Genomic DNA, 68461 nt, shown 5'->3' on the forward strand with positions numbered 1-68461 from the left:
TGTCTGCAGAGCCCCACACTTACTGTGCGAGGGAGGCCTGAAAACCCACTTTCTGGGGCTCCCTTTCCTCCCTCCAAGGAAGACAGCCTGCCGGGCCGCCTTCAGGCTGAAAGTCACACAGGGCTTGGAAATGCTAGCTGGGAAGTTAGTTTTCAAGGTCCACGGCCCCTGGGTGCACGTGTTCGGTTAGGGCCCCCACACCGCCCGGGAATATCAAGTCTTCCTCCACACAGCTCTCGCGTCATGTTTGCTCTGCAGGAGTGAGCTCGCGGGACTACGCCTTTCTTGCCTCGGGGAGTGAAGGCCTGCTGGTGTCCTCTTTTTCTGGCGTCTGTAGAGCCCCACACTTGCTACTTGAGGGAGGCCTGAAAACCCACTCTATGGCGCTGCCTTTCCTCCCTCCAAGGAAGACAGCCTGCCCGGCCGCCTTGCGGCGGTAAGTTACACAGGGCTGGGAAGTGCTAGCTGGGAAGTCAGTTTTCAGGGGCCATGGCCGCTGGGTGCACGTGTTCAGCTAGGGCTCCCACACTGCCCGGGAACATCAAGTCTCCCTGCACACAGCTCTTCCGTCACGTTTGCTCTGCAGGAGAGAGCTCTCGAGACGGTGCCTTTCTTGACTCGGGAAGTGAGGCCCTGCTTTCAGGCCTCTTGGGCTCGTGTCTGCAGAGCCCCACACTTACTGTGCGAGGGAGGCCTGGAAACCCACTCTCTGGGGCTGCTTTCCCTCCCTCCAAGGGAGACGGCCTGCCCGGCCGCCTTCAGGCTGAAAGTCACATTTGCCTTGGAAGTGCTAGTTGGGAAGTCACTTTTCAGGGTCCAAGGCGGCTGGGTGCACCTTTTCGGCTAGGGCTCCGACACTGCCCAGGAACATCAAGTCTTCCTCCAAACAGCCCTTCTGTCACGTTTGCTCTGCAGGAGAGAGCTCTCGAGACTAGGCCTTTCTTGACTCGGGAAGTGATGCCCGGCTTTCAGGCCTCTTGTGCTTGTGTCTGCAGCGCCCCACACTTCCTGTGCGAGGGAGGCCTGAAAACCCACTCTCTGGGGCTGCTTTTCCTCCCTCCAAGGATGACGGCCTGCTCGGCCGTCTTCGGGAGGAAAGTCACTTTTGGCTTAGAAGTGCTAGTTGGGAGGTCAGTTTTCAGGGTCCATGGCCGCTGGGTGCACGTATTCGGCTAGGGCTCCGACACTGCCCGGCAACATCAAAGCTCCCTCCACACAGCCCTTCTGTCACGTTTGCTCTGCAGGAGAGAGCTCGAGAGACTAGGCCTTTCTTGACTCGGGAAGGGAGGACCTGCCCGCAGCCCTATGGTTCGGGCGTCTCAAGAGCCCCACGCTGCCTGCGCGCGGGAGGCCTGAAAAAACACTCTCTGGAGCTGCCTTCCCGCCCTCCAAGGAAGAGAGCATGCCCGGCCGCCTTCCGGCTGAAAGTCACATCGCGCTCGGAAGTACTAGCTGGAAAGTCAGTTTTCAGGGGCCAAGGTAGCTGGGTGCAGGTTTATGGCTCGGGCTCCGACACTACCCGGGAACCTCAAAGCTCCCTCAAAACAGCTCTTCTGTCACGTTTGCTCTGCAGGAGAGAGCTCGTGAGACTGTGCCTTTCTTGACTCGGGAAGTGAGGCCCTGCTTTCAGGCCTCTTGGGCTCGTGTCTGCAGAGCCCCACACTTACTGTGCGAGGGAGGCCTGAAAACCCACTCTCTGGGGCTGCTTTTCCTCCCTCCAAGGATGACGGCCTGCCCGGCCGTCTTCGGGAGGAAAGTCACTTTTGGCTTAGAAGTGCTAGTTGGGAAGTCACTTTTCAGGGTCCATGGCCGCAGGGTGCACGTATTCGGTTCGGGCTCCGACACTGACCGGGAACATCAAAGCTCCCTCAAAACAGCTCTTCCGTCACGTTTGCTCTGCAGGAGAGAGCTCGCGAGACTGTGCCTTTCTTGACTCGGGAAGTGAGGCCCTGCTTTCAGGCCTCTTGGGCTCGTGTCTGCAGAGCCCCACACTTACTGTGCGAGGGAGGCCTGAAAACCCACTTTCTGGGGCTCCCTTTCCTCCCTCCAAGGAAGACAGCCTGCCGGGCCGCCTTCAGGCTGAAAGTCACACAGGGCTTGGAAATGCTAGCTGGGAAGTTAGTTTTCAAGGTCCACGGCCCCTGGGTGCACGTGTTCGGTTAGGGCCCCCACACCGCCCGGGAATATCAAGTCTTCCTCCACACAGCTCTCGCGTCATGTTTGCTCTGCAGGAGTGAGCTCGCGGGACTACGCCTTTCTTGCCTCGGGGAGTGAAGGCCTGCTGGTGTCCTCTTTTTCTGGCGTCTGTAGAGCCCCACACTTGCTACTTGAGGGAGGCCTGAAAACCCACTCTATGGCGCTGCCTTTCCTCCCTCCAAGGAAGACAGCCTGCCCGGCCGCCTTGCGGCGGTAAGTTACACAGGGCTGGGAAGTGCTAGCTGGGAAGTCAGTTTTCAGGGGCCATGGCCGCTGGGTGCACGTGTTCAGCTAGGGCTCCCACACTGCCCGGGAACATCAAGTCTCCCTGCACACAGCTCTTCCGTCACGTTTGCTCTGCAGGAGAGAGCTCTCGAGACGGTGCCTTTCTTGACTCGGGAAGTGAGGCCCTGCTTTCAGGCCTCTTGGGCTCGTGTCTGCAGAGCCCCACACTTACTGTGCGAGGGAGGCCTGGAAACCCACTCTCTGGGGCTGCTTTCCCTCCCTCCAAGGGAGACGGCCTGCCCGGCCGCCTTCAGGCTGAAAGTCACATTTGCCTTGGAAGTGCTAGTTGGGAAGTCACTTTTCAGGGTCCAAGGCGGCTGGGTGCACCTTTTCGGCTAGGGCTCCGACACTGCCCAGGAACATCAAGTCTTCCTCCAAACAGCCCTTCTGTCACGTTTGCTCTGCAGGAGAGAGCTCTCGAGACTAGGCCTTTCTTGACTCGGGAAGTGATGCCCGGCTTTCAGGCCTCTTGTGCTTGTGTCTGCAGCGCCCCACACTTCCTGTGCGAGGGAGGCCTGAAAACCCACTCTCTGGGGCTGCTTTTCCTCCCTCCAAGGATGACGGCCTGCTCGGCCGTCTTCGGGAGGAAAGTCACTTTTGGCTTAGAAGTGCTAGTTGGGAGGTCAGTTTTCAGGGTCCATGGCCGCTGGGTGCACGTATTCGGCTAGGGCTCCGACACTGCCCGGCAACATCAAAGCTCCCTCCACACAGCCCTTCTGTCACGTTTGCTCTGCAGGAGAGAGCTCGAGAGACTAGGCCTTTCTTGACTCGGGAAGGGAGGACCTGCCCGCAGCCCTATGGTTCGGGCGTCTCAAGAGCCCCACGCTGCCTGCGCGCGGGAGGCCTGAAAAAACACTCTCTGGAGCTGCCTTCCCGCCCTCCAAGGAAGAGAGCATGCCCGGCCGCCTTCCGGCTGAAAGTCACATCGCGCTCGGAAGTACTAGCTGGAAAGTCAGTTTTCAGGGGCCAAGGTAGCTGGGTGCAGGTTTATGGCTCGGGCTCCGACACTACCCGGGAACCTCAAAGCTCCCTCAAAACAGCTCTTCTGTCACGTTTGCTCTGCAGGAGAGAGCTCGTGAGACTGTGCCTTTCTTGACTCGGGAAGTGAGGCCCTGCTTTCAGGCCTCTTGGGCTCGTGTCTGCAGAGCCCCACACTTACTGTGCGAGGGAGGCCTGAAAACCCACTCTCTGGGGCTGCTTTTCCTCCCTCCAAGGATGACGGCCTGCCCGGCCGTCTTCGGGAGGAAAGTCACTTTTGGCTTAGAAGTGCTAGTTGGGAAGTCACTTTTCAGGGTCCATGGCCGCAGGGTGCACGTATTCGGTTCGGGCTCCGACACTGACCGGGAACATCAAAGCTCCCTCAAAACAGCTCTTCCGTCACGTTTGCTCTGCAGGAGAGAGCTCGCGAGACTGTGCCTTTCTTGACTCGGGAAGTGAGGCCCTGCTTTCAGGCCTCTTGGGCTCGTGTCTGCAGAGCCCCACACTTACTGTGCGAGGGAGGCCTGAAAACCCACTTTCTGGGGCTCCCTTTCCTCCCTCCAAGGAAGACAGCCTGCCGGGCCGCCTTCAGGCTGAAAGTCACACAGGGCTTGGAAATGCTAGCTGGGAAGTTAGTTTTCAAGGTCCACGGCCCCTGGGTGCACGTGTTCGGTTAGGGCCCCCACACCGCCCGGGAATATCAAGTCTTCCTCCACACAGCTCTCGCGTCATGTTTGCTCTGCAGGAGTGAGCTCGCGGGACTACGCCTTTCTTGCCTCGGGGAGTGAAGGCCTGCTGGTGTCCTCTTTTTCTGGCGTCTGTAGAGCCCCACACTTGCTACTTGAGGGAGGCCTGAAAACCCACTCTATGGCGCTGCCTTTCCTCCCTCCAAGGAAGACAGCCTGCCCGGCCGCCTTGCGGCGGTAAGTTACACAGGGCTGGGAAGTGCTAGCTGGGAAGTCAGTTTTCAGGGGCCATGGCCGCTGGGTGCACGTGTTCAGCTAGGGCTCCCACACTGCCCGGGAACATCAAGTCTCCCTGCACACAGCTCTTCCGTCACGTTTGCTCTGCAGGAGAGAGCTCTCGAGACGGTGCCTTTCTTGACTCGGGAAGTGAGGCCCTGCTTTCAGGCCTCTTGGGCTCGTGTCTGCAGAGCCCCACACTTACTGTGCGAGGGAGGCCTGGAAACCCACTCTCTGGGGCTGCTTTCCCTCCCTCCAAGGGAGACGGCCTGCCCGGCCGCCTTCAGGCTGAAAGTCACATTTGCCTTGGAAGTGCTAGTTGGGAAGTCACTTTTCAGGGTCCAAGGCGGCTGGGTGCACCTTTTCGGCTAGGGCTCCGACACTGCCCAGGAACATCAAGTCTTCCTCCAAACAGCCCTTCTGTCACGTTTGCTCTGCAGGAGAGAGCTCTCGAGACTAGGCCTTTCTTGACTCGGGAAGTGATGCCCGGCTTTCAGGCCTCTTGTGCTTGTGTCTGCAGCGCCCCACACTTCCTGTGCGAGGGAGGCCTGAAAACCCACTCTCTGGGGCTGCTTTTCCTCCCTCCAAGGATGACGGCCTGCTCGGCCGTCTTCGGGAGGAAAGTCACTTTTGGCTTAGAAGTGCTAGTTGGGAGGTCAGTTTTCAGGGTCCATGGCCGCTGGGTGCACGTATTCGGCTAGGGCTCCGACACTGCCCGGCAACATCAAAGCTCCCTCCACACAGCCCTTCTGTCACGTTTGCTCTGCAGGAGAGAGCTCGAGAGACTAGGCCTTTCTTGACTCGGGAAGGGAGGACCTGCCCGCAGCCCTATGGTTCGGGCGTCTCAAGAGCCCCACGCTGCCTGCGCGCGGGAGGCCTGAAAAAACACTCTCTGGAGCTGCCTTCCCGCCCTCCAAGGAAGAGAGCATGCCCGGCCGCCTTCCGGCTGAAAGTCACATCGCGCTCGGAAGTACTAGCTGGAAAGTCAGTTTTCAGGGGCCAAGGTAGCTGGGTGCAGGTTTATGGCTCGGGCTCCGACACTACCCGGGAACCTCAAAGCTCCCTCAAAACAGCTCTTCTGTCACGTTTGCTCTGCAGGAGAGAGCTCGTGAGACTGTGCCTTTCTTGACTCGGGAAGTGAGGCCCTGCTTTCAGGCCTCTTGGGCTCGTGTCTGCAGAGCCCCACACTTACTGTGCGAGGGAGGCCTGAAAACCCACTCTCTGGGGCTGCTTTTCCTCCCTCCAAGGATGACGGCCTGCCCGGCCGTCTTCGGGAGGAAAGTCACTTTTGGCTTAGAAGTGCTAGTTGGGAAGTCACTTTTCAGGGTCCATGGCTGCAGGGTGCACGTATTCGGTTCGGGCTCCGACACTGACCGGGAACATCAAAGCTCCCTCAAAACAGCTCTTCCGTCACGTTTGCTCTGCAGGAGAGAGCTCGCGAGACTGTGCCTTTCTTGACTCGGGAAGTGAGGCCCTGCTTTCAGGCCTCTTGGGCTCGTGTCTGCAGAGCCCCACACTTACTGTGCGAGGGAGGCCTGAAAACCCACTTTCTGGGGCTCCCTTTCCTCCCTCCGAGGAAGACAGCCTGCCGGGCCGCCTTCAGGCTGAAAGTCACACAGGGCTTGGAAATGCTAGCTGGGAAGTTAGTTTTCAAGGTCCACGGCCCCTGGGTGCACGTGTTCGGTTAGGGCCCCCACACCGCCCGGGAATATCAAGTCTTCCTCCACACAGCTCTCGCGTCATGTTTGCTCTGCAGGAGTGAGCTCGCGGGACTACGCCTTTCTTGCCTCGGGGAGTGAAGGCCTGCTGGTGTCCTCTTTTTCTGGCGTCTGTAGAGCCCCACACTTGCTACTTGAGGGAGGCCTGAAAACCCACTCTATGGCGCTGCCTTTCCTCCCTCCAAGGAAGACAGCCTGCCCGGCCGCCTTGCGGCGGTAAGTTACACAGGGCTGGGAAGTGCTAGCTGGGAAGTCAGTTTTCAGGGGCCATGGCCGCTGGGTGCACGTGTTCAGCTAGGGCTCCCACACTGCCCGGGAACATCAAGTCTCCCTGCACACAGCTCTTCCGTCACGTTTGCTCTGCAGGAGAGAGCTCTCGAGACGGTGCCTTTCTTGACTCGGGAAGTGAGGCCCTGCTTTCAGGCCTCTTGGGCTCGTGTCTGCAGAGCCCCACACTTACTGTGCGAGGGAGGCCTGGAAACCCACTCTCTGGGGCTGCTTTCCCTCCCTCCAAGGGAGACGGCCTGCCCGGCCGCCTTCAGGCTGAAAGTCACATTTGCCTTGGAAGTGCTAGTTGGGAAGTCACTTTTCAGGGTCCAAGGCGGCTGGGTGCACCTTTTCGGCTAGGGCTCCGACACTGCCCAGGAACATCAAGTCTTCCTCCAAACAGCCCTTCTGTCACGTTTGCTCTGCAGGAGAGAGCTCTCGAGACTAGGCCTTTCTTGACTCGGGAAGTGATGCCCGGCTTTCAGGCCTCTTGTGCTTGTGTCTGCAGCGCCCCACACTTCCTGTGCGAGGGAGGCCTGAAAACCCACTCTCTGGGGCTGCTTTTCCTCCCTCCAAGGATGACGGCCTGCTCGGCCGTCTTCGGGAGGAAAGTCACTTTTGGCTTAGAAGTGCTAGTTGGGAGGTCAGTTTTCAGGGTCCATGGCCGCTGGGTGCACGTATTCGGCTAGGGCTCCGACACTGCCCGGCAACATCAAAGCTCCCTCCACACAGCCCTTCTGTCACGTTTGCTCTGCAGGAGAGAGCTCGAGAGACTAGGCCTTTCTTGACTCGGGAAGGGAGGACCTGCCCGCAGCCCTATGGTTCGGGCGTCTCAAGAGCCCCACGCTGCCTGCGCGCGGGAGGCCTGAAAAAACACTCTCTGGAGCTGCCTTCCCGCCCTCCAAGGAAGAGAGCATGCCCGGCCGCCTTCCGGCTGAAAGTCACATCGCGCTCGGAAGTACTAGCTGGAAAGTCAGTTTTCAGGGGCCAAGGTAGCTGGGTGCAGGTTTATGGCTCGGGCTCCGACACTACCCGGGAACCTCAAAGCTCCCTCAAAACAGCTCTTCTGTCACGTTTGCTCTGCAGGAGAGAGCTCGTGAGACTGTGCCTTTCTTGACTCGGGAAGTGAGGCCCTGCTTTCAGGCCTCTTGGGCTCGTGTCTGCAGAGCCCCACACTTACTGTGCGAGGGAGGCCTGAAAACCCACTCTCTGGGGCTGCTTTTCCTCCCTCCAAGGATGACGGCCTGCCCGGCCGTCTTCGGGAGGAAAGTCACTTTTGGCTTAGAAGTGCTAGTTGGGAAGTCACTTTTCAGGGTCCATGGCCGCAGGGTGCACGTATTCGGTTCGGGCTCCGACACTGACCGGGAACATCAAAGCTCCCTCAAAACAGCTCTTCCGTCACGTTTGCTCTGCAGGAGAGAGCTCGCGAGACTGTGCCTTTCTTGACTCGGGAAGTGAGGCCCTGCTTTCAGGCCTCTTGGGCTCGTGTCTGCAGAGCCCCACACTTACTGTGCGAGGGAGGCCTGAAAACCCACTTTCTGGGGCTCCCTTTCCTCCCTCCGAGGAAGACAGCCTGCCGGGCCGCCTTCAGGCTGAAAGTCACACAGGGCTTGGAAATGCTAGCTGGGAAGTTAGTTTTCAAGGTCCACGGCCCCTGGGTGCACGTGTTCGGTTAGGGCCCCCACACCGCCCGGGAATATCAAGTCTTCCTCCACACAGCTCTCGCGTCATGTTTGCTCTGCAGGAGTGAGCTCGCGGGACTACGCCTTTCTTGCCTCGGGGAGTGAAGGCCTGCTGGTGTCCTCTTTTTCTGGCGTCTGTAGAGCCCCACACTTGCTACTTGAGGGAGGCCTGAAAACCCACTCTATGGCGCTGCCTTTCCTCCCTCCAAGGAAGACAGCCTGCCCGGCCGCCTTGCGGCGGTAAGTTACACAGGGCTGGGAAGTGCTAGCTGGGAAGTCAGTTTTCAGGGGCCATGGCCGCTGGGTGCACGTGTTCAGCTAGGGCTCCCACACTGCCCGGGAACATCAAGTCTCCCTGCACACAGCTCTTCCGTCACGTTTGCTCTGCAGGAGAGAGCTCTCGAGACGGTGCCTTTCTTGACTCGGGAAGTGAGGCCCTGCTTTCAGGCCTCTTGGGCTCGTGTCTGCAGAGCCCCACACTTACTGTGCGAGGGAGGCCTGGAAACCCACTCTCTGGGGCTGCTTTCCCTCCCTCCAAGGGAGACGGCCTGCCCGGCCGCCTTCAGGCTGAAAGTCACATTTGCCTTGGAAGTGCTAGTTGGGAAGTCACTTTTCAGGGTCCAAGGCGGCTGGGTGCACCTTTTCGGCTAGGGCTCCGACACTGCCCAGGAACATCAAGTCTTCCTCCAAACAGCCCTTCTGTCACGTTTGCTCTGCAGGAGAGAGCTCTCGAGACTAGGCCTTTCTTGACTCGGGAAGTGATGCCCGGCTTTCAGGCCTCTTGTGCTTGTGTCTGCAGCGCCCCACACTTCCTGTGCGAGGGAGGCCTGAAAACCCACTCTCTGGGGCTGCTTTTCCTCCCTCCAAGGATGACGGCCTGCTCGGCCGTCTTCGGGAGGAAAGTCACTTTTGGCTTAGAAGTGCTAGTTGGGAGGTCAGTTTTCAGGGTCCATGGCCGCTGGGTGCACGTATTCGGCTAGGGCTCCGACACTGCCCGGCAACATCAAAGCTCCCTCCACACAGCCCTTCTGTCATGTTTGCTCTGCAGGAGAGAGCTCGAGAGACTAGGCCTTTCTTGACTCGGGAAGGGAGGACCTGCCCGCAGCCCTATGGTTCGGGCGTCTCAAGAGCCCCACGCTGCCTGCGCGCGGGAGGCCTGAAAAAACACTCTCTGGAGCTGCCTTCCCGCCCTCCAAGGAAGAGAGCATGCCCGGCCGCCTTCCGGCTGAAAGTCACATCGCGCTCGGAAGTACTAGCTGGAAAGTCAGTTTTCAGGGGCCAAGGTAGCTGGGTGCAGGTTTATGGCTCGGGCTCCGACACTACCCGGGAACCTCAAAGCTCCCTCAAAACAGCTCTTCTGTCACGTTTGCTCTGCAGGAGAGAGCTCGTGAGACTGTGCCTTTCTTGACTCGGGAAGTGAGGCCCTGCTTTCAGGCCTCTTGGGCTCGTGTCTGCAGAGCCCCACACTTACTGTGCGAGGGAGGCCTGAAAACCCACTCTCTGGGGCTGCTTTTCCTCCCTCCAAGGATGACGGCCTGCCCGGCCGTCTTCGGGAGGAAAGTCACTTTTGGCTTAGAAGTGCTAGTTGGGAAGTCAGTTTTCAGGGTCCATGGCCGCAGGGTGCACGTATTCGGTTCGGGCTCCGACACTGACCGGGAACATCAAAGCTCCCTCAAAACAGCTCTTCCGTCACGTTTGCTCTGCAGGAGAGAGCTCGCGAGACTGTGCCTTTCTTGACTCGGGAAGTGAGGCCCTGCTTTCAGGCCTCTTGGGCTCGTGTCTGCAGAGCCCCACACTTACTGTGCGAGGGAGGCCTGAAAACCCACTTTCTGGGGCTCCCTTTCCTCCCTCCGAGGAAGACAGCCTGCCGGGCCGCCTTCAGGCTGAAAGTCACACAGGGCTTGGAAATGCTAGCTGGGAAGTTAGTTTTCAAGGTCCACGGCCCCTGGGTGCACGTGTTCGGTTAGGGCCCCCACACCGCCCGGGAATATCAAGTCTTCCTCCACACAGCTCTCGCGTCATGTTTGCTCTGCAGGAGTGAGCTCGCGGGACTACGCCTTTCTTGCCTCGGGGAGTGAAGGCCTGCTGGTGTCCTCTTTTTCTGGCGTCTGTAGAGCCCCACACTTGCTACTTGAGGGAGGCCTGAAAACCCACTCTATGGCGCTGCCTTTCCTCCCTCCAAGGAAGACAGCCTGCCCGGCCGCCTTGCGGCGGTAAGTTACACAGGGCTGGGAAGTGCTAGCTGGGAAGTCAGTTTTCAGGGGCCATGGCCGCTGGGTGCACGTGTTCAGCTAGGGCTCCCACACTGCCCGGGAACATCAAGTCTCCCTGCACACAGCTCTTCCGTCACGTTTGCTCTGCAGGAGAGAGCTCTCGAGACGGTGCCTTTCTTGACTCGGGAAGTGAGGCCCTGCTTTCAGGCCTCTTGGGCTCGTGTCTGCAGAGCCCCACACTTACTGTGCGAGGGAGGCCTGGAAACCCACTCTCTGGGGCTGCTTTCCCTCCCTCCAAGGGAGACGGCCTGCCCGGCCGCCTTCAGGCTGAAAGTCACATTTGCCTTGGAAGTGCTAGTTGGGAAGTCACTTTTCAGGGTCCAAGGCGGCTGGGTGCACCTTTTCGGCTAGGGCTCCGACACTGCCCAGGAACATCAAGTCTTCCTCCAAACAGCCCTTCTGTCACGTTTGCTCTGCAGGAGAGAGCTCTCGAGACTAGGCCTTTCTTGACTCGGGAAGTGATGCCCGGCTTTCAGGCCTCTTGTGCTTGTGTCTGCAGCGCCCCACACTTCCTGTGCGAGGGAGGCCTGAAAACCCACTCTCTGGGGCTGCTTTTCCTCCCTCCAAGGATGACGGCCTGCTCGGCCGTCTTCGGGAGGAAAGTCACTTTTGGCTTAGAAGTGCTAGTTGGGAGGTCAGTTTTCAGGGTCCATGGCCGCTGGGTGCACGTATTCGGCTAGGGCTCCGACACTGCCCGGCAACATCAAAGCTCCCTCCACACAGCCCTTCTGTCACGTTTGCTCTGCAGGAGAGAGCTCGAGAGACTAGGCCTTTCTTGACTCGGGAAGGGAGGACCTGCCCGCAGCCCTATGGTTCGGGCGTCTCAAGAGCCCCACGCTGCCTGCGCGCGGGAGGCCTGAAAAAACACTCTCTGGAGCTGCCTTCCCGCCCTCCAAGGAAGAGAGCATGCCCGGCCGCCTTCCGGCTGAAAGTCACATCGCGCTCGGAAGTACTAGCTGGAAAGTCAGTTTTCAGGGGCCAAGGTAGCTGGGTGCAGGTTTATGGCTCGGGCTCCGACACTACCCGGGAACCTCAAAGCTCCCTCAAAACAGCTCTTCTGTCACGTTTGCTCTGCAGGAGAGAGCTCGTGAGACTGTGCCTTTCTTGACTCGGGAAGTGAGGCCCTGCTTTCAGGCCTCTTGGGCTCGTGTCTGCAGAGCCCCACACTTACTGTGCGAGGGAGGCCTGAAAACCCACTCTCTGGGGCTGCTTTTCCTCCCTCCAAGGATGACGGCCTGCCCGGCCGTCTTCGGGAGGAAAGTCACTTTTGGCTTAGAAGTGCTAGTTGGGAAGTCACTTTTCAGGGTCCATGGCCGCAGGGTGCACGTATTCGGTTCGGGCTCCGACACTGACCGGGAACATCAAAGCTCCCTCAAAACAGCTCTTCCGTCACGTTTGCTCTGCAGGAGAGAGCTCGCGAGACTGTGCCTTTCTTGACTCGGGAAGTGAGGCCCTGCTTTCAGGCCTCTTGGGCTCGTGTCTGCAGAGCCCCACACTTACTGTGCGAGGGAGGCCTGAAAACCCACTTTCTGGGGCTCCCTTTCCTCCCTCCGAGGAAGACAGCCTGCCGGGCCGCCTTCAGGCTGAAAGTCACACAGGGCTTGGAAATGCTAGCTGGGAAGTTAGTTTTCAAGGTCCACGGCCCCTGGGTGCACGTGTTCGGTTAGGGCCCCCACACCGCCCGGGAATATCAAGTCTTCCTCCACACAGCTCTCGCGTCATGTTTGCTCTGCAGGAGTGAGCTCGCGGGACTACGCCTTTCTTGCCTCGGGGAGTGAAGGCCTGCTGGTGTCCTCTTTTTCTGGCGTCTGTAGAGCCCCACACTTGCTACTTGAGGGAGGCCTGAAAACCCACTCTATGGCGCTGCCTTTCCTCCCTCCAAGGAAGACAGCCTGCCCGGCCGCCTTGCGGCGGTAAGTTACACAGGGCTGGGAAGTGCTAGCTGGGAAGTCAGTTTTCAGGGGCCATGGCCGCTGGGTGCACGTGTTCAGCTAGGGCTCCCACACTGCCCGGGAACATCAAGTCTCCCTGCACACAGCTCTTCCGTCACGTTTGCTCTGCAGGAGAGAGCTCTCGAGACGGTGCCTTTCTTGACTCGGGAAGTGAGGCCCTGCTTTCAGGCCTCTTGGGCTCGTGTCTGCAGAGCCCCACACTTACTGTGCGAGGGAGGCCTGGAAACCCACTCTCTGGGGCTGCTTTCCCTCCCTCCAAGGGAGACGGCCTGCCCGGCCGCCTTCAGGCTGAAAGTCACATTTGCCTTGGAAGTGCTAGTTGGGAAGTCACTTTTCAGGGTCCAAGGCGGCTGGGTGCACCTTTTCGGCTAGGGCTCCGACACTGCCCAGGAACATCAAGTCTTCCTCCAAACAGCCCTTCTGTCACGTTTGCTCTGCAGGAGAGAGCTCTCGAGACTAGGCCTTTCTTGACTCGGGAAGTGATGCCCGGCTTTCAGGCCTCTTGTGCTTGTGTCTGCAGCGCCCCACACTTCCTGTGCGAGGGAGGCCTGAAAACCCACTCTCTGGGGCTGCTTTTCCTCCCTCCAAGGATGACGGCCTGCTCGGCCGTCTTCGGGAGGAAAGTCACTTTTGGCTTAGAAGTGCTAGTTGGGAGGTCAGTTTTCAGGGTCCATGGCCGCTGGGTGCACGTATTCGGCTAGGGCTCCGACACTGCCCGGCAACATCAAAGCTCCCTCCACACAGCCCTTCTGTCACGTTTGCTCTGCAGGAGAGAGCTCGAGAGACTAGGCCTTTCTTGACTCGGGAAGGGAGGACCTGCCCGCAGCCCTATGGTTCGGGCGTCTCAAGAGCCCCACGCTGCCTGCGCGCGGGAGGCCTGAAAAAACACTCTCTGGAGCTGCCTTCCCGCCCTCCAAGGAAGAGAGCATGCCCGGCCGCCTTCCGGCTGAAAGTCACATCGCGCTCGGAAGTACTAGCTGGAAAGTCAGTTTTCAGGGGCCAAGGTAGCTGGGTGCAGGTTTATGGCTCGGGCTCCGACACTACCCGGGAACCTCAAAGCTCCCTCAAAACAGCTCTTCTGTCACGTTTGCTCTGCAGGAGAGAGCTCGTGAGACTGTGCCTTTCTTGACTCGGGAAGTGAGGCCCTGCTTTCAGGCCTCTTGGGCTCGTGTCTGCAGAGCCCCACACTTACTGTGCGAGGGAGGCCTGAAAACCCACTCTCTGGGGCTGCTTTTCCTCCCTCCAAGGATGACGGCCTGCCCGGCCGTCTTCGGGAGGAAAGTCACTTTTGGCTTAGAAGTGCTAGTTGGGAAGTCAGTTTTCAGGGTCCATGGCCGCAGGGTGCACGTATTCGGTTCGGGCTCCGACACTGACCGGGAACATCAAAGCTCCCTCAAAACAGCTCTTCCGTCACGTTTGCTCTGCAGGAGAGAGCTCGCGAGACTGTGCCTTTCTTGACTCGGGAAGTGAGGCCCTGCTTTCAGGCCTCTTGGGCTCGTGTCTGCAGAGCCCCACACTTACTGTGCGAGGGAGGCCTGAAAACCCACTTTCTGGGGCTCCCTTTCCTCCCTCCGAGGAAGACAGCCTGCCGGGCCGCCTTCAGGCTGAAAGTCACACAGGGCTTGGAAATGCTAGCTGGGAAGTTAGTTTTCAAGGTCCACGGCCCCTGGGTGCACGTGTTCGGTTAGGGCCCCCACACCGCCCGGGAATATCAAGTCTTCCTCCACACAGCTCTCGCGTCATGTTTGCTCTGCAGGAGTGAGCTCGCGGGACTACGCCTTTCTTGCCTCGGGGAGTGAAGGCCTGCTGGTGTCCTCTTTTTCTGGCGTCTGTAGAGCCCCACACTTGCTACTTGAGGGAGGCCTGAAAACCCACTCTATGGCGCTGCCTTTCCTCCCTCCAAGGAAGACAGCCTGCCCGGCCGCCTTGCGGCGGTAAGTTACACAGGGCTGGGAAGTGCTAGCTGGGAAGTCAGTTTTCAGGGGCCATGGCCGCTGGGTGCACGTGTTCAGCTAGGGCTCCCACACTGCCCGGGAACATCAAGTCTCCCTGCACACAGCTCTTCCGTCACGTTTGCTCTGCAGGAGAGAGCTCTCGAGACGGTGCCTTTCTTGACTCGGGAAGTGAGGCCCTGCTTTCAGGCCTCTTGGGCTCGTGTCTGCAGAGCCCCACACTTACTGTGCGAGGGAGGCCTGGAAACCCACTCTCTGGGGCTGCTTTCCCTCCCTCCAAGGGAGACGGCCTGCCCGGCCGCCTTCAGGCTGAAAGTCACATTTGCCTTGGAAGTGCTAGTTGGGAAGTCACTTTTCAGGGTCCAAGGCGGCTGGGTGCACCTTTTCGGCTAGGGCTCCGACACTGCCCAGGAACATCAAGTCTTCCTCCAAACAGCCCTTCTGTCACGTTTGCTCTGCAGGAGAGAGCTCTCGAGACTAGGCCTTTCTTGACTCGGGAAGTGATGCCCGGCTTTCAGGCCTCTTGTGCTTGTGTCTGCAGCGCCCCACACTTCCTGTGCGAGGGAGGCCTGAAAACCCACTCTCTGGGGCTGCTTTTCCTCCCTCCAAGGATGACGGCCTGCTCGGCCGTCTTCGGGAGGAAAGTCACTTTTGGCTTAGAAGTGCTAGTTGGGAGGTCAGTTTTCAGGGTCCATGGCCGCTGGGTGCACGTATTCGGCTAGGGCTCCGACACTGCCCGGCAACATCAAAGCTCCCTCCACACAGCCCTTCTGTCACGTTTGCTCTGCAGGAGAGAGCTCGAGAGACTAGGCCTTTCTTGACTCGGGAAGGGAGGACCTGCCCGCAGCCCTATGGTTCGGGCGTCTCAAGAGCCCCACGCTGCCTGCGCGCGGGAGGCCTGAAAAAACACTCTCTGGAGCTGCCTTCCCGCCCTCCAAGGAAGAGAGCATGCCCGGCCGCCTTCCGGCTGAAAGTCACATCGCGCTCGGAAGTACTAGCTGGAAAGTCAGTTTTCAGGGGCCAAGGTAGCTGGGTGCAGGTTTATGGCTCGGGCTCCGACACTACCCGGGAACCTCAAAGCTCCCTCAAAACAGCTCTTCTGTCACGTTTGCTCTGCAGGAGAGAGCTCGTGAGACTGTGCCTTTCTTGACTCGGGAAGTGAGGCCCTGCTTTCAGGCCTCTTGGGCTCGTGTCTGCAGAGCCCCACACTTACTGTGCGAGGGAGGCCTGAAAACCCACTCTCTGGGGCTGCTTTTCCTCCCTCCAAGGATGACGGCCTGCCCGGCCGTCTTCGGGAGGAAAGTCACTTTTGGCTTAGAAGTGCTAGTTGGGAAGTCAGTTTTCAGGGTCCATGGCCGCAGGGTGCACGTATTCGGTTCGGGCTCCGACACTGACCGGGAACATCAAAGCTCCCTCAAAACAGCTCTTCCGTCACGTTTGCTCTGCAGGAGAGAGCTCGCGAGACTGTGCCTTTCTTGACTCGGGAAGTGAGGCCCTGCTTTCAGGCCTCTTGGGCTCGTGTCTGCAGAGCCCCACACTTACTGTGCGAGGGAGGCCTGAAAACCCACTTTCTGGGGCTCCCTTTCCTCCCTCCGAGGAAGACAGCCTGCCGGGCCGCCTTCAGGCTGAAAGTCACACAGGGCTTGGAAATGCTAGCTGGGAAGTTAGTTTTCAAGGTCCACGGCCCCTGGGTGCACGTGTTCGGTTAGGGCCCCCACACCGCCCGGGAATATCAAGTCTTCCTCCACACAGCTCTCGCGTCATGTTTGCTCTGCAGGAGTGAGCTCGCGGGACTACGCCTTTCTTGCCTCGGGGAGTGAAGGCCTGCTGGTGTCCTCTTTTTCTGGCGTCTGTAGAGCCCCACACTTGCTACTTGAGGGAGGCCTGAAAACCCACTCTATGGCGCTGCCTTTCCTCCCTCCAAGGAAGACAGCCTGCCCGGCCGCCTTGCGGCGGTAAGTTACACAGGGCTGGGAAGTGCTAGCTGGGAAGTCAGTTTTCAGGGGCCATGGCCGCTGGGTGCACGTGTTCAGCTAGGGCTCCCACACTGCCCGGGAACATCAAGTCTCCCTGCACACAGCTCTTCCGTCACGTTTGCTCTGCAGGAGAGAGCTCTCGAGACGGTGCCTTTCTTGACTCGGGAAGTGAGGCCCTGCTTTCAGGCCTCTTGGGCTCGTGTCTGCAGAGCCCCACACTTACTGTGCGAGGGAGGCCTGGAAACCCACTCTCTGGGGCTGCTTTCCCTCCCTCCAAGGGAGACGGCCTGCCCGGCCGCCTTCAGGCTGAAAGTCACATTTGCCTTGGAAGTGCTAGTTGGGAAGTCACTTTTCAGGGTCCAAGGCGGCTGGGTGCACCTTTTCGGCTAGGGCTCCGACACTGCCCAGGAACATCAAGTCTTCCTCCAAACAGCCCTTCTGTCACGTTTGCTCTGCAGGAGAGAGCTCTCGAGACTAGGCCTTTCTTGACTCGGGAAGTGATGCCCGGCTTTCAGGCCTCTTGTGCTTGTGTCTGCAGCGCCCCACACTTCCTGTGCGAGGGAGGCCTGAAAACCCACTCTCTGGGGCTGCTTTTCCTCCCTCCAAGGATGACGGCCTGCTCGGCCGTCTTCGGGAGGAAAGTCACTTTTGGCTTAGAAGTGCTAGTTGGGAGGTCAGTTTTCAGGGTCCATGGCCGCTGGGTGCACGTATTCGGCTAGGGCTCCGACACTGCCCGGCAACATCAAAGCTCCCTCCACACAGCCCTTCTGTCACGTTTGCTCTGCAGGAGAGAGCTCGAGAGACTAGGCCTTTCTTGACTCGGGAAGGGAGGACCTGCCCGCAGCCCTATGGTTCGGGCGTCTCAAGAGCCCCACGCTGCCTGCGCGCGGGAGGCCTGAAAAAACACTCTCTGGAGCTGCCTTCCCGCCCTCCAAGGAAGAGAGCATGCCCGGCCGCCTTCCGGCTGAAAGTCACATCGCGCTCGGAAGTACTAGCTGGAAAGTCAGTTTTCAGGGGCCAAGGTAGCTGGGTGCAGGTTTATGGCTCGGGCTCCGACACTACCCGGGAACCTCAAAGCTCCCTCAAAACAGCTCTTCTGTCACGTTTGCTCTGCAGGAGAGAGCTCGTGAGACTGTGCCTTTCTTGACTCGGGAAGTGAGGCCCTGCTTTCAGGCCTCTTGGGCTCGTGTCTGCAGAGCCCCACACTTACTGTGCGAGGGAGGCCTGAAAACCCACTCTCTGGGGCTGCTTTTCCTCCCTCCAAGGATGACGGCCTGCCCGGCCGTCTTCGGGAGGAAAGTCACTTTTGGCTTAGAAGTGCTAGTTGGGAAGTCACTTTTCAGGGTCCATGGCCGCAGGGTGCACGTATTCGGTTCGGGCTCCGACACTGACCGGGAACATCAAAGCTCCCTCAAAACAGCTCTTCCGTCACGTTTGCTCTGCAGGAGAGAGCTCGCGAGACTGTGCCTTTCTTGACTCGGGAAGTGAGGCCCTGCTTTCAGGCCTCTTGGGCTCGTGTCTGCAGAGCCCCACACTTACTGTGCGAGGGAGGCCTGAAAACCCACTTTCTGGGGCTCCCTTTCCTCCCTCCGAGGAAGACAGCCTGCCGGGCCGCCTTCAGGCTGAAAGTCACACAGGGCTTGGAAATGCTAGCTGGGAAGTTAGTTTTCAAGGTCCACGGCCCCTGGGTGCACGTGTTCGGTTAGGGCCCCCACACCGCCCGGGAATATCAAGTCTTCCTCCACACAGCTCTCGCGTCATGTTTGCTCTGCAGGAGTGAGCTCGCGGGACTACGCCTTTCTTGCCTCGGGGAGTGAAGGCCTGCTGGTGTCCTCTTTTTCTGGCGTCTGTAGAGCCCCACACTTGCTACTTGAGGGAGGCCTGAAAACCCACTCTATGGCGCTGCCTTTCCTCCCTCCAAGGAAGACAGCCTGCCCGGCCGCCTTGCGGCGGTAAGTTACACAGGGCTGGGAAGTGCTAGCTGGGAAGTCAGTTTTCAGGGGCCATGGCCGCTGGGTGCACGTGTTCAGCTAGGGCTCCCACACTGCCCGGGAACATCAAGTCTCCCTGCACACAGCTCTTCCGTCACGTTTGCTCTGCAGGAGAGAGCTCTCGAGACGGTGCCTTTCTTGACTCGGGAAGTGAGGCCCTGCTTTCAGGCCTCTTGGGCTCGTGTCTGCAGAGCCCCACACTTACTGTGCGAGGGAGGCCTGGAAACCCACTCTCTGGGGCTGCTTTCCCTCCCTCCAAGGGAGACGGCCTGCCCGGCCGCCTTCAGGCTGAAAGTCACATTTGCCTTGGAAGTGCTAGTTGGGAAGTCACTTTTCAGGGTCCAAGGCGGCTGGGTGCACCTTTTCGGCTAGGGCTCCGACACTGCCCAGGAACATCAAGTCTTCCTCCAAACAGCCCTTCTGTCACGTTTGCTCTGCAGGAGAGAGCTCTCGAGACTAGGCCTTTCTTGACTCGGGAAGTGATGCCCGGCTTTCAGGCCTCTTGTGCTTGTGTCTGCAGCGCCCCACACTTCCTGTGCGAGGGAGGCCTGAAAACCCACTCTCTGGGGCTGCTTTTCCTCCCTCCAAGGATGACGGCCTGCTCGGCCGTCTTCGGGAGGAAAGTCACTTTTGGCTTAGAAGTGCTAGTTGGGAGGTCAGTTTTCAGGGTCCATGGCCGCTGGGTGCACGTATTCGGCTAGGGCTCCGACACTGCCCGGCAACATCAAAGCTCCCTCCACACAGCCCTTCTGTCACGTTTGCTCTGCAGGAGAGAGCTCGAGAGACTAGGCCTTTCTTGACTCGGGAAGGGAGGACCTGCCCGCAGCCCTATGGTTCGGGCGTCTCAAGAGCCCCACGCTGCCTGCGCGCGGGAGGCCTGAAAAAACACTCTCTGGAGCTGCCTTCCCGCCCTCCAAGGAAGAGAGCATGCCCGGCCGCCTTCCGGCTGAAAGTCACATCGCGCTCGGAAGTACTAGCTGGAAAGTCAGTTTTCAGGGGCCAAGGTAGCTGGGTGCAGGTTTATGGCTCGGGCTCCGACACTACCCGGGAACCTCAAAGCTCCCTCAAAACAGCTCTTCTGTCACGTTTGCTCTGCAGGAGAGAGCTCGTGAGACTGTGCCTTTCTTGACTCGGGAAGTGAGGCCCTGCTTTCAGGCCTCTTGGGCTCGTGTCTGCAGAGCCCCACACTTACTGTGCGAGGGAGGCCTGAAAACCCACTCTCTGGGGCTGCTTTTCCTCCCTCCAAGGATGACGGCCTGCCCGGCCGTCTTCGGGAGGAAAGTCACTTTTGGCTTAGAAGTGCTAGTTGGGAAGTCACTTTTCAGGGTCCATGGCCGCAGGGTGCACGTATTCGGTTCGGGCTCCGACACTGACCGGGAACATCAAAGCTCCCTCAAAACAGCTCTTCCGTCACGTTTGCTCTGCAGGAGAGAGCTCGCGAGACTGTGCCTTTCTTGACTCGGGAAGTGAGGCCCTGCTTTCAGGCCTCTTGGGCTCGTGTCTGCAGAGCCCCACACTTACTGTGCGAGGGAGGCCTGAAAACCCACTTTCTGGGGCTCCCTTTCCTCCCTCCAAGGAAGACAGCCTGCCGGGCCGCCTTCAGGCTGAAAGTCACACAGGGCTTGGAAATGCTAGCTGGGAAGTTAGTTTTCAAGGTCCACGGCCCCTGGGTGCACGTGTTCGGTTAGGGCCCCCACACCGCCCGGGAATATCAAGTCTTCCTCCACACAGCTCTCGCGTCATGTTTGCTCTGCAGGAGTGAGCTCGCGGGACTACGCCTTTCTTGCCTCGGGGAGTGAAGGCCTGCTGGTGTCCTCTTTTTCTGGCGTCTGTAGAGCCCCACACTTGCTACTTGAGGGAGGCCTGAAAACCCACTCTATGGCGCTGCCTTTCCTCCCTCCAAGGAAGACAGCCTGCCCGGCCGCCTTGCGGCGGTAAGTTACACAGGGCTGGGAAGTGCTAGCTGGGAAGTCAGTTTTCAGGGGCCATGGCCGCTGGGTGCACGTGTTCAGCTAGGGCTCCCACACTGCCCGGGAACATCAAGTCTCCCTGCACACAGCTCTTCCGTCACGTTTGCTCTGCAGGAGAGAGCTCTCGAGACGGTGCCTTTCTTGACTCGGGAAGTGAGGCCCTGCTTTCAGGCCTCTTGGGCTCGTGTCTGCAGAGCCCCACACTTACTGTGCGAGGGAGGCCTGGAAACCCACTCTCTGGGGCTGCTTTCCCTCCCTCCAAGGGAGACGGCCTGCCCGGCCGCCTTCAGGCTGAAAGTCACATTTGCCTTGGAAGTGCTAGTTGGGAAGTCACTTTTCAGGGTCCAAGGCGGCTGGGTGCACCTTTTCGGCTAGGGCTCCGACACTGCCCAGGAACATCAAGTCTTCCTCCAAACAGCCCTTCTGTCACGTTTGCTCTGCAGGAGAGAGCTCTCGAGACTAGGCCTTTCTTGACTCGGGAAGTGATGCCCGGCTTTCAGGCCTCTTGTGCTTGTGTCTGCAGCGCCCCACACTTCCTGTGCGAGGGAGGCCTGAAAACCCACTCTCTGGGGCTGCTTTTCCTCCCTCCAAGGATGACGGCCTGCTCGGCCGTCTTCGGGAGGAAAGTCACTTTTGGCTTAGAAGTGCTAGTTGGGAGGTCAGTTTTCAGGGTCCATGGCCGCTGGGTGCACGTATTCGGCTAGGGCTCCGACACTGCCCGGCAACATCAAAGCTCCCTCCACACAGCCCTTCTGTCACGTTTGCTCTGCAGGAGAGAGCTCGAGAGACTAGGCCTTTCTTGACTCGGGAAGGGAGGACCTGCCCGCAGCCCTATGGTTCGGGCGTCTCAAGAGCCCCACGCTGCCTGCGCGCGGGAGGCCTGAAAAAACACTCTCTGGAGCTGCCTTCCCGCCCTCCAAGGAAGAGAGCATGCCCGGCCGCCTTCCGGCTGAAAGTCACATCGCGCTCGGAAGTACTAGCTGGAAAGTCAGTTTTCAGGGGCCAAGGTAGCTGGGTGCAGGTTTATGGCTCGGGCTCCGACACTACCCGGGAACCTCAAAGCTCCCTCAAAACAGCTCTTCTGTCACGTTTGCTCTGCAGGAGAGAGCTCGTGAGACTGTGCCTTTCTTGACTCGGGAAGTGAGGCCCTGCTTTCAGGCCTCTTGGGCTCGTGTCTGCAGAGCCCCACACTTACTGTGCGAGGGAGGCCTGAAAACCCACTCTCTGGGGCTGCTTTTCCTCCCTCCAAGGATGACGGCCTGCCCGGCCGTCTTCGGGAGGAAAGTCACTTTTGGCGTAGAAGTGCTAGTTGGGAAGTCACTTTTCAGGGTCCATGGCCGCAGGGTGCACGTATTCGGTTCGGGCTCCGACACTGACCGGGAACATCAAAGATCCCTCAAAACAGCTCTTCCGTCACGTTTGCTCTGCAGGAGAGAGCTCGCGAGACTGTGCCTTTCTTGACTCGGGAAGTGAGGCCCTGCTTTCAGGCCTCTTGGGCTCGTGTCTGCAGAGCCCCACACTTACTGTGCGAGGGAGGCCTGAAAACCCACTTTCTGGGGCTCCCTTTCCTCCCTCCAAGGAAGACAGCCTGCCGGGCCGCCTTCAGGCTGAAAGTCACACAGGGCTTGGAAATGCTAGCTGGGAAGTTAGTTTTCAAGGTCCACGGCCCCTGGGTGCACGTGTTCGGTTAGGGCCCCCACACCGCCCGGGAATATCAAGTCTTCCTCCACACAGCTCTCGCGTCATGTTTGCTCTGCAGGAGAGAGCTCGCGGGACTACGCCTTTCTTGCCTCGGGGAGTGAAGGCCTGCTGGTGTCCTCTTTTTCTGGCGTCTGTAGAGCCCCACACTTGCTACTTGAGGGAGGCCTGAAAACCCACTCTATGGCGCTGCCTTTCCTCCCTCCAAGGAAGACAGCCTGCCCGGCCGCCTTGCGGCGGTAAGTTACACAGGGCTGGGAAGTGCTAGCTGGGAAGTCAGTTTTCAGGGGCCATGGCCGCTGGGTGCACGTGTTCAGCTAGGGCTCCCACACTGCCCGGGAACATCAAGTCTCCCTGCACACAGCTCTTCCGTCACGTTTGCTCTGCAGGAGAGAGCTCTCGAGACGGTGCCTTTCTTGACTCGGGAAGTGAGGCCCTGCTTTCAGGCCTCTTGGGCTCGTGTCTGCAGAGCCCCACACTTACTGTGCGAGGGAGGCCTGGAAACCCACTCTCTGGGGCTGCTTTCCCTCCCTCCAAGGGAGACGGCCTGCCCGGCCGCCTTCAGGCTGAAAGTCACATTTGCCTTGGAAGTGCTAGTTGGGAAGTCACTTTTCAGGGTCCAAGGCGGCTGGGTGCACCTTTTCGGCTAGGGCTCCGACACTGCCCAGGAACATCAAGTCTTCCTCCAAACAGCCCTTCTGTCACGTTTGCTCTGCAGGAGAGAGCTCTCGAGACTAGGCCTTTCTTGACTCGGGAAGTGATGCCTGGCTTTCAGGCCTCTTGTGCTTGTGTCTGCAGCGCCCCACACTTCCTGTGCGAGGGAGGCCTGAAAACCCACTCTCTGGGGCTGCTTTTCCTCCCTCCAAGGATGACGGCCTGCTCGGCCGTCTTCGGGAGGAAAGTCACTTTTGGCTTAGAAGTGCTAGTTGGGAGGTCAGTTTTCAGGGTCCATGGCCGCTGGGTGCACGTATTCGGCTAGGGCTCCGACACTGCCCGGCAACATCAAAGCTCCCTCCACACAGCCCTTCTGTCACGTTTGCTCTGCAGGAGAGAGCTCGAGAGACTAGGCCTTTCTTGACTCGGGAAGGGAGGACCTGCCCGCAGCCCTATGGTTCGGGCGTCTCAAGAGCCCCACGCTGCCTGCGCGCGGGAGGCCTGAAAAAACACTCTCTGGAGCTGCCTTCCCGCCCTCCAAGGAAGAGAGCATGCCCGGCCGCCTTCCGGCTGAAAGTCACATCGCGCTCGGAAGTACTAGCTGGAAAGTCAGTTTTCAGGGGCCAAGGTAGCTGGGTGCAGGTTTATGGCTCGGGCTCCGACACTACACGGGAACCTCAAAGCTCCCTCAAAACAGCTCTTCTGTCACGTTTGCTCTGCAGGAGAGAGCTCGTGAGACTGTGCCTTTCTTGACTCGGGAAGTGAGGCCCTGCTTTCAGGCCTCTTGGGCTCGTGTCTGCAGAGCCCCACACTTACTGTGCGAGGGAGGCCTGAAAACCCACTCTCTGGGGCTGCTTTTCCTCCCTCCAAGGATGACGGCCTGCCCGGCCGTCTTCGGGAGGAAAGTCACTTTTGGCTTAGAAGTGCTAGTTGGGAAGTCACTTTTCAGGGTCCATGGCCGCAGGGTGCACGTATTCGGTTCGGGCTCCGACACTGACCGGGAACATCAAAGCTCCCTCAAAACAGCTCTTCCGTCACGTTTGCTCTGCAGGAGAGAGCTCGCGAGACTGTGCCTTTCTTGACTCGGGAAGTGAGGCCCTGCTTTCAGGCCTCTTGGGCTCGTGTCTGCAGAGCCCCACACTTACTGTGCGAGGGAGGCCTGAAAACCCACTTTCTGGGGCTCCCTTTCCTCCCTCCAAGGAAGACAGCCTGCCGGGCCGCCTTCAGGCTGAAAGTCACACAGGGCTTGGAAATGCTAGCTGGGAAGTTAGTTTTCAAGGTCCACGGCCCCTGGGTGCACGTGTTCGGTTAGGGCCCCCACACCGCCCGGGAATATCAAGTCTTCCTCCACACAGCTCTCGCGTCATGTTTGCTCTGCAGGAGTGAGCTCGCGGGACTACGCCTTTCTTGCCTCGGGGAGTGAAGGCCTGCTGGTGTCCTCTTTTTCTGGCGTCTGTAGAGCCCCACACTTGCTACTTGAGGGAGGCCTGAAAACCCACTCTATGGCGCTGCCTTTCCTCCCTCCAAGGAAGACAGCCTGCCCGGCCGCCTTGCGGCGGTAAGTTACACAGGGCTGGGAAGTGCTAGCTGGGAAGTCAGTTTTCAGGGGCCATGGCCGCTGGGTGCACGTGTTCAGCTAGGGCTCCCACACTGCCCGGGAACATCAAGTCTCCCTGCACACAGCTCTTCTGTCACGTTTGCTCTGCAGGAGAGAGCTCTCGAGACGGTGCCTTTCTTGACTCGGGAAGTGAGGCCCTGCTTTCAGGCCTCTTGGGCTCGTGTCTGCAGAGCCCCACACTTACTGTGCGAGGGAGGCCTGGAAACCCACTCTCTGGGGCTGCTTTCCCTCCCTCCAAGGGAGACGGCCTGCCCGGCCGCCTTCAGGCTGAAAGTCACATTTGCCTTGGAAGTGCTAGTTGGGAAGTCACTTTTCAGGGTCCAAGGCGGCTGGGTGCACCTTTTCGGCTAGGGCTCCGACACTGCCCAGGAACATCAAGTCTTCCTCCAAACAGCCCTTCTGTCACGTTTGCTCTGCAGGAGAGAGCTCTCGAGACTAGGCCTTTCTTGACTCGGGAAGTGATGCCCGGCTTTCAGGCCTCTTGTGCTTGTGTCTGCAGCGCCCCACACTTCCTGTGCGAGGGAGGCCTGAAAACCCACTCTCTGGGGCTGCTTTTCCTCCCTCCAAGGATGACGGCCTGCTCGGCCGTCTTCGGGAGGAAAGTCACTTTTGGCTTAGAAGTGCTAGTTGGGAGGTCAGTTTTCAGGGTCCATGGCCGCTGGGTGCACGTATTCGGCTAGGGCTCCGACACTGCCCGGCAACATCAAAGCTCCCTCCACACAGCCCTTCTGTCACGTTTGCTCTGCAGGAGAGAGCTCGAGAGACTAGGCCTTTCTTGACTCGGGAAGGGAGGACCTGCCCGCAGCCCTATGGTTCGGGCGTCTCAAGAGCCCCACGCTGCCTGCGCGCGGGAGGCCTGAAAAAACACTCTCTGGAGCTGCCTTCCCGCCCTCCAAGGAAGAGAGCATGCCCGGCCGCCTTCCGGCTGAAAGTCACATCGCGCTCGGAAGTACTAGCTGGAAAGTCAGTTTTCAGGGGCCAAGGTAGCTGGGTGCAGGTTTATGGCTCGGGCTCCGACACTACCCGGGAACCTCAAAGCTCCCTCAAAACAGCTCTTCTGTCACGTTTGCTCTGCAGGAGAGAGCTCGTGAGACTGTGCCTTTCTTGACTCGGGAAGTGAGGCCCTGCTTTCAGGCCTCTTGGGCTCGTGTCTGCAGAGCCCCACACTTACTGTGCGAGGGAGGCCTGAAAACCCACTCTCTGGGGCTGCTTTTCCTCCCTCCAAGGATGACGGCCTGCCCGGCCGTCTTCGGGAGGAAAGTCACTTTTGGCTTAGAAGTGCTAGTTGGGAAGTCAGTTTTCAGGGTCCATGGCCGCAGGGTGCACGTATTCGGTTCGGGCTCCGACACTGACCGGGAACATCAAAGCTCCCTCAAAACAGCTCTTCTGTCACGTTTGCTCTGCAGGAGAGAGCTCGCGAGACTGTGCCTTTCTTGACTCGGGAAGTGAGGCCCTGCTTTCAGGCCTCTTGGGCTCGTGTCTGCAGAGCCCCACACTTACTGTGCGAGGGAGGCCTGAAAACCCACTTTCTGGGGCTCCCTTTCCTCCCTCCAAGGAAGACAGCCTGCCGGGCCGCCTTCAGGCTGAAAGTCACACAGGGCTTGGAAATGCTAGCTGGGAAGTTAGTTTTCAAGGTCCACGGCCCCTGGGTGCACGTGTTCGGTTAGGGCCCCCACACCGCCCGGGAATATCAAGTCTTCCTCCACACAGCTCTCGCGTCATGTTTGCTCTGCAGGAGTGAGCTCGCGGGACTACGCCTTTCTTGCCTCGGGGAGTGAAGGCCTGCTGGTGTCCTCTTTTTCTGGCGTCTGTAGAGCCCCACACTTGCTACTTGAGGGAGGCCTGAAAACCCACTCTATGGCGCTGCCTTTCCTCCCTCCAAGGAAGACAGCCTGCCCGGCCGCCTTGCGGCGGTAAGTTACACAGGGCTGGGAAGTGCTAGCTGGGAAGTCAGTTTTCAGGGGCCATGGCCGCTGGGTGCACGTGTTCAGCTAGGGCTCCCACACTGCCCGGGAACATCAAGTCTCCCTGCACACAGCTCTTCCGTCACGTTTGCTCTGCAGGAGAGAGCTCTCGAGACGGTGCCTTTCTTGACTCGGGAAGTGAGGCCCTGCTTTCAGGCCTCTTGGGCTCGTGTCTGCAGAGCCCCACACTTACTGTGCGAGGGAGGCCTGGAAACCCACTCTCTGGGGCTGCTTTCCCTCCCTCCAAGGGAGACGGCCTGCCCGGCCGCCTTCAGGCTGAAAGTCACATTTGCCTTGGAAGTGCTAGTTGGGAAGTCACTTTTCAGGGTCCAAGGCGGCTGGGTGCACCTTTTCGGCTAGGGCTCCGACACTGCCCAGGAACATCAAGTCTTCCTCCAAACAGCCCTTCTGTCACGTTTGCTCTGCAGGAGAGAGCTCTCGAGACTAGGCCTTTCTTGACTCGGGAAGTGATGCCCGGCTTTCAGGCCTCTTGTGCTTGTGTCTGCAGCGCCCCACACTTCCTGTGCGAGGGAGGCCTGAAAACCCACTCTCTGGGGCTGCTTTTCCTCCCTCCAAGGATGACGGCCTGCTCGGCCGTCTTCGGGAGGAAAGTCACTTTTGGCTTAGAAGTGCTAGTTGGGAGGTCAGTTTTCAGGGTCCATGGCCGCTGGGTGCACGTATTCGGCTAGGGCTCCGACACTGCCCGGCAACATCAAAGCTCCCTCCACACAGCCCTTCTGTCACGTTTGCTCTGCAGGAGAGAGCTCGAGAGACTAGGCCTTTCTTGACTCGGGAAGGGAGGACCTGCCCGCAGCCCTATGGTTCGGGCGTCTCAAGAGCCCCACGCTGCCTGCGCGCGGGAGGCCTGAAAAAACACTCTCTGGAGCTGCCTTCCCGCCCTCCAAGGAAGAGAGCATGCCCGGCCGCCTTCCGGCTGAAAGTCACATCGCGCTCGGAAGTACTAGCTGGAAAGTCAGTTTTCAGGGGCCAAGGTAGCTGGGTGCAGGTTTATGGCTCGGGCTCCGACACTACCCGGGAACCTCAAAGCTCCCTCAAAACAGCTCTTCTGTCACGTTTGCTCTGCAGGAGAGAGCTCGTGAGACTGTGCCTTTCTTGACTCGGGAAGTGAGGCCCTGCTTTCAGGCCTCTTGGGCTCGTGTCTGCAGAGCCCCACACTTACTGTGCGAGGGAGGCCTGAAAACCCACTCTCTGGGGCTGCTTTTCCTCCCTCCAAGGATGACGGCCTGCCCGGCCGTCTTCGGGAGGAAAGTCACTTTTGGCTTAGAAGTGCTAGTTGGGAAGTCACTTTTCAGGGTCCATGGCCGCAGGGTGCACGTATTCGGTTCGGGCTCCGACACTGACCGGGAACATCAAAGCTCCCTCAAAACAGCTCTTCCGTCACGTTTGCTCTGCAGGAGAGAGCTCGCGAGACTGTGCCTTTCTTGACTCGGGAAGTGAGGCCCTGCTTTCAGGCCTCTTGGGCTCGTGTCTGCAGAGCCCCACACTTACTGTGCGAGGGAGGCCTGAAAACCCACTTTCTGGGGCTCCCTTTCCTCCCTCCAAGGAAGACAGCCTGCCGGGCCGCCTTCAGGCTGAAAGTCACACAGGGCTTGGAAATGCTAGCTGGGAAGTTAGTTTTCAAGGTCCACGGCCCCTGGGTGCACGTGTTCGGTTAGGGCCCCCACACCGCCCGGGAATATCAAGTCTTCCTCCACACAGCTCTCGCGTCATGTTTGCTCTGCAGGAGTGAGCTCGCGGGACTACGCCTTTCTTGCCTCGGGGAGTGAAGGCCTGCTGGTGTCCTCTTTTTCTGGCGTCTGTAGAGCCCCACACTTGCTACTTGAGGGAGGCCTGAAAACCCACTCTATGGCGCTGCCTTTCCTCCCTCCAAGGAAGACAGCCTGCCCGGCCGCCTTGCGGCGGTAAGTTACACAGGGCTGGGAAGTGCTAGCTGGGAAGTCAGTTTTCAGGGGCCATGGCCGCTGGGTGCACGTGTTCAGCTAGGGCTCCCACACTGCCCGGGAACATCAAGTCTCCCTGCACACAGCTCTTCCGTCACGTTTGCTCTGCAGGAGAGAGCTCTCGAGACGGTGCCTTTCTTGACTCGGGAAGTGAGGCCCTGCTTTCAGGCCTCTTGGGCTCGTGTCTGCAGAGCCCCACACTTACTGTGCGAGGGAGGCCTGGAAACCCACTCTCTGGGGCTGCTTTCCCTCCCTCCAAGGGAGACGGCCTGCCCGGCCGCCTTCAGGCTGAAAGTCACATTTGCCTTGGAAGTGCTAGTTGGGAAGTCACTTTTCAGGGTCCAAGGCGGCTGGGTGCACCTTTTCGGCTAGGGCTCCGACACTGCCCAGGAACATCAAGTCTTCCTCCAAACAGCCCTTCTGTCACGTTTGCTCTGCAGGAGAGAGCTCTCGAGACTAGGCCTTTCTTGACTCGGGAAGTGATGCCCGGCTTTCAGGCCTCTTGTGCTTGTGTCTGCAGCGCCCCACACTTCCTGTGCGAGGGAGGCCTGAAAACCCACTCTCTGGGGCTGCTTTTCCTCCCTCCAAGGATGACGGCCTGCTCGGCCGTCTTCGGGAGGAAAGTCACTTTTGGCTTAGAAGTGCTAGTTGGGAGGTCAGTTTTCAGGGTCCATGGCCGCTGGGTGCACGTATTCGGCTAGGGCTCCGACACTGCCCGGCAACATCAAAGCTCCCTCCACACAGCCCTTCTGTCACGTTTGCTCTGCAGGAGAGAGCTCGAGAGACTAGGCCTTTCTTGACTCGGGAAGGGAGGACCTGCCCGCAGCCCTATGGTTCGGGCGTCTCAAGAGCCCCACGCTGCCTGCGCGCGGGAGGCCTGAAAAAACACTCTCTGGAGCTGCCTTCCCGCCCTCCAAGGAAGAGAGCATGCCCGGCCGCCTTCCGGCTGAAAGTCACATCGCGCTCGGAAGTACTAGCTGGAAAGTCAGTTTTCAGGGGCCAAGGTAGCTGGGTGCAGGTTTATGGCTCGGGCTCCGACACTACCCGGGAACCTCAAAGCTCCCTCAAAACAGCTCTTCTGTCACGTTTGCTCTGCAGGAGAGAGCTCGTGAGACTGTGCCTTTCTTGACTCGGGAAGTGAGGCCCTGCTTTCAGGCCTCTTGGGCTCGTGTCTGCAGAGCCCCACACTTACTGTGCGAGGGAGGCCTGAAAACCCACTCTCTGGGGCTGCTTTTCCTCCCTCCAAGGATGACGGCCTGCCCGGCCGTCTTCGGGAGGAAAGTCACTTTTGGCTTAGAAGTGCTAGTTGGGAAGTCACTTTTCAGGGTCCATGGCCGCAGGGTGCACGTATTCGGTTCGGGCTCCGACACTGACCGGGAACATCAAAGCTCCCTCAAAACAGCTCTTCCGTCACGTTTGCTCTGCAGGAGAGAGCTCGCGAGACTGTGCCTTTCTTGACTCGGGAAGTGAGGCCCTGCTTTCAGGCCTCTTGGGCTCGTGTCTGCAGAGCCCCACACTTACTGTGCGAGGGAGGCCTGAAAACCCACTTTCTGGGGCTCCCTTTCCTCCCTCCAAGGAAGACAGCCTGCCGGGCCGCCTTCAGGCTGAAAGTCACACAGGGCTTGGAAATGCTAGCTGGGAAGTTAGTTTTCAAGGTCCACGGCCCCTGGGTGCACGTGTTCGGTTAGGGCCCCCACACCGCCCGGGAATATCAAGTCTTCCTCCACACAGCTCTCGCGTCATGTTTGCTCTGCAGGAGTGAGCTCGCGGGACTACGCCTTTCTTGCCTCGGGGAGTGAAGGCCTGCTGGTGTCCTCTTTTTCTGGCGTCTGTAGAGCCCCACACTTGCTACTTGAGGGAGGCCTGAAAACCCACTCTATGGCGCTGCCTTTCCTCCCTCCAAGGAAGACAGCCTGCCCGGCCGCCTTGCGGCGGTAAGTTACACAGGGCTGGGAAGTGCTAGCTGGGAAGTCAGTTTTCAGGGGCCATGGCCGCTGGGTGCACGTGTTCAGCTAGGGCTCCCACACTGCCCGGGAACATCAAGTCTCCCTGCACACAGCTCTTCCGTCACGTTTGCTCTGCAGGAGAGAGCTCTCGAGACGGTGCCTTTCTTGACTCGGGAAGTGAGGCCCTGCTTTCAGGCCTCTTGGGCTCGTGTCTGCAGAGCCCCACACTTACTGTGCGAGGGAGGCCTGGAAACCCACTCTCTGGGGCTGCTTTCCCTCCCTCCAAGGGAGACGGCCTGCCCGGCCGCCTTCAGGCTGAAAGTCACATTTGCCTTGGAAGTGCTAGTTGGGAAGTCACTTTTCAGGGTCCAAGGCGGCTGGGTGCACCTTTTCGGCTAGGGCTCCGACACTGCCCAGGAACATCAAGTCTTCCTCCAAACAGCCCTTCTGTCACGTTTGCTCTGCAGGAGAGAGCTCTCGAGACTAGGCCTTTCTTGACTCGGGAAGTGATGCCCGGCTTTCAGGCCTCTTGTGCTTGTGTCTGCAGCGCCCCACACTTCCTGTGCGAGGGAGGCCTGAAAACCCACTCTCTGGGGCTGCTTTTCCTCCCTCCAAGGATGACGGCCTGCTCGGCCGTCTTCGGGAGGAAAGTCACTTTTGGCTTAGAAGTGCTAGTTGGGAGGTCAGTTTTCAGGGTCCATGGCCGCTGGGTGCACGTATTCGGCTAGGGCTCCGACACTGCCCGGCAACATCAAAGCTCCCTCCACACAGCCCTTCTGTCACGTTTGCTCTGCAGGAGAGAGCTCGAGAGACTAGGCCTTTCTTGACTCAGGAAGGGAGGACCTGCCCGCAGCCCTATGGTTCGGGCGTCTCAAGAGCCCCACGCTGCCTGCGCGCGGGAGGCCTGAAAAAACACTCTCTGGAGCTGCCTTCCCGCCCTCCAAGGAAGAGAGCATGCCCGGCCGCCTTCCGGCTGAAAGTCACATCGCGCTCGGAAGTACTAGCTGGAAAGTCAGTTTTCAGGGGCCAAGGTAGCTGGGTGCAGGTTTATGGCTCGGGCTCCGACACTACCCGGGAACCTCAAAGCTCCCTCAAAACAGCTCTTCTGTCACGTTTGCTCTGCAGGAGAGAGCTCGTGAGACTGTGCCTTTCTTGACTCGGGAAGTGAGGCCCTGCTTTCAGGCCTCTTGGGCTCGTGTCTGCAGAGCCCCACACTTACTGTGCGAGGGAGGCCTGAAAACCCACTCTCTGGGGCTGCTTTTCCTCCCTCCAAGGATGACGGCCTGCCCGGCCGTCTTCGGGAGGAAAGTCACTTTTGGCTTAGAAGTGCTAGTTGGGAAGTCACTTTTCAGGGTCCATGGCCGCAGGGTGCACGTATTCGGTTCGGGCTCCGACACTGACCGGGAACATCAAAGCTCCCTCAAAACAGCTCTTCCGTCACGTTTGCTCTGCAGGAGAGAGCTCGCGAGACTGTGCCTTTCTTGACTCGGGAAGTGAGGCCCTGCTTTCAGGCCTCTTGGGCTCGTGTCTGCAGAGCCCCACACTTACTGTGCGAGGGAGGCCTGAAAACCCACTTTCTGGGGCTCCCTTTCCTCCCTCCGAGGAAGACAGCCTGCCGGGCCGCCTTCAGGCTGAAAGTCACACAGGGCTTGGAAATGCTAGCTGGGAAGTTAGTTTTCAAGGTCCACGGCCCCTGGGTGCACGTGTTCGGTTAGGGCCCCCACACCGCCCGGGAATATCAAGTCTTCCTCCACACAGCTCTCGCATCATGTTTGCTCTGCAGGAGTGAGCTCGCGGGACTACGCCTTTCTTGCCTCGGGGAGTGAAGGCCTGCTGGTGTCCTCTTTTTCTGGCGTCTGTAGAGCCCCACACTTGCTACTTGAGGGAGGCCTGAAAACCCACTCTATGGCGCTGCCTTTCCTCCCTCCAAGGAAGACAGCCTGCCCGGCCGCCTTGCGGCGGTAAGTTACACAGGGCTGGGAAGTGCTAGCTGGGAAGTCAGTTTTCAGGGGCCATGGCCGCTGGGTGCACGTGTTCAGCTAGGGCTCCCACACTGCCCGGGAACATCAAGTCTCCCTGCACACAGCTCTTCCGTCACGTTTGCTCTGCAGGAGAGAGCTCTCGAGACGGTGCCTTTCTTGACTCGGGAAGTGAGGCCCTGCTTTCAGGCCTCTTGGGCTCGTGTCTGCAGAGCCCCACACTTACTGTGCGAGGGAGGCCTGGAAACCCACTCTCTGGGGCTGCTTTCCCTCCCTCCAAGGGAGACGGCCTGCCCGGCCGCCTTCAGGCTGAAAGTCACATTTGCCTTGGAAGTGCTAGTTGGGAAGTCACTTTTCAGGGTCCAAGGCGGCTGGGTGCACCTTTTCGGCTAGGGCTCCGACACTGCCCAGGAACATCAAGTCTTCCTCCAAACAGCCCTTCTGTCACGTTTGCTCTGCAGGAGAGAGCTCTCGAGACTAGGCCTTTCTTGACTCGGGAAGTGATGCCCGGCTTTCAGGCCTCTTGTGCTTGTGTCTGCAGCGCCCCACACTTCCTGTGCGAGGGAGGCCTGAAAACCCACTCTCTGGGGCTGCTTTTCCTCCCTCCAAGGATGACGGCCTGCTCGGCCGTCTTCGGGAGGAAAGTCACTTTTGGCTTAGAAGTGCTAGTTGGGAGGTCAGTTTTCAGGGTCCATGGCCGCTGGGTGCACGTATTCGGCTAGGGCTCCGACACTGCCCGGCAACATCAAAGCTCCCTCCACACAGCCCTTCTGTCACGTTTGCTCTGCAGGAGAGAGCTCGAGAGACTAGGCCTTTCTTGACTCGGGAAGGGAGGACCTGCCCGCAGCCCTATGGTTCGGGCGTCTCAAGAGCCCCACGCTGCCTGCGCGCGGGAGGCCTGAAAAAACACTCTCTGGAGCTGCCTTCCCGCCCTCCAAGGAAGAGAGCATGCCCGGCCGCCTTCCGGCTGAAAGTCACATCGCGCTCGGAAGTACTAGCTGGAAAGTCAGTTTTCAGGGGCCAAGGTAGCTGGGTGCAGGTTTATGGCTCGGGCTCCGACACTACCCGGGAACCTCAAAGCTCCCTCAAAACAGCTCTTCTGTCACGTTTGCTCTGCAGGAGAGAGCTCGTGAGACTGTGCCTTTCTTGACTCGGGAAGTGAGGCCCTGCTTTCAGGCCTCTTGGGCTCGTGTCTGCAGAGCCCCACACTTACTGTGCGAGGGAGGCCTGAAAACCCACTCTCTGGGGCTGCTTTTCCTCCCTCCAAGGATGACGGCCTGCCCGGCCGTCTTCGGGAGGAAAGTCACTTTTGGCTTAGAAGTGCTAGTTGGGAAGTCACTTTTCAGGGTCCATGGCCGCAGGGTGCACGTATTCGGTTCGGGCTCCGACACTGACCGGGAACATCAAAGCTCCCTCAAAACAGCTCTTCCGTCACGTTTGCTCTGCAGGAGAGAGCTCGCGAGACTGTGCCTTTCTTGACTCGGGAAGTGAGGCCCTGCTTTCAGGCCTCTTGGGCTCGTGTCTGCAGAGCCCCACACTTACTGTGCGAGGGAGGCCTGAAAACCCACTTTCTGGGGCTCCCTTTCCTCCCTCCGAGGAAGACAGCCTGCCGGGCCGCCTTCAGGCTGAAAGTCACACAGGGCTTGGAAATGCTAGCTGGGAAGTTAGTTTTCAAGGTCCACGGCCCCTGGGTGCACGTGTTCGGTTAGGGCCCCCACACCGCCCGGGAATATCAAGTCTTCCTCCACACAGCTCTCGCGTCATGTTTGCTCTGCAGGAGTGAGCTCGCGGGACTACGCCTTTCTTGCCTCGGGGAGTGAAGGCCTGCTGGTGTCCTCTTTTTCTGGCGTCTGTAGAGCCCCACACTTGCTACTTGAGGGAGGCCTGAAAACCCACTCTATGGCGCTGCCTTTCCTCCCTCCAAGGAAGACAGCCTGCCCGGCCGCCTTGCGGCGGTAAGTTACACAGGGCTGGGAAGTGCTAGCTGGGAAGTCAGTTTTCAGGGGCCATGGCCGCTGGGTGCACGTGTTCAGCTAGGGCTCCCACACTGCCCGGGAACATCAAGTCTCCCTGCACACAGCTCTTCCGTCACGTTTGCTCTGCAGGAGAGAGCTCTCGAGACGGTGCCTTTCTTGACTCGGGAAGTGAGGCCCTGCTTTCAGGCCTCTTGGGCTCGTGTCTGCAGAGCCCCACACTTACTGTGCGAGGGAGGCCTGGAAACCCACTCTCTGGGGCTGCTTTCCCTCCCTCCAAGGGAGACGGCCTGCCCGGCCGCCTTCAGGCTGAAAGTCACATTTGCCTTGGAAGTGCTAGTTGGGAAGTCACTTTTCAGGGTCCAAGGCGGCTGGGTGCACCTTTTCGGCTAGGGCTCCGACACTGCCCAGGAACATCAAGTCTTCCTCCAAACAGCCCTTCTGTCACGTTTGCTCTGCAGGAGAGAGCTCTCGAGACTAGGCCTTTCTTGACTCGGGAAGTGATGCCCGGCTTTCAGGCCTCTTGTGCTTGTGTCTGCAGCGCCCCACACTTCCTGTGCGAGGGAGGCCTGAAAACCCACTCTCTGGGGCTGCTTTTCCTCCCTCCAAGGATGACGGCCTGCTCGGCCGTCTTCGGGAGGAAAGTCACTTTTGGCTTAGAAGTGCTAGTTGGGAGGTCAGTTTTCAGGGTCCATGGCCGCTGGGTGCACGTATTCGGCTAGGGCTCCGACACTGCCCGGCAACATCAAAGCTCCCTCCACACAGCCCTTCTGTCACGTTTGCTCTGCAGGAGAGAGCTCGAGAGACTAGGCCTTTCTTGACTCGGGAAGGGAGGACCTGCCCGCAGCCCTATGGTTCGGGCGTCTCAAGAGCCCCACGCTGCCTGCGCGCGGGAGGCCTGAAAAAACACTCTCTGGAGCTGCCTTCCCGCCCTCCAAGGAAGAGAGCATGCCCGGCCGCCTTCCGGCTGAAAGTCACATCGCGCTCGGAAGTACTAGCTGGAAAGTCAGTTTTCAGGGGCCAAGGTAGCTGGGTGCAGGTTTATGGCTCGGGCTCCGACACTACCCGGGAACCTCAAAGCTCCCTCAAAACAGCTCTTCTGTCACGTTTGCTCTGCAGGAGAGAGCTCGTGAGACTGTGCCTTTCTTGACTCGGGAAGTGAGGCCCTGCTTTCAGGCCTCTTGGGCTCGTGTCTGCAGAGCCCCACACTTACTGTGCGAGGGAGGCCTGAAAACCCACTCTCTGGGGCTGCTTTTCCTCCCTCCAAGGATGACGGCCTGCCCGGCCGTCTTCGGGAGGAAAGTCACTTTTGGCTTAGAAGTGCTAGTTGGGAAGTCAGTTTTCAGGGTCCATGGCCGCAGGGTGCACGTATTCGGTTCGGGCTCCGACACTGACCGGGAACATCAAAGCTCCCTCAAAACAGCTCTTCCGTCACGTTTGCTCTGCAGGAGAGAGCTCGCGAGACTGTGCCTTTCTTGACTCGGGAAGTGAGGCCCTGCTTTCAGGCCTCTTGGGCTCGTGTCTGCAGAGCCCCACACTTACTGTGCGAGGGAGGCCTGAAAACCCACTTTCTGGGGCTCCCTTTCCTCCCTCCGAGGAAGACAGCCTGCCGGGCCGCCTTCAGGCTGAAAGTCACACAGGGCTTGGAAATGCTAGCTGGGAAGTTAGTTTTCAAGGTCCACGGCCCCTGGGTGCACGTGTTCGGTTAGGGCCCCCACACCGCCCGGGAATATCAAGTCTTCCTCCACACAGCTCTCGCGTCATGTTTGCTCTGCAGGAGTGAGCTCGCGGGACTACGCCTTTCTTGCCTCGGGGAGTGAAGGCCTGCTGGTGTCCTCTTTTTCTGGCGTCTGTAGAGCCCCACACTTGCTACTTGAGGGAGGCCTGAAAACCCACTCTATGGCGCTGCCTTTCCTCCCTCCAAGGAAGACAGCCTGCCCGGCCGCCTTGCGGCGGTAAGTTACACAGGGCTGGGAAGTGCTAGCTGGGAAGTCAGTTTTCAGGGGCCATGGCCGCTGGGTGCACGTGTTCAGCTAGGGCTCCCACACTGCCCGGGAACATCAAGTCTCCCTGCACACAGCTCTTCCGTCACGTTTGCTCTGCAGGAGAGAGCTCTCGAGACGGTGCCTTTCTTGACTCGGGAAGTGAGGCCCTGCTTTCAGGCCTCTTGGGCTCGTGTCTGCAGAGCCCCACACTTACTGTGCGAGGGAGGCCTGGAAACCCACTCTCTGGGGCTGCTTTCCCTCCCTCCAAGGGAGACGGCCTGCCCGGCCGCCTTCAGGCTGAAAGTCACATTTGCCTTGGAAGTGCTAGTTGGGAAGTCACTTTTCAGGGTCCAAGGCGGCTGGGTGCACCTTTTCGGCTAGGGCTCCGACACTGCCCAGGAACATCAAGTCTTCCTCCAAACAGCCCTTCTGTCACGTTTGCTCTGCAGGAGAGAGCTCTCGAGACTAGGCCTTTCTTGACTCGGGAAGTGATGCCCGGCTTTCAGGCCTCTTGTGCTTGTGTCTGCAGCGCCCCACACTTCCTGTGCGAGGGAGGCCTGAAAACCCACTCTCTGGGGCTGCTTTTCCTCCCTCCAAGGATGACGGCCTGCTCGGCCGTCTTCGGGAGGAAAGTCACTTTTGGCTTAGAAGTGCTAGTTGGGAGGTCAGTTTTCAGGGTCCATGGCCGCTGGGTGCACGTATTCGGCTAGGGCTCCGACACTGCCCGGCAACATCAAAGCTCCCTCCACACAGCCCTTCTGTCACGTTTGCTCTGCAGGAGAGAGCTCGAGAGACTAGGCCTTTCTTGACTCGGGAAGGGAGGACCTGCCCGCAGCCCTATGGTTCGGGCGTCTCAAGAGCCCCACGCTGCCTGCGCGCGGGAGGCCTGAAAAAACACTCTCTGGAGCTGCCTTCCCGCCCTCCAAGGAAGAGAGCATGCCCGGCCGCCTTCCGGCTGAAAGTCACATCGCGCTCGGAAGTACTAGCTGGAAAGTCAGTTTTCAGGGGCCAAGGTAGCTGGGTGCAGGTTTATGGCTCGGGCTCCGACACTACCCGGGAACCTCAAAGCTCCCTCAAAACAGCTCTTCTGTCACGTTTGCTCTGCAGGAGAGAGCTCGTGAGACTGTGCCTTTCTTGACTCGGGAAGTGAGGCCCTGCTTTCAGGCCTCTTGGGCTCGTGTCTGCAGAGCCCCACACTTACTGTGCGAGGGAGGCCTGAAAACCCACTCTCTGGGGCTGCTTTTCCTCCCTCCAAGGATGACGGCCTGCCCGGCCGTCTTCGGGAGGAAAGTCACTTTTGGCTTAGAAGTGCTAGTTGGGAAGTCAGTTTTCAGGGTCCATGGCCGCAGGGTGCACGTATTCGGTTCGGGCTCCGACACTGACCGGGAACATCAAAGCTCCCTCAAAACAGCTCTTCCGTCACGTTTGCTCTGCAGGAGAGAGCTCGCGAGACTGTGCCTTTCTTGACTCGGGAAGTGAGGCCCTGCTTTCAGGCCTCTTGGGCTCGTGTCTGCAGAGCCCCACACTTACTGTGCGAGGGAGGCCTGAAAACCCACTTTCTGGGGCTCCCTTTCCTCCCTCCGAGGAAGACAGCCTGCCGGGCCGCCTTCAGGCTGAAAGTCACACAGGGCTTGGAAATGCTAGCTGGGAAGTTAGTTTTCAAGGTCCACGGCCCCTGGGTGCACGTGTTCGGTTAGGGCCCCCACACCGCCCGGGAATATCAAGTCTTCCTCCACACAGCTCTCGCGTCATGTTTGCTCTGCAGGAGTGAGCTCGCGGGACTACGCCTTTCTTGCCTCGGGGAGTGAAGGCCTGCTGGTGTCCTCTTTTTCTGGCGTCTGTAGAGCCCCACACTTGCTACTTGAGGGAGGCCTGAAAACCCACTCTATGGCGCTGCCTTTCCTCCCTCCAAGGAAGACAGCCTGCCCGGCCGCCTTGCGGCGGTAAGTTACACAGGGCTGGGAAGTGCTAGCTGGGAAGTCAGTTTTCAGGGGCCATGGCCGCTGGGTGCACGTGTTCAGCTAGGGCTCCCACACTGCCCGGGAACATCAAGTCTCCCTGCACACAGCTCTTCCGTCACGTTTGCTCTGCAGGAGAGAGCTCTCGAGACGGTGCCTTTCTTGACTCGGGAAGTGAGGCCCTGCTTTCAGGCCTCTTGGGCTCGTGTCTGCAGAGCCCCACACTTACTGTGCGAGGGAGGCCTGGAAACCCACTCTCTGGGGCTGCTTTCCCTCCCTCCAAGGGAGACGGCCTGCCCGGCCGCCTTCAGGCTGAAAGTCACATTTGCCTTGGAAGTGCTAGTTGGGAAGTCACTTTTCAGGGTCCAAGGCGGCTGGGTGCACCTTTTCGGCTAGGGCTCCGACACTGCCCAGGAACATCAAGTCTTCCTCCAAACAGCCCTTCTGTCACGTTTGCTCTGCAGGAGAGAGCTCTCGAGACTAGGCCTTTCTTGACTCGGGAAGTGATGCCCGGCTTTCAGGCCTCTTGTGCTTGTGTCTGCAGCGCCCCACACTTCCTGTGCGAGGGAGGCCTGAAAACCCACTCTCTGGGGCTGCTTTTCCTCCCTCCAAGGATGACGGCCTGCTCGGCCGTCTTCGGGAGGAAAGTCACTTTTGGCTTAGAAGTGCTAGTTGGGAGGTCAGTTTTCAGGGTCCATGGCCGCTGGGTGCACGTATTCGGCTAGGGCTCCGACACTGCCCGGCAACATCAAAGCTCCCTCCACACAGCCCTTCTGTCACGTTTGCTCTGCAGGAGAGAGCTCGAGAGACTAGGCCTTTCTTGACTCGGGAAGGGAGGACCTGCCCGCAGCCCTATGGTTCGGGCGTCTCAAGAGCCCCACGCTGCCTGCGCGCGGGAGGCCTGAAAAAACACTCTCTGGAGCTGCCTTCCCGCCCTCCAAGGAAGAGAGCATGCCCGGCCGCCTTCCGGCTGAAAGTCACATCGCGCTCGGAAGTACTAGCTGGAAAGTCAGTTTTCAGGGGCCAAGGTAGCTGGGTGCAGGTTTATGGCTCGGGCTCCGACACTACCCGGGAACCTCAAAGCTCCCTCAAAACAGCTCTTCTGTCACGTTTGCTCTGCAGGAGAGAGCTCGTGAGACTGTGCCTTTCTTGACTCGGGAAGTGAGGCCCTGCTTTCAGGCCTCTTGGGCTCGTGTCTGCAGAGCCCCACACTTACTGTGCGAGGGAGGCCTGAAAACCCACTCTCTGGGGCTGCTTTTCCTCCCTCCAAGGATGACGGCCTGCCCGGCCGTCTTCGGGAGGAAAGTCACTTTTGGCTTAGAAGTGCTAGTTGGGAAGTCAGTTTTCAGGGTCCATGGCCGCAGGGTGCACGTATTCGGTTCGGGCTCCGACACTGACCGGGAACATCAAAGCTCCCTCAAAACAGCTCTTCCGTCACGTTTGCTCTGCAGGAGAGAGCTCGCGAGACTGTGCCTTTCTTGACTCGGGAAGTGAGGCCCTGCTTTCAGGCCTCTTGGGCTCGTGTCTGCAGAGCCCCACACTTACTGTGCGAGGGAGGCCTGAAAACCCACTTTCTGGGGCTCCCTTTCCTCCCTCCGAGGAAGACAGCCTGCCGGGCCGCCTTCAGGCTGAAAGTCACACAGGGCTTGGAAATGCTAGCTGGGAAGTTAGTTTTCAAGGTCCACGGCCCCTGGGTGCACGTGTTCGGTTAGGGCCCCCACACCGCCCGGGAATATCAAGTCTTCCTCCACACAGCTCTCGCGTCATGTTTGCTCTGCAGGAGTGAGCTCGCGGGACTACGCCTTTCTTGCCTCGGGGAGTGAAGGCCTGCTGGTGTCCTCTTTTTCTGGCGTCTGTAGAGCCCCACACTTGCTACTTGAGGGAGGCCTGAAAACCCACTCTATGGCGCTGCCTTTCCTCCCTCCAAGGAAGACAGCCTGCCCGGCCGCCTTGCGGCGGTAAGTTACACAGGGCTGGGAAGTGCTAGCTGGGAAGTCAGTTTTCAGGGGCCATGGCCGCTGGGTGCACGTGTTCAGCTAGGGCTCCCACACTGCCCGGGAACATCAAGTCTCCCTGCACACAGCTCTTCCGTCACGTTTGCTCTGCAGGAGAGAGCTCTCGAGACGGTGCCTTTCTTGACTCGGGAAGTGAGGCCCTGCTTTCAGGCCTCTTGGGCTCGTGTCTGCAGAGCCCCACACTTACTGTGCGAGGGAGGCCTGGAAACCCACTCTCTGGGGCTGCTTTCCCTCCCTCCAAGGGAGACGGCCTGCCCGGCCGCCTTCAGGCTGAAAGTCACATTTGCCTTGGAAGTGCTAGTTGGGAAGTCACTTTTCAGGGTCCAAGGCGGCTGGGTGCACCTTTTCGGCTAGGGCTCCGACACTGCCCAGGAACATCAAGTCTTCCTCCAAACAGCCCTTCTGTCACGTTTGCTCTGCAGGAGAGAGCTCTCGAGACTAGGCCTTTCTTGACTCGGGAAGTGATGCCCGGCTTTCAGGCCTCTTGTGCTTGTGTCTGCAGCGCCCCACACTTCCTGTGCGAGGGAGGCCTGAAAACCCACTCTCTGGGGCTGCTTTTCCTCCCTCCAAGGATGACGGCCTGCTCGGCCGTCTTCGGGAGGAAAGTCACTTTTGGCTTAGAAGTGCTAGTTGGGAGGTCAGTTTTCAGGGTCCATGGCCGCTGGGTGCACGTATTCGGCTAGGGCTCCGACACTGCCCGGCAACATCAAAGCTCCCTCCACACAGCCCTTCTGTCACGTTTGCTCTGCAGGAGAGAGCTCGAGAGACTAGGCCTTTCTTGACTCGGGAAGGGAGGACCTGCCCGCAGCCCTATGGTTCGGGCGTCTCAAGAGCCCCACGCTGCCTGCGCGCGGGAGGCCTGAAAAAACACTCTCTGGAGCTGCCTTCCCGCCCTCCAAGGAAGAGAGCATGCCCGGCCGCCTTCCGGCTGAAAGTCACATCGCGCTCGGAAGTACTAGCTGGAAAGTCAGTTTTCAGGGGCCAAGGTAGCTGGGTGCAGGTTTATGGCTCGGGCTCCGACACTACCCGGGAACCTCAAAGCTCCCTCAAAACAGCTCTTCTGTCACGTTTGCTCTGCAGGAGAGAGCTCGTGAGACTGTGCCTTTCTTGACTCGGGAAGTGAGGCCCTGCTTTCAGGCCTCTTGGGCTCGTGTCTGCAGAGCCCCACACTTACTGTGCGAGGGAGGCCTGAAAACCCACTCTCTGGGGCTGCTTTTCCTCCCTCCAAGGATGACGGCCTGCCCGGCCGTCTTCGGGAGGAAAGTCACTTTTGGCTTAGAAGTGCTAGTTGGGAAGTCACTTTTCAGGGTCCATGGCCGCAGGGTGCACGTATTCGGTTCGGGCTCCGACACTGACCGGGAACATCAAAGCTCCCTCAAAACAGCTCTTCCGTCACGTTTGCTCTGCAGGAGAGAGCTCGCGAGACTGTGCCTTTCTTGACTCGGGAAGTGAGGCCCTGCTTTCAGGCCTCTTGGGCTCGTGTCTGCAGAGCCCCACACTTACTGTGCGAGGGAGGCCTGAAAACCCACTTTCTGGGGCTCCCTTTCCTCCCTCCGAGGAAGACAGCCTGCCGGGCCGCCTTCAGGCTGAAAGTCACACAGGGCTTGGAAATGCTAGCTGGGAAGTTAGTTTTCAAGGTCCACGGCCCCTGGGTGCACGTGTTCGGTTAGGGCCCCCACACCGCCCGGGAATATCAAGTCTTCCTCCACACAGCTCTCGCGTCATGTTTGCTCTGCAGGAGTGAGCTCGCGGGACTACGCCTTTCTTGCCTCGGGGAGTGAAGGCCTGCTGGTGTCCTCTTTTTCTGGCGTCTGTAGAGCCCCACACTTGCTACTTGAGGGAGGCCTGAAAACCCACTCTATGGCGCTGCCTTTCCTCCCTCCAAGGAAGACAGCCTGCCCGGCCGCCTTGCGGCGGTAAGTTACACAGGGCTGGGAAGTGCTAGCTGGGAAGTCAGTTTTCAGGGGCCATGGCCGCTGGGTGCACGTGTTCAGCTAGGGCTCCCACACTGCCCGGGAACATCAAGTCTCCCTGCACACAGCTCTTCCGTCACGTTTGCTCTGCAGGAGAGAGCTCTCGAGACGGTGCCTTTCTTGACTCGGGAAGTGAGGCCCTGCTTTCAGGCCTCTTGGGCTCGTGTCTGCAGAGCCCCACACTTACTGTGCGAGGGAGGCCTGGAAACCCACTCTCTGGGGCTGCTTTCCCTCCCTCCAAGGGAGACGGCCTGCCCGGCCGCCTTCAGGCTGAAAGTCACATTTGCCTTGGAAGTGCTAGTTGGGAAGTCACTTTTCAGGGTCCAAGGCGGCTGGGTGCACCTTTTCGGCTAGGGCTCCGACACTGCCCAGGAACATCAAGTCTTCCTCCAAACAGCCCTTCTGTCACGTTTGCTCTGCAGGAGAGAGCTCTCGAGACTAGGCCTTTCTTGACTCGGGAAGTGATGCCCGGCTTTCAGGCCTCTTGTGCTTGTGTCTGCAGCGCCCCACACTTCCTGTGCGAGGGAGGCCTGAAAACCCACTCTCTGGGGCTGCTTTTCCTCCCTCCAAGGATGACGGCCTGCTCGGCCGTCTTCGGGAGGAAAGTCACTTTTGGCTTAGAAGTGCTAGTTGGGAGGTCAGTTTTCAGGGTCCATGGCCGCTGGGTGCACGTATTCGGCTAGGGCTCCGACACTGCCCGGCAACATCAAAGCTCCCTCCACACAGCCCTTCTGTCACGTTTGCTCTGCAGGAGAGAGCTCGAGAGACTAGGCCTTTCTTGACTCGGGAAGGGAGGACCTGCCCGCAGCCCTATGGTTCGGGCGTCTCAAGAGCCCCACGCTGCCTGCGCGCGGGAGGCCTGAAAAAACACTCTCTGGAGCTGCCTTCCCGCCCTCCAAGGAAGAGAGCATGCCCGGCCGCCTTCCGGCTGAAAGTCACATCGCGCTCGGAAGTACTAGCTGGAAAGTCAGTTTTCAGGGGCCAAGGTAGCTGGGTGCAGGTTTATGGCTCGGGCTCCGACACTACCCGGGAACCTCAAAGCTCCCTCAAAACAGCTCTTCTGTCACGTTTGCTCTGCAGGAGAGAGCTCGTGAGACTGTGCCTTTCTTGACTCGGGAAGTGAGGCCCTGCTTTCAGGCCTCTTGGGCTCGTGTCTGCAGAGCCCCACACTTACTGTGCGAGGGAGGCCTGAAAACCCACTCTCTGGGGCTGCTTTTCCTCCCTCCAAGGATGACGGCCTGCCCGGCCGTCTTCGGGAGGAAAGTCACTTTTGGCTTAGAAGTGCTAGTTGGGAAGTCAGTTTTCAGGGTCCATGGCCGCAGGGTGCACGTATTCGGTTCGGGCTCCGACACTGACCGGGAACATCAAAGCTCCCTCAAAACAGCTCTTCCGTCACGTTTGCTCTGCAGGAGAGAGCTCGCGAGACTGTGCCTTTCTTGACTCGGGAAGTGAGGCCCTGCTTTCAGGCCTCTTGGGCTCGTGTCTGCAGAGCCCCACACTTACTGTGCGAGGGAGGCCTGAAAACCCACTTTCTGGGGCTCCCTTTCCTCCCTCCAAGGAAGACAGCCTGCCGGGCCGCCTTCAGGCTGAAAGTCACACAGGGCTTGGAAATGCTAGCTGGGAAGTTAGTTTTCAAGGTCCACGGCCCCTGGGTGCACGTGTTCGGTTAGGGCCCCCACACCGCCCGGGAATATCAAGTCTTCCTCCACACAGCTCTCGCGTCATGTTTGCTCTGCAGGAGTGAGCTCGCGGGACTACGCCTTTCTTGCCTCGGGGAGTGAAGGCCTGCTGGTGTCCTCTTTTTCTGGCGTCTGTAGAGCCCCACACTTGCTACTTGAGGGAGGCCTGAAAACCCACTCTATGGCGCTGCCTTTCCTCCCTCCAAGGAAGACAGCCTGCCCGGCCGCCTTGCGGCGGTAAGTTACACAGGGCTGGGAAGTGCTAGCTGGGAAGTCAGTTTTCAGGGGCCATGGCCGCTGGGTGCACGTGTTCAGCTAGGGCTCCCACACTGCCCGGGAACATCAAGTCTCCCTGCACACAGCTCTTCCGTCACGTTTGCTCTGCAGGAGAGAGCTCTCGAGACGGTGCCTTTCTTGACTCGGGAAGTGAGGCCCTGCTTTCAGGCCTCTTGGGCTCGTGTCTGCAGAGCCCCACACTTACTGTGCGAGGGAGGCCTGGAAACCCACTCTCTGGGGCTGCTTTCCCTCCCTCCAAGGGAGACGGCCTGCCCGGCCGCCTTCAGGCTGAAAGTCACATTTGCCTTGGAAGTGCTAGTTGGGAAGTCACTTTTCAGGGTCCAAGGCGGCTGGGTGCACCTTTTCGGCTAGGGCTCCGACACTGCCCAGGAACATCAAGTCTTCCTCCAAACAGCCCTTCTGTCACGTTTGCTCTGCAGGAGAGAGCTCTCGAGACTAGGCCTTTCTTGACTCGGGAAGTGATGCCCGGCTTTCAGGCCTCTTGTGCTTGTGTCTGCAGCGCCCCACACTTCCTGTGCGAGGGAGGCCTGAAAACCCACTCTCTGGGGCTGCTTTTCCTCCCTCCAAGGATGACGGCCTGCTCGGCCGTCTTCGGGAGGAAAGTCACTTTTGGCTTAGAAGTGCTAGTTGGGAGGTCAGTTTTCAGGGTCCATGGCCGCTGGGTGCACGTATTCGGCTAGGGCTCCGACACTGCCCGGCAACATCAAAGCTCCCTCCACACAGCCCTTCTGTCACGTTTGCTCTGCAGGAGAGAGCTCGAGAGACTAGGCCTTTCTTGACTCGGGAAGGGAGGACCTGCCCGCAGCCCTATGGTTCGGGCGTCTCAAGAGCCCCACGCTGCCTGCGCGCGGGAGGCCTGAAAAAACACTCTCTGGAGCTGCCTTCCCGCCCTCCAAGGAAGAGAGCATGCCCGGCCGCCTTCCGGCTGAAAGTCACATCGCGCTCGGAAGTACTAGCTGGAAAGTCAGTTTTCAGGGGCCAAGGTAGCTGGGTGCAGGTTTATGGCTCGGGCTCCGACACTACCCGGGAACCTCAAAGCTCCCTCAAAACAGCTCTTCTGTCACGTTTGCTCTGCAGGAGAGAGCTCGTGAGACTGTGCCTTTCTTGACTCGGGAAGTGAGGCCCTGCTTTCAGGCCTCTTGGGCTCGTGTCTGCAGAGCCCCACACTTACTGTGCGAGGGAGGCCTGAAAACCCACTCTCTGGGGCTGCTTTTCCTCCCTCCAAGGATGACGGCCTGCCCGGCCGTCTTCGGGAGGAAAGTCACTTTTGGCTTAGAAGTGCTAGTTGGGAAGTCACTTTTCAGGGTCCATGGCCGCAGGGTGCACGTATTCGGTTCGGGCTCCGACACTGACCGGGAACATCAAAGCTCCCTCAAAACAGCTCTTCCGTCACGTTTGCTCTGCAGGAGAGAGCTCGCGAGACTGTGCCTTTCTTGACTCGGGAAGTGAGGCCCTGCTTTCAGGCCTCTTGGGCTCATGTCTGCAGAGCCCCACACTTACTGTGCGAGGGAGGCCTGAAAACCCACTTTCTGGGGCTCCCTTTCCTCCCTCCAAGGAAGACAGCCTGCCGGGCCGCCTTCAGGCTGAAAGTCACACAGGGCTTGGAAATGCTAGCTGGGAAGTTAGTTTTCAAGGTCCACGGCCCCTGGGTGCACGTGTTCGGTTAGGGCCCCCACACCGCCCGGGAATATCAAGTCTTCCTCCACACAGCTCTCGCGTCATGTTTGCTCTGCAGGAGTGAGCTCGCGGGACTACGCCTTTCTTGCCTCGGGGAGTGAAGGCCTGCTGGTGTCCTCTTTTTCTGGCGTCTGTAGAGCCCCACACTTGCTACTTGAGGGAGGCCTGAAAACCCACTCTATGGCGCTGCCTTTCCTCCCTCCAAGGAAGACAGCCTGCCCGGCCGCCTTGCGGCGGTAAGTTACACAGGGCTGGGAAGTGCTAGCTGGGAAGTCAGTTTTCAGGGGCCATGGCCGCTGGGTGCACGTGTTCAGCTAGGGCTCCCACACTGCCCGGGAACATCAAGTCTCCCTGCACACAGCTCTTCCGTCACGTTTGCTCTGCAGGAGAGAGCTCTCGAGACGGTGCCTTTCTTGACTCGGGAAGTGAGGCCCTGCTTTCAGGCCTCTTGGGCTCGTGTCTGCAGAGCCCCACACTTACTGTGCGAGGGAGGCCTGGAAACCCACTCTCTGGGGCTGCTTTCCCTCCCTCCAAGGGAGACGGCCTGCCCGGCCGCCTTCAGGCTGAAAGTCACATTTGCCTTGGAAGTGCTAGTTGGGAAGTCACTTTTCAGGGTCCAAGGCGGCTGGGTGCACCTTTTCGGCTAGGGCTCCGACACTGCCCAGGAACATCAAGTCTTCCTCCAAACAGCCCTTCTGTCACGTTTGCTCTGCAGGAGAGAGCTCTCGAGACTAGGCCTTTCTTGACTCGGGAAGTGATGCCCGGCTTTCAGGCCTCTTGTGCTTGTGTCTGCAGCGCCCCACACTTCCTGTGCGAGGGAGGCCTGAAAACCCACTCTCTGGGGCTGCTTTTCCTCCCTCCAAGGATGACGGCCTGCTCGGCCGTCTTCGGGAGGAAAGTCACTTTTGGCTTAGAAGTGCTAGTTGGGAGGTCAGTTTTCAGGGTCCATGGCCGCTGGGTGCACGTATTCGGCTAGGGCTCCGACACTGCCCGGCAACATCAAAGCTCCCTCCACACAGCCCTTCTGTCACGTTTGCTCTGCAGGAGAGAGCTCGAGAGACTAGGCCTTTCTTGACTCGGGAAGGGAGGACCTGCCCGCAGCCCTATGGTTCGGGCGTCTCAAGAGCCCCACGCTGCCTGCGCGCGGGAGGCCTGAAAAAACACTCTCTGGAGCTGCCTTCCCGCCCTCCAAGGAAGAGAGCATGCCCGGCCGCCTTCCGGCTGAAAGTCACATCGCGCTCGGAAGTACTAGCTGGAAAGTCAGTTTTCAGGGGCCAAGGTAGCTGGGTGCAGGTTTATGGCTCGGGCTCCGACACTACCCGGGAACCTCAAAGCTCCCTCAAAACAGCTCTTCTGTCACGTTTGCTCTGCAGGAGAGAGCTCGTGAGACTGTGCCTTTCTTGACTCGGGAAGTGAGGCCCTGCTTTCAGGCCTCTTGGGCTCGTGTCTGCAGAGCCCCACACTTACTGTGCGAGGGAGGCCTGAAAACCCACTCTCTGGGGCTGCTTTTCCTCCCTCCAAGGATGACGGCCTGCCCGGCCGTCTTCGGGAGGAAAGTCACTTTTGGCGTAGAAGTGCTAGTTGGGAAGTCACTTTTCAGGGTCCATGGCCGCAGGGTGCACGTATTCGGTTCGGGCTCCGACACTGACCGGGAACATCAAAGATCCCTCAAAACAGCTCTTCCGTCACGTTTGCTCTGCAGGAGAGAGCTCGCGAGACTGTGCCTTTCTTGACTCGGGAAGTGAGGCCCTGCTTTCAGGCCTCTTGGGCTCGTGTCTGCAGAGCCCCACACTTACTGTGCGAGGGAGGCCTGAAAACCCACTTTCTGGGGCTCCCTTTCCTCCCTCCAAGGAAGACAGCCTGCCGGGCCGCCTTCAGGCTGAAAGTCACACAGGGCTTGGAAATGCTAGCTGGGAAGTTAGTTTTCAAGGTCCACGGCCCCTGGGTGCACGTGTTCGGTTAGGGCCCCCACACCGCCCGGGAATATCAAGTCTTCCTCCACACAGCTCTCGCGTCATGTTTGCTCTGCAGGAGAGAGCTCGCGGGACTACGCCTTTCTTGCCTCGGGGAGTGAAGGCCTGCTGGTGTCCTCTTTTTCTGGCGTCTGTAGAGCCCCACACTTGCTACTTGAGGGAGGCCTGAAAACCCACTCTATGGCGCTGCCTTTCCTCCCTCCAAGGAAGACAGCCTGCCCGGCCGCCTTGCGGCGGTAAGTTACACAGGGCTGGGAAGTGCTAGCTGGGAAGTCAGTTTTCAGGGGCCATGGCCGCTGGGTGCACGTGTTCAGCTAGGGCTCCCACACTGCCCGGGAACATCAAGTCTCCCTGCACACAGCTCTTCCGTCACGTTTGCTCTGCAGGAGAGAGCTCTCGAGACGGTGCCTTTCTTGACTCGGGAAGTGAGGCCCTGCTTTCAGGCCTCTTGGGCTCGTGTCTGCAGAGCCCCACACTTACTGTGCGAGGGAGGCCTGGAAACCCACTCTCTGGGGCTGCTTTCCCTCCCTCCAAGGGAGACGGCCTGCCCGGCCGCCTTCAGGCTGAAAGTCACATTTGCCTTGGAAGTGCTAGTTGGGAAGTCACTTTTCAGGGTCCAAGGCGGCTGGGTGCACCTTTTCGGCTAGGGCTCCGACACTGCCCAGGAACATCAAGTCTTCCTCCAAACAGCCCTTCTGTCACGTTTGCTCTGCAGGAGAGAGCTCTCGAGACTAGGCCTTTCTTGACTCGGGAAGTGATGCCTGGCTTTCAGGCCTCTTGTGCTTGTGTCTGCAGCGCCCCACACTTCCTGTGCGAGGGAGGCCTGAAAACCCACTCTCTGGGGCTGCTTTTCCTCCCTCCAAGGATGACGGCCTGCTCGGCCGTCTTCGGGAGGAAAGTCACTTTTGGCTTAGAAGTGCTAGTTGGGAGGTCAGTTTTCAGGGTCCATGGCCGCTGGGTGCACGTATTCGGCTAGGGCTCCGACACTGCCCGGCAACATCAAAGCTCCCTCCACACAGCCCTTCTGTCACGTTTGCTCTGCAGGAGAGAGCTCGAGAGACTAGGCCTTTCTTGACTCGGGAAGGGAGGACCTGCCCGCAGCCCTATGGTTCGGGCGTCTCAAGAGCCCCACGCTGCCTGCGCGCGGGAGGCCTGAAAAAACACTCTCTGGAGCTGCCTTCCCGCCCTCCAAGGAAGAGAGCATGCCCGGCCGCCTTCCGGCTGAAAGTCACATCGCGCTCGGAAGTACTAGCTGGAAAGTCAGTTTTCAGGGGCCAAGGTAGCTGGGTGCAGGTTTATGGCTCGGGCTCCGACACTACACGGGAACCTCAAAGCTCCCTCAAAACAGCTCTTCTGTCACGTTTGCTCTGCAGGAGAGAGCTCGTGAGACTGTGCCTTTCTTGACTCGGGAAGTGAGGCCCTGCTTTCAGGCCTCTTGGGCTCGTGTCTGCAGAGCCCCACACTTACTGTGCGAGGGAGGCCTGAAAACCCACTCTCTGGGGCTGCTTTTCCTCCCTCCAAGGATGACGGCCTGCCCGGCCGTCTTCGGGAGGAAAGTCACTTTTGGCTTAGAAGTGCTAGTTGGGAAGTCACTTTTCAGGGTCCATGGCCGCAGGGTGCACGTATTCGGTTCGGGCTCCGACACTGACCGGGAACATCAAAGCTCCCTCAAAACAGCTCTTCCGTCACGTTTGCTCTGCAGGAGAGAGCTCGCGAGACTGTGCCTTTCTTGACTCGGGAAGTGAGGCCCTGCTTTCAGGCCTCTTGGGCTCGTGTCTGCAGAGCCCCACACTTACTGTGCGAGGGAGGCCTGAAAACCCACTTTCTGGGGCTCCCTTTCCTCCCTCCAAGGAAGACAGCCTGCCGGGCCGCCTTCAGGCTGAAAGTCACACAGGGCTTGGAAATGCTAGCTGGGAAGTTAGTTTTCAAGGTCCACGGCCCCTGGGTGCACGTGTTCGGTTAGGGCCCCCACACCGCCCGGGAATATCAAGTCTTCCTCCACACAGCTCTCGCGTCATGTTTGCTCTGCAGGAGTGAGCTCGCGGGACTACGCCTTTCTTGCCTCGGGGAGTGAAGGCCTGCTGGTGTCCTCTTTTTCTGGCGTCTGTAGAGCCCCACACTTGCTACTTGAGGGAGGCCTGAAAACCCACTCTATGGCGCTGCCTTTCCTCCCTCCAAGGAAGACAGCCTGCCCGGCCGCCTTGCGGCGGTAAGTTACACAGGGCTGGGAAGTGCTAGCTGGGAAGTCAGTTTTCAGGGGCCATGGCCGCTGGGTGCACGTGTTCAGCTAGGGCTCCCACACTGCCCGGGAACATCAAGTCTCCCTGCACACAGCTCTTCCGTCACGTTTGCTCTGCAGGAGAGAGCTCTCGAGACGGTGCCTTTCTTGACTCGGGAAGTGAGGCCCTGCTTTCAGGCCTCTTGGGCTCGTGTCTGCAGAGCCCCACACTTACTGTGCGAGGGAGGCCTGGAAACCCACTCTCTGGGGCTGCTTTCCCTCCCTCCAAGGGAGACGGCCTGCCCGGCCGCCTTCAGGCTGAAAGTCACATTTGCCTTGGAAGTGCTAGTTGGGAAGTCACTTTTCAGGGTCCAAGGCGGCTGGGTGCACCTTTTCGGCTAGGGCTCCGACACTGCCCAGGAACATCAAGTCTTCCTCCAAACAGCCCTTCTGTCACGTTTGCTCTGCAGGAGAGAGCTCTCGAGACTAGGCCTTTCTTGACTCGGGAAGTGATGCCCGGCTTTCAGGCCTCTTGTGCTTGTGTCTGCAGCGCCCCACACTTACTGTGCGAGGGAGGCCTGAAAACCCACTCTCTGGGGCTGCTTTTCCTCCCTCCAAGGATGACGGCCTGCTCGGCCGTCTTCGGGAGGAAAGTCACTTTTGGCTTAGAAGTGCTAGTTGGGAGGTCAGTTTTCAGGGTCCATGGCCGCTGGGTGCACGTATTCGGCTAGGGCTCCGACACTGCCCGGCAACATCAAAGCTCCCTCCACACAGCCCTTCTGTCACGTTTGCTCTGCAGGAGAGAGCTCGAGAGACTAGGCCTTTCTTGACTCGGGAAGGGAGGACCTGCCCGCAGCCCTATGGTTCGGGCGTCTCAAGAGCCCCACGCTGCCTGCGCGCGGGAGGCCTGAAAAAACACTCTCTGGAGCTGCCTTCCCGCCCTCCAAGGAAGAGAGCATGCCCGGCCGCCTTCCGGCTGAAAGTCACATCGCGCTCGGAAGTACTAGCTGGAAAGTCAGTTTTCAGGGGCCAAGGTAGCTGGGTGCAGGTTTATGGCTCGGGCTCCGACACTACCCGGGAACCTCAAAGCTCCCTCAAAACAGCTCTTCTGTCACGTTTGCTCTGCAGGAGAGAGCTCGTGAGACTGTGCCTTTCTTGACTCGGGAAGTGAGGCCCTGCTTTCAGGCCTCTTGGGCTCGTGTCTGCAGAGCCCCACACTTACTGTGCGAGGGAGGCCTGAAAACCCACTCTCTGGGGCTGCTTTTCCTCCCTCCAAGGATGACGGCCTGCCCGGCCGTCTTCGGGAGGAAAGTCACTTTTGGCTTAGAAGTGCTAGTTGGGAAGTCACTTTTCAGGGTCCATGGCCGCAGGGTGCACGTATTCGGTTCGGGCTCCGACACTGACCGGGAACATCAAAGCTCCCTCAAAACAGCTCTTCCGTCACGTTTGCTCTGCAGGAGAGAGCTCGCGAGACTGTGCCTTTCTTGACTCGGGAAGTGAGGCCCTGCTTTCAGGCCTCTTGGGCTCGTGTCTGCAGAGCCCCACACTTACTGTGCGAGGGAGGCCTGAAAACCCACTTTCTGGGGCTCCCTTTCCTCCCTCCAAGGAAGACAGCCTGCCGGGCCGCCTTCAGGCTGAAAGTCACACAGGGCTTGGAAATGCTAGCTGGGAAGTTAGTTTTCAAGGTCCACGGCCCCTGGGTGCACGTGTTCGGTTAGGGCCCCCACACCGCCCGGGAATATCAAGTCTTCCTCCACACAGCTCTCGCGTCATGTTTGCTCTGCAGGAGTGAGCTCGCGGGACTACGCCTTTCTTGCCTCGGGGAGTGAAGGCCTGCTGGTGTCCTCTTTTTCTGGCGTCTGTAGAGCCCCACACTTGCTACTTGAGGGAGGCCTGAAAACCCACTCTATGGCGCTGCCTTTCCTCCCTCCAAGGAAGACAGCCTGCCCGGCCGCCTTGCGGCGGTAAGTTACACAGGGCTGGGAAGTGCTAGCTGGGAAGTCAGTTTTCAGGGGCCATGGCCGCTGGGTGCACGTGTTCAGCTAGGGCTCCCACACTGCCCGGGAACATCAAGTCTCCCTGCACACAGCTCTTCCGTCACGTTTGCTCTGCAGGAGAGAGCTCTCGAGACGGTGCCTTTCTTGACTCGGGAAGTGAGGCCCTGCTTTCAGGCCTCTTGGGCTCGTGTCTGCAGAGCCCCACACTTACTGTGCGAGGGAGGCCTGGAAACCCACTCTCTGGGGCTGCTTTCCCTCCCTCCAAGGGAGACGGCCTGCCCGGCCGCCTTCAGGCTGAAAGTCACATTTGCCTTGGAAGTGCTAGTTGGGAAGTCACTTTTCAGGGTCCAAGGCGGCTGGGTGCACCTTTTCGGCTAGGGCTCCGACACTGCCCAGGAACATCAAGTCTTCCTCCAAACAGCCCTTCTGTCACGTTTGCTCTGCAGGAGAGAGCTCTCGAGACTAGGCCTTTCTTGACTCGGGAAGTGATGCCCGGCTTTCAGGCCTCTTGTGCTTGTGTCTGCAGCGCCCCACACTTCCTGTGCGAGGGAGGCCTGAAAACCCACTCTCTGGGGCTGCTTTTCCTCCCTCCAAGGATGACGGCCTGCTCGGCCGTCTTCGGGAGGAAAGTCACTTTTGGCTTAGAAGTGCTAGTTGGGAGGTCAGTTTTCAGGGTCCATGGCCGCTGGGTGCACGTATTCGGCTAGGGCTCCGACACTGCCCGGCAACATCAAAGCTCCCTCCACACAGCCCTTCTGTCACGTTTGCTCTGCAGGAGAGAGCTCGAGAGACTAGGCCTTTCTTGACTCGGGAAGGGAGGACCTGCCCGCAGCCCTATGGTTCGGGCGTCTCAAGAGCCCCACGCTGCCTGCGCGCGGGAGGCCTGAAAAAACACTCTCTGGAGCTGCCTTCCCGCCCTCCAAGGAAGAGAGCATGCCCGGCCGCCTTCCGGCTGAAAGTCACATCGCGCTCGGAAGTACTAGCTGGAAAGTCAGTTTTCAGGGGCCAAGGTAGCTGGGTGCAGGTTTATGGCTCGGGCTCCAACACTACCCGGGAACCTCAAAGCTCCCTCAAAACAGCTCTTCTGTCACGTTTGCTCTGCAGGAGAGAGCTCGTGAGACTGTGCCTTTCTTGACTCGGGAAGTGAGGCCCTGCTTTCAGGCCTCTTGGGCTCGTGTCTGCAGAGCCCCACACTTACTGTGCGAGGGAGGCCTGAAAACCCACTCTCTGGGGCTGCTTTTCCTCCCTCCAAGGATGACGGCCTGCCCGGCCGTCTTCGGGAGGAAAGTCACTTTTGGCTTAGAAGTGCTAGTTGGGAAGTCACTTTTCAGGGTCCATGGCCGCAGGGTGCACGTATTCGGTTCGGGCTCCGACACTGACCGGGAACATCAAAGCTCCCTCAAAACAGCTCTTCCGTCACGTTTGCTCTGCAGGAGAGAGCTCGCAAGACTGTGCCTTTCTTGACTCGGGAAGTGAGGCCCTGCTTTCAGGCCTCTTGGGCTCGTGTCTGCAGAGCCCCACACTTACTGTGCGAGGGAGGCCTGAAAACCCACTTTCTGGGGCTCCCTTTCCTCCCTCCAAGGAAGACAGCCTGCCGGGCCGCCTTCAGGCTGAAAGTCACACAGGGCTTGGAAATGCTAGCTGGGAAGTTAGTTTTCAAGGTCCACGGCCCCTGGGTGCACGTGTTCGGTTAGGGCCCCCACACCGCCCGGGAATATCAAGTCTTCCTCCACACAGCTCTCGCGTCATGTTTGCTCTGCAGGAGTGAGCTCGCGGGACTACGCCTTTCTTGCCTCGGGGAGTGAAGGCCTGCTGGTGTCCTCTTTTTCTGGCGTCTGTAGAGCCCCACACTTGCTACTTGAGGGAGGCCTGAAAACCCACTCTATGGCGCTGCCTTTCCTCCCTCCAAGGAAGACAGCCTGCCCGGCCGCCTTGCGGCGGTAAGTTACACAGGGCTGGGAAGTGCTAGCTGGGAAGTCAGTTTTCAGGGGCCATGGCCGCTGGGTGCACGTGTTCAGCTAGGGCTCCCACACTGCCCGGGAACATCAAGTCTCCCTGCACACAGCTCTTCCGTCACGTTTGCTCTGCAGGAGAGAGCTCTCGAGACGGTGCCTTTCTTGACTCGGGAAGTGAGGCCCTGCTTTCAGGCCTCTTGGGCTCGTGTCTGCAGAGCCCCACACTTACTGTGCGAGGGAGGCCTGGAAACCCACTCTCTGGGGCTGCTTTCCCTCCCTCCAAGGGAGACGGCCTGCCCGGCCGCCTTCAGGCTGAAAGTCACATTTGCCTTGGAAGTGCTAGTTGGGAAGTCACTTTTCAGGGTCCAAGGCGGCTGGGTGCACCTTTTCGGCTAGGGCTCCGACACTGCCCAGGAACATCAAGTCTTCCTCCAAACAGCCCTTCTGTCACGTTTGCTCTGCAGGAGAGAGCTCTCGAGACTAGGCCTTTCTTGACTCGGGAAGTGATGCCCGGCTTTCAGGCCTCTTGTGCTTGTGTCTGCAGCGCCCCACACTTCCTGTGCGAGGGAGGCCTGAAAACCCACTCTCTGGGGCTGCTTTTCCTCCCTCCAAGGATGACGGCCTGCTCGGCCGTCTTCGGGAGGAAAGTCACTTTTGGCTTAGAAGTGCTAGTTGGGAGGTCAGTTTTCAGGGTCCATGGCCGCTGGGTGCACGTATTCGGCTAGGGCTCCGACACTGCCCGGCAACATCAAAGCTCCCTCCACACAGCCCTTCTGTCACGTTTGCTCTGCAGGAGAGAGCTCGAGAGACTAGGCCTTTCTTGACTCGGGAAGGGAGGACCTGCCCGCAGCCCTATGGTTCGGGCGTCTCAAGAGCCCCACGCTGCCTGCGCGCGGGAGGCCTGAAAAAACACTCTCTGGAGCTGCCTTCCCGCCCTCCAAGGAAGAGAGCATGCCCGGCCGCCTTCCGGCTGAAAGTCACATCGCGCTCGGAAGTACTAGCTGGAAAGTCAGTTTTCAGGGGCCAAGGTAGCTAGGTGCAGGTTTATGGCTCGGGCTCCGACACTACCCGGGAACCTCAAAGCTCCCTCAAAACAGCTCTTCTGTCACATTTGCTCTGCAGGAGAGAGCTCGTGAGACTGTGCCTTTCTTGACTCGGGAAGTGAGGCCCTGCTTTCAGGCCTCTTGGGCTCGTGTCTGCAGAGCCCCACACTTACTGTGCGAGGGAGGCCTGAAAACCCACTCTCTGGGGCTGCTTTTCCTCCCTCCAAGGATGACGGCCTGCCCGGCCGTCTTCGGGAGGAAAGTCACTTTTGGCTTAGAAGTGCTAGTTGGGAAGTCACTTTTCAGGGTCCATGGCCGCAGGGTGCACGTATTCGGTTCGGGCTCCGACACTGACCGGGAACATCAAAGCTCCCTCAAAACAGCTCTTCCGTCACGTTTGCTCTGCAGGAGAGAGCTCGCGAGACTGTGCCTTTCTTGACTCGGGAAGTGAGGCCCTGCTTTCAGGCCTCTTGGGCTCGTGTCTGCAGAGCCCCACACTTACTGTGCGAGGGAGGCCTGAAAACCCACTTTCTGGGGCTCCCTTTCCTCCCTCCGAGGAAGACAGCCTGCCGGGCCGCCTTCAGGCTGAAAGTCACACAGGGCTTGGAAATGCTAGCTGGGAAGTTAGTTTTCAAGGTCCACGGCCCCTGGGTGCACGTGTTCGGTTAGGGCCCCCACACCGCCCGGGAATATCAAGTCTTCCTCCACACAGCTCTCGCGTCATGTTTGCTCTGCAGGAGTGAGCTCGCGGGACTACGCCTTTCTTGCCTCGGGGAGTGAAGGCCTGCTGGTGTCCTCTTTTTCTGGCGTCTGTAGAGCCCCACACTTGCTACTTGAGGGAGGCCTGAAAACCCACTCTATGGCGCTGCCTTTCCTCCCTCCAAGGAAGACAGCCTGCCCGGCCGCCTTGCGGCGGTAAGTTACACAGGGCTGGGAAGTGCTAGCTGGGAAGTCAGTTTTCAGGGGCCATGGCCGCTGGGTGCACGTGTTCAGCTAGGGCTCCCACACTGCCCGGGAACATCAAGTCTCCCTGCACACAGCTCTTCCGTCACGTTTGCTCTGCAGGAGAGAGCTCTCGAGACGGTGCCTTTCTTGACTCGGGAAGTGAGGCCCTGCTTTCAGGCCTCTTGGGCTCGTGTCTGCAGAGCCCCACACTTACTGTGCGAGGGAGGCCTGGAAACCCACTCTCTGGGGCTGCTTTCCCTCCCTCCAAGGGAGACGGCCTGCCCGGCCGCCTTCAGGCTGAAAGTCACATTTGCCTTGGAAGTGCTAGTTGGGAAGTCACTTTTCAGGGTCCAAGGCGGCTGGGTGCACCTTTTCGGCTAGGGCTCCGACACTGCCCAGGAACATCAAGTCTTCCTCCAAACAGCCCTTCTGTCACGTTTGCTCTGCAGGAGAGAGCTCTCGAGACTAGGCCTTTCTTGACTCGGGAAGTGATGCCCGGCTTTCAGGCCTCTTGTGCTTGTGTCTGCAGCGCCCCACACTTCCTGTGCGAGGGAGGCCTGAAAACCCACTCTCTGGGGCTGCTTTTCCTCCCTCCAAGGATGACGGCCTGCTCGGCCGTCTTCGGGAGGAAAGTCACTTTTGGCTTAGAAGTGCTAGTTGGGAGGTCAGTTTTCAGGGTCCATGGCCGCTGGGTGCACGTATTCGGCTAGGGCTCCGACACTGCCCGGCAACATCAAAGCTCCCTCCACACAGCCCTTCTGTCACGTTTGCTCTGCAGGAGAGAGCTCGAGAGACTAGGCCTTTCTTGACTCGGGAAGGGAGGACCTGCCCGCAGCCCTATGGTTCGGGCGTCTCAAGAGCCCCACGCTGCCTGCGCGCGGGAGGCCTGAAAAAACACTCTCTGGAGCTGCCTTCCCGCCCTCCAAGGAAGAGAGCATGCCCGGCCGCCTTCCGGCTGAAAGTCACATCGCGCTCGGAAGTACTAGCTGGAAAGTCAGTTTTCAGGGGCCAAGGTAGCTGGGTGCAGGTTTATGGCTCGGGCTCCGACACTACCCGGGAACCTCAAAGCTCCCTCAAAACAGCTCTTCTGTCACGTTTGCTCTGCAGGAGAGAGCTCGTGAGACTGTGCCTTTCTTGACTCGGGAAGTGAGGCCCTGCTTTCAGGCCTCTTGGGCTCGTGTCTGCAGAGCCCCACACTTACTGTGCGAGGGAGGCCTGAAAACCCACTCTCTGGGGCTGCTTTTCCTCCCTCCAAGGATGACGGCCTGCCCGGCCGTCTTCGGGAGGAAAGTCACTTTTGGCTTAGAAGTGCTAGTTGGGAAGTCACTTTTCAGGGTCCATGGCCGCAGGGTGCACGTATTCGGTTCGGGCTCCGACACTGACCGGGAACATCAAAGCTCCCTCAAAACAGCTCTTCCGTCACGTTTGCTCTGCAGGAGAGAGCTCGCGAGACTGTGCCTTTCTTGACTCGGGAAGTGAGGCCCTGCTTTCAGGCCTCTTGGGCTCGTGTCTGCAGAGCCCCACACTTACTGTGCGAGGGAGGCCTGAAAACCCACTTTCTGGGGCTCCCTTTCCTCCCTCCGAGGAAGACAGCCTGCCGGGCCGCCTTCAGGCTGAAAGTCACACAGGGCTTGGAAATGCTAGCTGGGAAGTTAGTTTTCAAGGTCCACGGCCCCTGGGTGCACGTGTTCGGTTAGGGCCCCCACACCGCCCGGGAATATCAAGTCTTCCTCCACACAGCTCTCGCGTCATGTTTGCTCTGCAGGAGTGAGCTCGCGGGACTACGCCTTTCTTGCCTCGGGGAGTGAAGGCCTGCTGGTGTCCTCTTTTTCTGGCGTCTGTAGAGCCCCACACTTGCTACTTGAGGGAGGCCTGAAAACCCACTCTATGGCGCTGCCTTTCCTCCCTCCAAGGAAGACAGCCTGCCCGGCCGCCTTGCGGCGGTAAGTTACACAGGGCTGGGAAGTGCTAGCTGGGAAGTCAGTTTTCAGGGGCCATGGCCGCTGGGTGCACGTGTTCAGCTAGGGCTCCCACACTGCCCGGGAACATCAAGTCTCCCTGCACACAGCTCTTCCGTCACGTTTGCTCTGCAGGAGAGAGCTCTCGAGACGGTGCCTTTCTTGACTCGGGAAGTGAGGCCCTGCTTTCAGGCCTCTTGGGCTCGTGTCTGCAGAGCCCCACACTTACTGTGCGAGGGAGGCCTGGAAACCCACTCTCTGGGGCTGCTTTCCCTCCCTCCAAGGGAGACGGCCTGCCCGGCCGCCTTCAGGCTGAAAGTCACATTTGCCTTGGAAGTGCTAGTTGGGAAGTCACTTTTCAGGGTCCAAGGCGGCTGGGTGCACCTTTTCGGCTAGGGCTCCGACACTGCCCAGGAACATCAAGTCTTCCTCCAAACAGCCCTTCTGTCACGTTTGCTCTGCAGGAGAGAGCTCTCGAGACTAGGCCTTTCTTGACTCGGGAAGTGATGCCCGGCTTTCAGGCCTCTTGTGCTTGTGTCTGCAGCGCCCCACACTTCCTGTGCGAGGGAGGCCTGAAAACCCACTCTCTGGGGCTGCTTTTCCTCCCTCCAAGGATGACGGCCTGCTCGGCCGTCTTCGGGAGGAAAGTCACTTTTGGCTTAGAAGTGCTAGTTGGGAGGTCAGTTTTCAGGGTCCATGGCCGCTGGGTGCACGTATTCGGCTAGGGCTCCGACACTGCCCGGCAACATCAAAGCTCCCTCCACACAGCCCTTCTGTCACGTTTGCTCTGCAGGAGAGAGCTCGAGAGACTAGGCCTTTCTTGACTCGGGAAGGGAGGACCTGCCCGCAGCCCTATGGTTCGGGCGTCTCAAGAGCCCCACGCTGCCTGCGCGCGGGAGGCCTGAAAAAACACTCTCTGGAGCTGCCTTCCCGCCCTCCAAGGAAGAGAGCATGCCCGGCCGCCTTCCGGCTGAAAGTCACATCGCGCTCGGAAGTACTAGCTGGAAAGTCAGTTTTCAGGGGCCAAGGTAGCTGGGTGCAGGTTTATGGCTCGGGCTCCGACACTACCCGGGAACCTCAAAGCTCCCTCAAAACAGCTCTTCTGTCACGTTTGCTCTGCAGGAGAGAGCTCGTGAGACTGTGCCTTTCTTGACTCGGGAAGTGAGGCCCTGCTTTCAGGCCTCTTGGGCTCGTGTCTGCAGAGCCCCACACTTACTGTGCGAGGGAGGCCTGAAAACCCACTCTCTGGGGCTGCTTTTCCTCCCTCCAAGGATGACGGCCTGCCCGGCCGTCTTCGGGAGGAAAGTCACTTTTGGCTTAGAAGTGCTAGTTGGGAAGTCACTTTTCAGGGTCCATGGCCGCAGGGTGCACGTATTCGGTTCGGGCTCCGACACTGACCGGGAACATCAAAGCTCCCTCAAAACAGCTCTTCCGTCACGTTTGCTCTGCAGGAGAGAGCTCGCGAGACTGTGCCTTTCTTGACTCGGGAAGTGAGGCCCTGCTTTCAGGCCTCTTGGGCTCGTGTCTGCAGAGCCCCACACTTACTGTGCGAGGGAGGCCTGAAAACCCACTTTCTGGGGCTCCCTTTCCTCCCTCCGAGGAAGACAGCCTGCCGGGCCGCCTTCAGGCTGAAAGTCACACAGGGCTTGGAAATGCTAGCTGGGAAGTTAGTTTTCAAGGTCCACGGCCCCTGGGTGCACGTGTTCGGTTAGGGCCCCCACACCGCCCGGGAATATCAAGTCTTCCTCCACACAGCTCTCGCGTCATGTTTGCTCTGCAGGAGTGAGCTCGCGGGACTACGCCTTTCTTGCCTCGGGGAGTGAAGGCCTGCTGGTGTCCTCTTTTTCTGGCGTCTGTAGAGCCCCACACTTGCTACTTGAGGGAGGCCTGAAAACCCACTCTATGGCGCTGCCTTTCCTCCCTCCAAGGAAGACAGCCTGCCCGGCCGCCTTGCGGCGGTAAGTTACACAGGGCTGGGAAGTGCTAGCTGGGAAGTCAGTTTTCAGGGGCCATGGCCGCTGGGTGCACGTGTTCAGCTAGGGCTCCCACACTGCCCGGGAACATCAAGTCTCCCTGCACACAGCTCTTCCGTCACGTTTGCTCTGCAGGAGAGAGCTCTCGAGACGGTGCCTTTCTTGACTCGGGAAGTGAGGCCCTGCTTTCAGGCCTCTTGGGCTCGTGTCTGCAGAGCCCCACACTTACTGTGCGAGGGAGGCCTGGAAACCCACTCTCTGGGGCTGCTTTCCCTCCCTCCAAGGGAGACGGCCTGCCCGGCCGCCTTCAGGCTGAAAGTCACATTTGCCTTGGAAGTGCTAGTTGGGAAGTCACTTTTCAGGGTCCAAGGCGGCTGGGTGCACCTTTTCGGCTAGGGCTCCGACACTGCCCAGGAACATCAAGTCTTCCTCCAAACAGCCCTTCTGTCACGTTTGCTCTGCAGGAGAGAGCTCTCGAGACTAGGCCTTTCTTGACTCGGGAAGTGATGCCCGGCTTTCAGGCCTCTTGTGCTTGTGTCTGCAGCGCCCCACACTTCCTGTGCGAGGGAGGCCTGAAAACCCACTCTCTGGGGCTGCTTTTCCTCCCTCCAAGGATGACGGCCTGCTCGGCCGTCTTCGGGAGGAAAGTCACTTTTGGCTTAGAAGTGCTAGTTGGGAGGTCAGTTTTCAGGGTCCATGGCCGCTGGGTGCACGTATTCGGCTAGGGCTCCGACACTGCCCGGCAACATCAAAGCTCCCTCCACACAGCCCTTCTGTCACGTTTGCTCTGCAGGAGAGAGCTCGAGAGACTAGGCCTTTCTTGACTCGGGAAGGGAGGACCTGCCCGCAGCCCTATGGTTCGGGCGTCTCAAGAGCCCCACGCTGCCTGCGCGCGGGAGGCCTGAAAAAACACTCTCTGGAGCTGCCTTCCCGCCCTCCAAGGAAGAGAGCATGCCCGGCCGCCTTCCGGCTGAAAGTCACATCGCGCTCGGAAGTACTAGCTGGAAAGTCAGTTTTCAGGGGCCAAGGTAGCTGGGTGCAGGTTTATGGCTCGGGCTCCGACACTACCCGGGAACCTCAAAGCTCCCTCAAAACAGCTCTTCTGTCACGTTTGCTCTGCAGGAGAGAGCTCGTGAGACTGTGCCTTTCTTGACTCGGGAAGTGAGGCCCTGCTTTCAGGCCTCTTGGGCTCGTGTCTGCAGAGCCCCACACTTACTGTGCGAGGGAGGCCTGAAAACCCACTCTCTGGGGCTGCTTTTCCTCCCTCCAAGGATGACGGCCTGCCCGGCCGTCTTCGGGAGGAAAGTCACTTTTGGCTTAGAAGTGCTAGTTGGGAAGTCACTTTTCAGGGTCCATGGCCGCAGGGTGCACGTATTCGGTTCGGGCTCCGACACTGACCGGGAACATCAAAGCTCCCTCAAAACAGCTCTTCCGTCACGTTTGCTCTGCAGGAGAGAGCTCGCGAGACTGTGCCTTTCTTGACTCGGGAAGTGAGGCCCTGCTTTCAGGCCTCTTGGGCTCGTGTCTGCAGAGCCCCACACTTACTGTGCGAGGGAGGCCTGAAAACCCACTTTCTGGGGCTCCCTTTCCTCCCTCCAAGGAAGACAGCCTGCCGGGCCGCCTTCAGGCTGAAAGTCACACAGGGCTTGGAAATGCTAGCTGGGAAGTTAGTTTTCAAGGTCCACGGCCCCTGGGTGCACGTGTTCGGTTAGGGCCCCCACACCGCCCGGGAATATCAAGTCTTCCTCCACACAGCTCTCGCGTCATGTTTGCTCTGCAGGAGTGAGCTCGCGGGACTACGCCTTTCTTGCCTCGGGGAGTGAAGGCCTGCTGGTGTCCTCTTTTTCTGGCGTCTGTAGAGCCCCACACTTGCTACTTGAGGGAGGCCTGAAAACCCACTCTATGGCGCTGCCTTTCCTCCCTCCAAGGAAGACAGCCTGCCCGGCCGCCTTGCGGCGGTAAGTTACACAGGGCTGGGAAGTGCTAGCTGGGAAGTCAGTTTTCAGGGGCCATGGCCGCTGGGTGCACGTGTTCAGCTAGGGCTCCCACACTGCCCGGGAACATCAAGTCTCCCTGCACACAGCTCTTCCGTCACGTTTGCTCTGCAGGAGAGAGCTCTCGAGACGGTGCCTTTCTTGACTCGGGAAGTGAGGCCCTGCTTTCAGGCCTCTTGGGCTCGTGTCTGCAGAGCCCCACACTTACTGTGCGAGGGAGGCCTGGAAACCCACTCTCTGGGGCTGCTTTCCCTCCCTCCAAGGGAGACGGCCTGCCCGGCCGCCTTCAGGCTGAAAGTCACATTTGCCTTGGAAGTGCTAGTTGGGAAGTCACTTTTCAGGGTCCAAGGCGGCTGGGTGCACCTTTTCGGCTAGGGCTCCGACACTGCCCAGGAACATCAAGTCTTCCTCCAAACAGCCCTTCTGTCACGTTTGCTCTGCAGGAGAGAGCTCTCGAGACTAGGCCTTTCTTGACTCGGGAAGTGATGCCCGGCTTTCAGGCCTCTTGTGCTTGTGTCTGCAGCGCCCCACACTTCCTGTGCGAGGGAGGCCTGAAAACCCACTCTCTGGGGCTGCTTTTCCTCCCTCCAAGGATGACGGCCTGCTCGGCCGTCTTCGGGAGGAAAGTCACTTTTGGCTTAGAAGTGCTAGTTGGGAGGTCAGTTTTCAGGGTCCATGGCCGCTGGGTGCACGTATTCGGCTAGGGCTCCGACACTGCCCGGCAACATCAAAGCTCCCTCCACACAGCCCTTCTGTCACGTTTGCTCTGCAGGAGAGAGCTCGAGAGACTAGGCCTTTCTTGACTCGGGAAGGGAGGACCTGCCCGCAGCCCTATGGTTCGGGCGTCTCAAGAGCCCCACGCTGCCTGCGCGCGGGAGGCCTGAAAAAACACTCTCTGGAGCTGCCTTCCCGCCCTCCAAGGAAGAGAGCATGCCCGGCCGCCTTCCGGCTGAAAGTCACATCGCGCTCGGAAGTACTAGCTGGAAAGTCAGTTTTCAGGGGCCAAGGTAGCTGGGTGCAGGTTTATGGCTCGGGCTCCGACACTACCCGGGAACCTCAAAGCTCCCTCAAAACAGCTCTTCTGTCACGTTTGCTCTGCAGGAGAGAGCTCGTGAGACTGTGCCTTTCTTGACTCGGGAAGTGAGGCCCTGCTTTCAGGCCTCTTGGGCTCGTGTCTGCAGAGCCCCACACTTACTGTGCGAGGGAGGCCTGAAAACCCACTCTCTGGGGCTGCTTTTCCTCCCTCCAAGGATGACGGCCTGCCCGGCCGTCTTCGGGAGGAAAGTCACTTTTGGCGTAGAAGTGCTAGTTGGGAAGTCACTTTTCAGGGTCCATGGCCGCAGGGTGCACGTATTCGGTTCGGGCTCCGACACTGACCGGGAACATCAAAGCTCCCTCAAAACAGCTCTTCCGTCACGTTTGCTCTGCAGGAGAGAGCTCGCGAGACTGTGCCTTTCTTGACTCGGGAAGTGAGGCCCTGCTTTCAGGCCTCTTGGGCTCGTGTCTGCAGAGCCCCACACTTACTGTGCGAGGGAGGCCTGAAAACCCACTTTCTGGGGCTCCCTTTCCTCCCTCCGAGGAAGACAGCCTGCCGGGCCGCCTTCAGGCTGAAAGTCACACAGGGCTTGGAAATGCTAGCTGGGAAGTTAGTTTTCAAGGTCCACGGCCCCTGGGTGCACGTGTTCGGTTAGGGCCCCCACACCGCCCGGGAATATCAAGTCTTCCTCCACACAGCTCTCGCGTCATGTTTGCTCTGCAGGAGTGAGCTCGCGGGACTACGCCTTTCTTGCCTCGGGGAGTGAAGGCCTGCTGGTGTCCTCTTTTTCTGGCGTCTGTAGAGCCCCACACTTGCTACTTGAGGGAGGCCTGAAAACCCACTCTATGGCGCTGCCTTTCCTCCCTCCAAGGAAGACAGCCTGCCCGGCCGCCTTGCGGCGGTAAGTTACACAGGGCTGGGAAGTGCTAGCTGGGAAGTCAGTTTTCAGGGGCCATGGCCGCTGGGTGCACGTGTTCAGCTAGGGCTCCCACACTGCCCGGGAACATCAAGTCTCCCTGCACACAGCTCTTCCGTCACGTTTGCTCTGCAGGAGAGAGCTCTCGAGACGGTGCCTTTCTTGACTCGGGAAGTGAGGCCCTGCTTTCAGGCCTCTTGGGCTCGTGTCTGCAGAGCCCCACACTTACTGTGCGAGGGAGGCCTGGAAACCCACTCTCTGGGGCTGCTTTCCCTCCCTCCAAGGGAGACGGCCTGCCCGGCCGCCTTCAGGCTGAAAGTCACATTTGCCTTGGAAGTGCTAGTTGGGAAGTCACTTTTCAGGGTCCAAGGCGGCTGGGTGCACCTTTTCGGCTAGGGCTCCGACACTGCCCAGGAACATCAAGTCTTCCTCCAAACAGCCCTTCTGTCACGTTTGCTCTGCAGGAGAGAGCTCTCGAGACTAGGCCTTTCTTGACTCGGGAAGTGATGCCCGGCTTTCAGGCCTCTTGTGCTTGTGTCTGCAGCGCCCCACACTTCCTGTGCGAGGGAGGCCTGAAAACCCACTCTCTGGGGCTGCTTTTCCTCCCTCCAAGGATGACGGCCTGCTCGGCCGTCTTCGGGAGGAAAGTCACTTTTGGCTTAGAAGTGCTAGTTGGGAGGTCAGTTTTCAGGGTCCATGGCCGCTGGGTGCACGTATTCGGCTAGGGCTCCGACACTGCCCGGCAACATCAAAGCTCCCTCCACACAGCCCTTCTGTCACGTTTGCTCTGCAGGAGAGAGCTCGAGAGACTAGGCCTTTCTTGACTCGGGAAGGGAGGACCTGCCCGCAGCCCTATGGTTCGGGCGTCTCAAGAGCCCCACGCTGCCTGCGCGCGGGAGGCCTGAAAAAACACTCTCTGGAGCTGCCTTCCCGCCCTCCAAGGAAGAGAGCATGCCCGGCCGCCTTCCGGCTGAAAGTCACATCGCGCTCGGAAGTACTAGCTGGAAAGTCAGTTTTCAGGGGCCAAGGTAGCTGGGTGCAGGTTTATGGCTCGGGCTCCGACACTACCCGGGAACCTCAAAGCTCCCTCAAAACAGCTCTTCTGTCACGTTTGCTCTGCAGGAGAGAGCTCGTGAGACTGTGCCTTTCTTGACTCGGGAAGTGAGGCCCTGCTTTCAGGCCTCTTGGGCTCGTGTCTGCAGAGCCCCACACTTACTGTGCGAGGGAGGCCTGAAAACCCACTCTCTGGGGCTGCTTTTCCTCCCTCCAAGGATGACGGCCTGCCCGGCCGTCTTCGGGAGGAAAGTCACTTTTGGCGTAGAAGTGCTAGTTGGGAAGTCACTTTTCAGGGTCCATGGCCGCAGGGTGCACGTATTCGGTTCGGGCTCCGACACTGACCGGGAACATCAAAGATCCCTCAAAACAGCTCTTCCGTCACGTTTGCTCTGCAGGAGAGAGCTCGCGAGACTGTGCCTTTCTTGACTCGGGAAGTGAGGCCCTGCTTTCAGGCCTCTTGGGCTCGTGTCTGCAGAGCCCCACACTTACTGTGCGAGGGAGGCCTGAAAACCCACTTTCTGGGGCTCCCTTTCCTCCCTCCAAGGAAGACAGCCTGCCGGGCCGCCTTCAGGCTGAAAGTCACACAGGGCTTGGAAATGCTAGCTGGGAAGTTAGTTTTCAAGGTCCACGGCCCCTGGGTGCACGTGTTCGGTTAGGGCCCCCACACCGCCCGGGAATATCAAGTCTTCCTCCACACAGCTCTCGCGTCATGTTTGCTCTGCAGGAGTGAGCTCGCGGGACTACGCCTTTCTTGCCTCGGGGAGTGAAGGCCTGCTGGTGTCCTCTTTTTCTGGCGTCTGTAGAGCCCCACACTTGCTACTTGAGGGAGGCCTGAAAACCCACTCTATGGCGCTGCCTTTCCTCCCTCCAAGGAAGACAGCCTGCCCGGCCGCCTTGCGGCGGTAAGTTACACAGGGCTGGGAAGTGCTAGCTGGGAAGTCAGTTTTCAGGGGCCATGGCCGCTGGGTGCACGTGTTCAGCTAGGGCTCCCACACTGCCCGGGAACATCAAGTCTCCCTGCACACAGCTCTTCCGTCACGTTTGCTCTGCAGGAGAGAGCTCTCGAGACGGTGCCTTTCTTGACTCGGGAAGTGAGGCCCTGCTTTCAGGCCTCTTGGGCTCGTGTCTGCAGAGCCCCACACTTACTGTGCGAGGGAGGCCTGGAAACCCACTCTCTGGGGCTGCTTTCCCTCCCTCCAAGGGAGACGGCCTGCCCGGCCGCCTTCAGGCTGAAAGTCACATTTGCCTTGGAAGTGCTAGTTGGGAAGTCACTTTTCAGGGTCCAAGGCGGCTGGGTGCACCTTTTCGGCTAGGGCTCCGACACTGCCCAGGAACATCAAGTCTTCCTCCAAACAGCCCTTCTGTCACGTTTGCTCTGCAGGAGAGAGCTCTCGAGACTAGGCCTTTCTTGACTCGGGAAGTGATGCCCGGCTTTCAGGCCTCTTGTGCTTGTGTCTGCAGCGCCCCACACTTCCTGTGCGAGGGAGGCCTGAAAACCCACTCTCTGGGGCTGCTTTTCCTCCCTCCAAGGATGACGGCCTGCTCGGCCGTCTTCGGGAGGAAAGTCACTTTTGGCTTAGAAGTGCTAGTTGGGAGGTCAGTTTTCAGGGTCCATGGCCGCTGGGTTCACGTATTCGGCTAGGGCTCCGACACTGCCCGGCAACATCAAAGCTCCCTCCACACAGCCCTTCTGTCACGTTTGCTCTGCAGGAGAGAGCTCGAGAGACTAGGCCTTTCTTGACTCGGGAAGGGAGGACCTGCCCGCAGCCCTATGGTTCGGGCGTCTCAAGAGCCCCACGCTGCCTGCGCGCGGGAGGCCTGAAAAAACACTCTCTGGAGCTGCCTTCCCGCCCTCCAAGGAGGAGAGCATGCCCGGCCGCCTTCCGGCTGAAAGTCACATCGCGCTCGGAAGTACTAGCTGGAAAGTCAGTTTTCAGGGGCCAAGGTAGCTGGGTGCAGGTTTATGGCTCGGGCTCCGACACTACCCGGGAACCTCAAAGCTCCCTCAAAACAGCTCTTCTGTCACGTTTGCTCTGCAGGAGAGAGCTCGTGAGACTGTGCCTTTCTTGACTCGGGAAGTGAGGCCCTGCTTTCAGGTCTCTTGGGCTCGTGTCTGCAGAGCCCCACACTTACTGTGCGAGGGAGGGCTGAAAACCCACTCTCTGGGGCTGCTTTTCCTCCCTCCAAGGATGACGGCCTGCCCGGCCGTCTTCGGGAGGAAAGTCACTTTTGGCGTAGAAGTGCTAGTTGGGAAGTCAGTTTTCAGGGTCCATGGCCGCAGGGTGCACGTATTCGGTTCGGGCTCCGACACTGACCGGGAACATCAAAGCTCCCTCAAAACAGCTCTTCCGTCACGTTTGCTCTGCAGGAGAGAGCTCGCGAGACTGTGCCTTTCTTGACTCGGGAAGTGAGGCCCTGCTTTCAGGCCTCTTGGGCTCGTGTCTGCAGAGCCCCACACTTACTGTGCGAGGGAGGCCTGAAAACCCACTTTCTGGGGCTCCCTTTCCTCCCTCCAAGGAAGACAGCCTGCCGGGCCGCCTTCAGGCTGAAAGTCACACAGGGCTTGGAAATGCTAGCTGGGAAGTTAGTTTTCAAGGTCCACGGCCCCTGGGTGCACGTGTTCGGTTAGGGCCCCCACACCGCCCGGGAATATCAAGTCTTCCTCCACACAGCTCTCGCGTCATGTTTGCTCTGCAGGAGAGAGCTCGCGGGACTACGCCTTTCTTGCCTCGGGGAGTGAAGGCCTGCTGGTGTCCTCTTTTTCTGGCGTCTGTAGAGCCCCACACTTGCTACTTGAGGGAGGCCTGAAAACCCACTCTATGGCGCTGCCTTTCCTCCCTCCAAGGAAGACAGCCTGCCCGGCCGCCTTGCGGCGGTAAGTTACACAGGGCTGGGAAGTGCTAGCTGGGAAGTCAGTTTTCAGGGGCCATGGCCGCTGGGTGCACGTGTTCAGCTAGGGCTCCCACACTGCCCGGGAACATCAAGTCTCCCTGCACACAGCTCTTCCGTCACGTTTGCTCTGCAGGAGAGAGCTCTCGAGACGGTGCCTTTCTTGACTCGGGAAGTGAGGCCCTGCTTTCAGGCCTCTTGGGCTCGTGTCTGCAGAGCCCCACACTTACTGTGCGAGGGAGGCCTGGAAACCCACTCTCTGGGGCTGCTTTCCCTCCCTCCAAGGGAGACGGCCTGCCCGGCCGCCTTCAGGCTGAAAGTCACATTTGCCTTGGAAGTGCTAGTTGGGAAGTCACTTTTCAGGGTCCAAGGCGGCTGGGTGCACCTTTTCGGCTAGGGCTCCGACACTGCCCAGGAACATCAAGTCTTCCTCCAAACAGCCCTTCTGTCACGTTTGCTCTGCAGGAGAGAGCTCTCGAGACTAGGCCTTTCTTGACTCGGGAAGTGATGCCCGGCTTTCAGGCCTCTTGTGCTTGTGTCTGCAGCGCCCCACACTTCCTGTGCGAGGGAGGCCTGAAAACCCACTCTCTGGGGCTGCTTTTCCTCCCTCCAAGGATGACGGCCTGCTCGGCCGTCTTCGGGAGGAAAGTCACTTTTGGCTTAGAAGTGCTAGTTGGGAGGTCAGTTTTCAGGGTCCATGGCCGCTGGGTGCACGTATTCGGCTAGGGCTCCGACACTGCCCGGCAACATCAAAGCTCCCTCCACACAGCCCTTCTGTCACGTTTGCTCTGCAGGAGAGAGCTCGAGAGACTAGGCCTTTCTTGACTCGGGAAGGGAGGACCTGCCCGCAGCCCTATGGTTCGGGCGTCTCAAGAGCCCCACGCTGCCTGCGCGCGGGAGGCCTGAAAAAACACTCTCTGGAGCTGCCT

This window comes from Giraffa tippelskirchi, chromosome 7, assembly GCF_054371585.1.
Source record: "Giraffa tippelskirchi isolate mGirTip1 chromosome 7, T2T-mGirTip1v1.2.pri, whole genome shotgun sequence".
Classification (NCBI taxonomy): domain Eukaryota; kingdom Metazoa; phylum Chordata; class Mammalia; order Artiodactyla; family Giraffidae; genus Giraffa; species Giraffa tippelskirchi.